Below are 61,931 nucleotides of genomic sequence, written 5' to 3'. Positions count from 1 at the left end.
CAACAGGAAGGGGTTTATGTAGGGTTCATTTATTTGTTTGTTTGTTTTTAAACTTGTTTTATGGCTGCAGAACTTTTGGTACAACCAAATCACATTTTCAAGTATTTCCCCGACATAGTGAGAGCCAGCAGTGCATACTACAAAAAGCTGGTATTTTCAAATCATCTCCTGAATCCAAGAGCTCAGGCTTTAGCTGCAATTAATACAATATGCCACCAATGCAACCCTGGCATCAGCAACTACAAGAAGTGGAGCCCATGTCCCAAGCACATTTTTGTCTCTCCCTCTGTCATGTCCCCAACAACAGCATCTGCAGTGGGGACGGGGGAGGGGGGAAAGCTGGTTATGTTGCTGGTGGTGTCTTCAAATGGATAGGAAGAAATATTTTGCCTGTGAGTTTCAAGAAATATTTATTTTCTTGGTCAGAAGTGGTTGTTACTTTCTCTGCAAAATCCTCAACATACAGAAATAACTCTTTCATCCTCGGGCTTCAAAACACCTGGGGATCACGAGGCAGCTGTTTGAAGACGATCACTAAGTTATTTCCGTCAGTAAGTAAAAATCTATAGTTACATCCTTTTTCTCTTTTTTTTTTTTAGCAGAATTTTCATCACCCTGGAGTGTTGAAACAGGGTAAGGAATGATCCACAATTATCAGGAGGAGAACACCATATCTATTCTAACTTACAGAAAGGAAAACCCAAAGGAATAACACTTGCAAGCATCAGCTGAATTGATTTATTCACTCCTACAGTCTGTAAGCAACAGTTTTTAAACTGTTAATTTTTCACTTCTTCAGCTACCACTAAAGCAATTAGCAGAACTCATTAGCCAAGTGACATTTTACAAATTAATGATTTACTCATGTAAACTGATAGAAATGCACAGTAAATAAATCTTGAGTTAAATAGGATCAGGAAATCACTCAGTCCTAGACTCTGTTTAATCAGTATTCATGGTTTTAAAAACAGAAGTGTTGAGAAAATTATTATCTTCTGTTCCAGTCTAGCTTTTGCTCTATAGAAATAATTTTTTCCATGACATTAATCAAGGGTAATTTTGAAAAGACAGCAAACATTAAGATTTCAAGGGACTGAAATAATGGCAATGTGCATATGAAGAAAGGCTGAATTTCCTTCAGTGTATTTCTATCACTGCAGATATCTTTATATTTTACTATACTCAGAAATAAACCCTTATCTCACTGGAATAAGAGTGTATTAAGTGAAAAAACATCCAGGAGTCTCTCCCGTATCCACTGCAGTTCAGAGACCTGACTTTTGATACATCTGGGTTAGGTAACACTTTGGTGTAGATAGCTCTATTTCACAGTAGATACTGAATTAGAAGATGACCTTTAAAATTAAAAATTCTGTCCCCATTATTCTGACTGTGGCTGTCATTGTACCACATGATTCCATTCTCCTTCAGGCAGTCTCACTGTAGGTGATTGCTTTTCACTAAGGCAGCTCTACTTACACTTCACAGCTGAAGAATAATAAAAATGTTGATTTTTGTGGTTTAGTCAGTGCAGGGAAAACTTAACTTTAGATCAGAAGGAAGCTTTGGTATATTACTGAGCTTCTTCACATTATATAGTTATTGTATCCTCAGGTTTAAATAATGAATTTTTTTTTATCTTTCATTAAACTTTTTATATACTATCCTCCTCCCCAACACATAGGCATTTTCCACTCTAGCACTTTGACAGACTTTTTCACACTACTTAAAGTAATTATACTATCTTTTTATCTTAGTAAACATACTGTACATATATGTGCCAGTGTTACACAAGGAAAGAAATTTGTTAACAGCTCAAAATTCAACCCATGCAGTGGGACCCACAGAGGCCATGGGTATGAAGTATTATTTCTGCCGAACAGGAACTATGTCAGTGAATCCAAACATGAGATTCTTCTGTTTTTATACTGGCACCTTGTGCATTTCTTCTGGGGCAGCACATGATGTGATTGGCTGTCAAAGGACAGCTACTTTGAACCTCTCTATTCTGCTCCTGAGCTTGGCAAAACCTTATCCCAAAAATGAAATCAAAGGGTGGTTGAGTTTATGTTTCAAGAAACAGTGTCACTTCCTAACAATAAGAACTTTTCCCAAACATCAAGAAATTGTACTTACAGACATAGTTTAGGGGCCTTCCCTGTCCAGAAGGAAGATATGCAACTCCAGGAGGAATCCAAAGGTATTTAGTAAAGAAAACCAGGACTAAAGTTTGTAAGTGTATTAACCAAGGAACAAATTATCATCACTGGGGAAAAGCCGATGTTTTGAGGCACAAGTCACTAGAGCATTTGCATCCGAACAGAAACTAGGTACAGTCAAAACTGAAAGTGAATTGGTGCTCATTTCCTTTGTTAGCTTCAAGCATTGAATCCTAAGCGTCAGTAATAATTATCAACGACCTATGACATGAAGGATAATAAAGAATACTATTTGGCTTTCTGTGTATGGACTCACTGGTAGAGAAATATATCTCCAACACTTCCATTGATAAGTTTCCAAATACAAAACTGAGTTCTCCCTACAGTAATTTTCCTGCTGCTATTTTTTACCTGAATCTTTGAATGATACTGAAATGATGTTATGAGTTGCAAAATCTACCCCCAGTCAAGTATCAGGTTCTTGATAGAGATAAAAATAAATTCATTTTCCCTCCCTGTAATGGTCTATATCAAAGCCATCGTAGTGGATACATTTTACAGTCATTGCCATTTATCCATAACCTTCTCAGTATATGTCTGTGGTGCTTTTCCCAGAAACTACCAATGTTTTGGGGCATCACTGACAGTCTTTATGATTTTACTTTTGATTTTTTTACAAGATACTCCCTATCTCATTTATGACTGTAAAAAAATGACATGAACAGGTTAAATTATTTTGAGTGGAATTTTTGAAAGTCTCTGGGAAAACTAGAGAAATTCCCTTTCATTTAGGACAAATTTCTTGCCATAAAAATGCAACAGAGAAACTAGTTCAATTTCCTTTTTTAAGTAGAAGGGTAATGTTTTATTATTTTGAAATCAAAACAATCATTTTACTTTTTTCCCCCTCATCTTTCATGCTAAGTTTTTCCTGACCCTACATGGCTAGTCCCACTTGTTGCACTGTAGAAACAGTCTTTCCAGTATAAGTGAATCCTTTCAGAAACTCACCAGCTTTTAAATTTTAGGAAACCATTTTTAAATTAAGGGGTCTTCAGAGGATTTTTTTTACTAATTAGTATCAAGCCAAGCTGAATGAAAAACAGCAATTACCTCCAAACTTCCAAACTTGAAGTTGTAACCAGCTCCTGCAGAGGGCAGAGCTTTTCATGCATGCCGAGTATCAGGAGAATAACACCTGTCTTAAACCATTGTATGGATGGACTTTTTATGTAATTTGCTAGACACTTTTCTAATAAGACAGCAATAATCAATTAAAATTACACCAACCACAAGAGTAAAGACACAGACATTTTGTTTACAATTTAGACAACAATTGATATCGCTTTTGCTACAAACTTTTAGGTATTTATTGCTAGTTAACTCATTATTCCATTACTTGATGTTTAGACAGGATTGAAATAATATATTTCCAGATAAAGACATTAAATGAGTTTCTGTCATAAGTAATTTTTTATTTTAAAGTTATGATTATTTTTCCTCTTTTGGAGTATAGAAAAGTTCAGTATACAACTTCAGACAAGGAAACAAGTTCAGAAAACTGCTCTATCAGAATAACCAGTCCTTCTAAATTTTTTTTAGAATAAAGTTTTGGTCAGGACAAGTACACAATTCAAAAATACCCCATTTAGTATGATTTCTACTATTTTTGAGGAGATAGATGCTTGACATGAGAAAAAGCACAAGATCTTGTTATATTATCAGTCATCTCCTGTAACACTCACAGCCTGTGACTGACTCTGTAAAACCTAATCACTCCAGATTTGCATTGCACAAAATAGTAATCTGTCAATTCAGCATTTCAGCAATTTTTGGCTAAGCAGCCTAGAACCACAAGAATTCCTCCAGCACAGGATGGAGTAACACGTGCCAAGAAGTATGAAAGGGATGGCAGAATTCACCTCATTTCTGGCACAAGTTTGCTGGGGATGCAGCTCAGATTAAAAGTGTAACTTTATGTCTATTACTATGTGGAATTATTTCTGTATTTTATGTAATACAAGATCAAATTGTTCCCACTGTGCCCAGATTGAGATAGGGCATGCTATTTCTCACCAAAACCTCCAGTTTGACCAGTTTCATGGTTTCATCTTACCAAATGAAAATTCATTAAATTCCTAATACAACAAAGACCCCCTGGATCTTAACATTTTTGAGTGCTTTTTCTATCTATCTCAAAGTAATATGTGGTATTTTGATCTACTCTGAGCCACAGCATTCCTGTGAGAGATACACTAGTACGGTCTTGCACCTTAGAGCGAGTTCATGAGATTCTTCTGGAGTATTGTTTTGCAAGTAGTGAAGTTTCAGCCTTTGCAGATTTACTTATTTGCTCAGTAGCAAGACAAGATTGTCATTTCAATAGAACTGTTTTTCATCATCACTGAGAGTCCACAGAGTGAACAAAGAGTTTCCCATGTGATAATCCATTCAGGAGCCAGGCTTAGTTCTATCTCGATGCTAGCTCCTCTCCTAAGCAATCACACAGTAAAATTCTGTTCTACTCTGAAATGAATGTGTAGTCCAAAGAAGCCACAGTATAACCCTACTTTCTGCCACCACTCACAAGTCAGAAGATGCCTCTTATCACTCTGTAATGCTTTTCAGAGCTCGAAGGAATGACCCAAATCCACACTTAGAATTTTTCAAGAGACACTAGAAGAGACAAAGAGCATGTCTCCAGCAAGGAACTGTTACAGCAATTCCCTGAGAAAGCTCTACTGTTAAACTTGAGATCCATGAAAGCAGGTTGACAAGGGCCTTCCTCTCCCCCCACAAACCCACATCACTCACTGGCTCTCAGCTTGACTGATGAATCACCAACTGCTCAGCCAGCCAGGTGAGCATCAGAGCTCATTTGGGCCTGGAACACCGAGAACCTGCAGCAGCTGCTCTGCTCTGCATCATCTCATCTTTCTGGCATTCAGAGAGATGTGAAAATCCTCACCTGCTTTACCTGCCAGCCACTGTTCAATGGCTGGATCTCACTGTGCATTGCCATTTGGGCCATCTTCAGCCTCCACCTGAGAAGCCTACTTCCCTCTACAAAGTACCTCTTTTCATCCTGGACAGACTGTCTTAAACATACACCAACCATGACTTAGAACATTGTGGCCTACAGATGAATGGCTTCATTAATGACATCTCTTCCCTAAATGGGTCTTGACACAGAAGGACTGATGACACAGCTTAAGGCTACAGTGCTGAGGATCTTTTAGATTAGTCTTCCAATCTGCCCAACAGCAGAAAAGAAGAACTGAACCCTTGAAGCAACATATTAATTGCTATTCTATTCTATCAGTATTCTACTGGTTCATCAACATGATACACAATCCTATTAAGTACAACTATGAAAGGTCACGTGTGCAAATGGGTTCCAAGACTTTCAGGAAGTCTTAAGTCCTTATGGGACAGTTATACAGAAGTACCAAAACTGAGTAAAATTGGAAGCCTTGGCTAAAAAGAATACAATGCATCAGAAGGTAGATGTACTGCTTCATACACCAGTGTCACCCTGTGAAATTTCCTTCAGTCAACAGAAAGAGCAGACTATCAGAAGTCATTAGGTGATCCATTTTCCCTGTACTCAGCTAACCCATCACTAACTCCTAACTCATAGCTGGGTTTGCTGCACTTGATTGTCTCACACAGCCTTCCCTACCCTCAGCAGCTGTTACCCAGATTAAAAATCTGCCTCCCCAGAGCGAGTAATTGAGATTTCCCAGAGAGCTGAATTCTGTGTTGTACCTGGGAACACTGGATAAGAATTCAAATGAGAAAAAGCAGTCACTACAATGACTTCAGTGTACACTTCAAAGACACTTCAAGGTACACACCAAGGCTACACATGGCAACAGGATGGGAATTTCACCTGAGCAGAGGGTGCCACAACAAAGACAGTACACAATATATACATACACACACGGTATCAGCTCCCGGGGATTGTTATAGCTGTATACAAGGGAAAACAAAAAGGCCACTAGTCCATACAGTGAATATGGTGTATGCTTTATTCTATTTACAGTACATTTGTTATAAATATAATACATTTCTTGAAAATCTTGAGTAGATTTTTTTAAAACAGATCAGTTGTTATAGTTACATAATAAAGTAAGTGACAATTTAAATGACAATCTCATGGTTGTGAAATAGTGCATTCTGTGTTGAGATGAATGAGAAAATACTCAAACTGGTTCAAGAAATTATTTTTTTTAAACACCTTAGTTGGGACTTTTATGTAAACCTTGAAAGGTCACCAGTTTCCATAAATATGAAAACAAAACTTTAAACTAAAGAACCGAGAATCAGAAATGGATTTGAGAGACCTTATTGAACTTCACAGTAAGGTTGGGATTTATCATGACTAATGGCTTCAGACAGGAAAAAGCCAGTGAGGCTTTCTTCCTGAACCATATCCTAATACAGCCACAAATATTAAACACACCATGCTGGAAGTTGTAACAGCAGTCAAGCTGCATTTTTGACAGGGCATTAGACATACAAGTATGTTCAGATCTGGAGTTAGAGTATTTCATGTTATGAATATCTTAATTACCAGAGAAGAAATACATTATAAAAGGATAAACGTATTTTCAGTCCAACGTGCATTGCATCGAGAAACAAATTGACAAGTCATCTGAATATTTTGCTATTTTCTTTTCTACACGATTTTTAGTAACAAGTTAGATGTTTGAGGTGCTATTTCAAAAAAACTGCAGCAAAATGTCAACCAGCAATATAAGAAAAGAATCCCATTTATTTCATCTTTTAGTGCGTTTTTTCTCAGGAAGTGGTCAGATATTATTGATAATAATCAGTGCAGGCATGGAGTTCTGCTGACTTGTTTCAAACAAAGTAACTTGGTCCACTAGCTTGGCAAATACTCTGGGGGTTCCAAGATTATAGACACCTGTATGAACGAAGCAAGCCTTCAGCTGCAAGCTATAGACCTCTTGGCCTTTAAGTTGAAGCTTGTACTGTGTTTGCCCAAGCCATGTAAAAGATCCATGTATTTCTAGTGCTTCAGAGCTGAAAAAAAGAGTAAAAATGTTACCCTCTGAATCTGAAGCATATATTACCAATTCACATGATTCCCTCCAACCTCAAGTTTTTCCCAAGATTTCAGGACGTATTGTGTCCATCACCAGCCCCTTACAAAGAAATGCTTATTTATACTTTCTGAAAACTTCTTTTCCTAATATGCTGTACACTATATACAACATTAATTATACATATACGTATAGTGATGGATTCCTGTGTATTCTCCGCTTTCTACACAACCGGCACGTAACACTAACAATAGATGGCAGTAACAAGACCCAAACTGTCGCAGTTTAAGGAATTCCTGCTTAAGGCGTTCTTAGACCTGTCCCATGACGTAGAGTTAAATCAGACTGTCACACAGGAATAGTCAACATGGATATACACTGCTTTAGAGACATTGCATTAATAAATAGGGAGGGGGGGCATTGGATTTTTTATTTTTAAGAAGTTTCAAGGTTCATGAGTACACAGTCCTTCCAGTGACACCTCTCACAATGTTACAAAACATGACCATCTTGCGAAAAAACAACAGATCAGTGAACAGGTTCCTAATCGTATCTGAAAAGTAAACCACATATAAGTCTTCTGTTCTGCATTTCTGAACCTGTGTATCAGGCTCTGGGCTTTTCATTTCTTACTTGCCTGCATGGATCGTTGGCAAGAAGCCAATGTTCCCCCATGACTAAGCCCACCTCAATGTCTTCACAATCTTTCTCACCCCCTTGGCAGGAAACAGACCAGGTAGTATTATGTCTAAGGGGGCAAAAGGGAGGAAGGGAGGCTGTCACCTGAATTACACAGGTTAAAGTTGCCTTGCTTTAACAGAAGTGGCAGAATTACAGTGGTGTATTGCATATTACAATGGTATATTATGGTAACGAATTCTCTCTCCCACAGAAACCTTTAACAAATTTTTTAGAAGCAATTCACAAACATTTCCTCAATGCTGAAGTTTTCATACATAATACTACACTTCTAGGCAAAAAGGAAGTCATAAGGAAGCAGGAAGTCTGCTGCTAAACTTGGAGGAAGTCTTAAAAATATCCAAGGCTCTATGAAATTTTACACTAAGAAGTACAATTTTATACTAATTTTATACTAAGAAGGAAGTACTTGTTTAAACTTCCAAAGTTGTTTTCTACAAATTACTTGGCATTTTAAAAATTAAAATCCAACAACATATGTTTCATAAAGTAAAATTGCTGAACTTCCTATTTCACTAGTCGAAAAGTATTTCCACTTTACTAGAAAAGAGTTTTAACAATTCAAGAGTCACAATTCAAGGTCCTGTCTTAGCAAAGTAAAACAGAGCACCGATTGAAGACCCTTTATCAACTTCCCTTCTTTCAAAGAAGCCACTGTTGAAAAACCCTATTCTAGATATTCAGTATAGTTGAAACACTACAAGGAAGTGTTCTTAAAAAATACTGTTTTATTAACATTTACACATTACCTTGTTGTTTTATGCCGCAAATCAATCAGCACATCTACAACAGCCTGCGAACAATTGGAAAGTAGGAGAGTGACAGGTACCAGACAGAGGCTGCAAAGAGAAACAGTTCCACAGTAAAGGACAGAAGTTTTACTTTGGACAGTCTTAATTATGCTCAAATAGTTAAAATTAATTTCCAGTAACACAGAATTAACATGTAGTTGTCAATTATGCAACAGTCAGACAGTGTACGTAACAATATAATCACTTACATTGACTAGAACTACTCAAAATAAACGCTGTCAATTAAGGCAAACAGCATTTGAGCCAAATGAAGTTACCATCTCCCCTCATCCAGCTGAGAAAGGATAGCAAAAGGATAAATACCACCTCAGTTTACAGGAAATCTACTTTTATGACAACAGACATCTCAGAATGGGATAACGTGGTCCAGCATGCTAGTCTCTGAACCAGTGGTTGGCACGTTTTGACTGGATCCTTTTCTTCTGCACTGCCTCCTGTAGAGGAATTGCTGGCATCGCGCCCAAAGTTGTAGCCTGAACAGTGCCCAAACAGAACAGACAGCACCTGCACATTCGGTCTTAATGTAAGCCTTTATCCTCAACAGAACATAGAGTTAATTGATATTCTACTTCTCCATAATTAGTATTATTGATTTTAAAAATAATGCCGCAGCAAGAAAGACCCCAAGATACCGACAGGCAGGAACACAAACTATTGCAACTGAAACAGTCTATTCAGTAAGTGATTTGTGTCACTGGAATTCCTTCCCATTGCTTAACAGTTTAAATATACTAAACTTGACTTACAAGAAAAGAAAAATTAGCAAGTATAACCAATAAGAGGTGAATGTCTTACGGGAATGAAGCATGCTTTGTAACTGTCATTAAAATATGATACCTTATAAAACATTTAAATGTTAGATTTAAAAAAGAAAGAAATCCCTTTCTTTTGGCAACTTATACTATCTGAAAAAACTATAACACAGAGTTTTCACATAAAACAACTCAAACCTAAATAGGTATCTTCATGCTTCAAGTACAATTCATTTAATGTTTGGAAATTAAACCGGGGGGCTTTGTTCATGTCATTCTAATTTTGAAAGATCCATGGGTTTCACAGGTTCCAACTAATTCACTCCAGCAGTATGCTTTTGGCAGATGTTAATTCTGATATTCTTCCAGGAGACAAGCCCTGGTGATCTGAACTGTTACCACCTTTCCTAGTGACATAAATCAGAACCATGTGCAGCTAATCTTGGCAAGTCAGATGCTGTAGACATAACAGTTCTTTTGACCTAAAAGTACCTCTTTACTTTCTGTCTGGCTTCTCAAAAAAAAAAAAAAAATCGCACTGTTATACTCTGACAACAAAAATAAACACAAAGGGAGCACACCATTTCTCTTTCAGTAAGTTTGTCAACATTACTTGTTAACATTGAAACTGTGACTTGTGGTATTACAGCCTTTTTGTTTGGTTGGTTTGTTTTGCTGCTGGGGTTTTCTTTGTTTTGTTTTTTCTTGGTGTTTTGGTTTTTTTTTTTTTTTTTTTCCACAAAACTTTCATTTTCCCTATAAAACTCTGAAGCTGTGAGTTTAAAAATTGAGCAAGATTTCACCCTTGCATACCAGACTTATCTTTTGTATCATAATCCACATAGCATCTCAAAAGGATTTATGCCCAGTTAACAATATTTCTAAAGTCTCTAAAGAAAATGTTTCACTAACCTTTTTTGATGAAAAGAATGATTGAAAGACTCTGGATAATGAAGACTTGTCTTAATAAGACTAGAAAGCTGCTCTGGTGTTGGTCTTGCAGGTACTGGTGTGTTTTCTGGTCGAAAAAACTTTAAGAGAACCGTTTCTGGTAGTTCCTGAAACACAAATTCAGATGAACATTCAAAATAGTGACATAAGGTACAAGAAATCCAGTCACAGATGCTACAATGTTCCATTATGAACTATAGCTCATACGGGAAACAAGTCTGCAGCATCACAAACACTATCTGTGCAAGGTTCACAAAAGCACACTATTGTTGCAGTGGTTTGTTAGTGTTTGGGTTTGGCTTGTTTCTAAGAAAAAAGAAAAAAAGTTTACACAGTTCCCTATTCAGCAGCTGTACCTAACAACAACAAAAAAATTCATCACCTGCCCCCCGAAGTTCACAACAGGAAGGCAATGCACAAGTTTCCCAGAACAGATCCAAAGTAAAGAAAACAGAAAGAATTTAGTAATACAGAGTACCTTAAAAATAGCACAACAAGCACTTGCAGATACAGAAGTTACCTTTGTCCCCAGATAAAAGCCCAAGACGAGCACTGACACGCTACTTAGGATTCACAGAAAGCTCCAACACCAAATGAGGCAACCAAGCTGCATTTGGTGCAGCGCTCCTGTCCAACATCATCTAAGCTGTTTTGTGAGCAGGATTTATTCAGAAAGGAGCTGCCTTTTAGTATTCCCTTATGAATCTATTCTACAAAAAGTCCACCTTTAAAAGAAAAACAGAATTTGCAGCAGTAAGTGTGACTGCCTCCTAAAAGTGAACGAAACAAAAAGATTTTTTAAAAGCCACCAGTAAGTTCACTACAGTGTCATAAAGTAACACTTTTCATTAAAGGGTGACGGATTGTATCTTCTAAGTAGAAAACGAATGCTACAGGCAATAAAACCTGACTTAAAATCAAACACATTGGGCATTCTGCAGTGTATCAACACTGTTTGTTTGTGCTGGTAACAGCAGGAAAATACCCAATGTTTTCTCAGGCTTGCAATTCCTTCCTTCAAAAGGAAAAGTAATTTTCTTAAAACAAAATTTCAGAAGAAAAAAGGTATTTCACAGTAACAATAAAATATATTTTAAGGATTGAATGAATTTGATGTTTCCACCCTATTCTATGGGTACCTAACAATGAAACCTGACAGCATGAAACCCAGAAGAGATTATAGGTTTCAATTTAAACTAATCTTTCCCTTCAAATTACAGTCCAACCAATTACTCAAGGCTGTCTTCAACCACATATCAATATCCTACATAGTATAGTTTGCCCTAGAGTCAATTACCTGTTCCAAGTCCTCCCAATCAGAATTCCCGAGTATTTTTTTAAAACCCTACAAAAGACAAATATGAATATTTATCTCTACAAATAGACAAGAACATTGTGAAATGCAGCAGGAACATTTACTGGAGAAAGTGCAGAGAGCTGTTAATGTTTCAAACCTTTAGTTCTAATCTTACACCTCTGGCAAAGGACTGGAAAGCAGAAAGATCAACCATTTACCATCAGAGGTAAAACTTAATTCCAGCCAGCTTCTGGGTGTCACAGTCACAAAAGATGTCTGGCTCTCCAAGTTCAGCTGCTCAAAGTCTAGTTTTTTTCTGATTGTGTACCTAGAACAAAGGCTAAGATATGACATTTAGTACATGATTCTCTTACCTAATGGTTCAGGAAAGAACTGAGCACTTCCAAATGGCAACCAAGAAGATGTGCATAGAGATCAGGGAACTACCTAGAGACAGCTAATAAATGCTAAGTTTAAGGATGAATTAAACTCCCACCCTACTCTTGTGAAATTAGATCAAGGCTACAAGAAAACCTACTTGGGCATCTGTACCCTCTCTTCAACAATATACACCAAGCAGTAACAGCCTCAAGACTTTTGTTTTTTTAAACTTAGGAACAAAGCAAAAAAACCCAAAGAATTAAACAGGTTGAACTCCTAGAATATCACGCAACAGGCATTAGCACCAGGACCACGCCGCTCCTCAGTTACCTTTCAAAAGTTACAAACTGTGAAACTGGTGCTAGAAAAATTGTTTCTATTTTTAGAAAGCTTCTTGTTGCCCAAAGCCATTTACAAAGGCCAGCTCCAAACAAATACACTTAAACCTAGACGGAAGCTTGCTGTTTCAAGTAGAATAATTTCAACATCCTCATTTATTTGGTAGTTACAAAAAAGCCAGGACACTTTTAGAGTCTGATGTTTTCCTACTTTGAAATACTTATGTATCATCCCTATGTATCCTTCTGAAATTGCATTTTAGTCATTCACAGTGGCTTCAGATCTCTCCTGCAGCTATACTAAGCTAAAAGTTGAAAAGGCAACATTTAAACCATTCAAACCATCTTCTGATAGATGTAATAAACGGATCTACCCGTAATACATTCCTTATATCTCTCAGAATGCACTTTCAAATTGAAAAGTTCTTCCTTTTCCTCAGATGGATGAAAGTGATGGTACATGCAGTAATTTTAAAAAATTTTTCTAGGTAATATTAGACAACTTTCAACTTTTCAGTTTCAAAAACAATATTCTCAAAGACTGGGCTGATGTGCTCTTAAAAACACCAGAACAAGTCAAATACCACAATTTGATTTCCAAGTTGTATAGAAAAATCAGCATATTTGCCCCATAAATCACAAGTCACACATAGCCAAAAGGATAATTAACATGTTTGGTCAAGTATGAGGGGTCAATATGCACAGTAGAGGAGAAAGACCTTAACAGGAAACTCCTGAATGATGCTAAGCATAAGTAAAATCAGAGTATAAAAAACCGACACAATAAGAGCGAGACTAAGTGAGATCCTGAGTGATGTGTCTCCTTTCCCCATTTTCGATCTGAGAACTTCCATTTAAAAACCTCAGTTTTAAGTTGCTTCCTTCAATATGTGACTCGTCCATTCCTTCTAGATAAGTACAGAAATGACAACTCCAGGAACAGTATTTTACTGACACCAGTAATAATACATTTGAAAACAAATACCATCAGCTCTGCAGTCCATCAATGTGTAAAACAGCAGATCAAATGTTTCAGCTATTTGGAAAATTTCACTCATGACAATAATATAAGCCAGTCCTCACCCAGTGGTACAGTATCTGCTTTGTTAATTGATATAACAGAGCAAAAACTTATATTTCAGCTCTTGATGTTTATTTACCCTTAAGAACTTAGCTTTCTCTCCACCAAGCTGGTTTAAAAAAAAAATCTTAAATGCATTCCAACAATCTGTATTTGATTCAAGCAAAGCACCCCTTCCCACGTATTCTGTAAAAAAAACCAAAACCCTGAACTAGCACAAGATGTCACTTCCAGTAATTCACTGTTAGGAAAAATAGTTATTTAAACCCTACCCTCTCCTACATTTCAAAAATTACTACTTCCAACCAAACTGTTGCTGACTCACTAAGCTGCATCTATTTTAAGAAGCAGTGTTACCAAAAATTATCCTCTCTGAAGTGGAATACTGCCAAAAAGCCTGCATCTGTATGCATTTTATGGATATTACTTTGAGCTAGCTAGCACTGGTCTAATCCACAGGACTGAATGAGTAGCCCAGATGCACCTGGATTAATTCTGCCTGGAAGATATCCACTTTCTGCATTACAAGATGGCTTCACAATAAAAACAGAGGACTGAAAAGAGAACAGTACCTTCAAAAAAACAAATGATCTAAAACACACTCACAGACACTTCATCTTATCTAGACCTCAGTTAAAACTAAATTTACACTCACATGATAATCTGTTTCAGAGGGATAGATGCTATTTCCAACATGCTGACACTCAAATGACAAGCCTCTAGACCGCTTCTCACCTTCCATCAGTGTGAAGTTGCTACAAATCAGAAGCGTAGCAAATGCCCCAGTACCACACTATTACTTTTATCCCACCATATCACACTGCACTTTTCCTTTGAAATATTTTTGGTTGAATTCACCAGATTAGAAAAACAGGAAAAGCAGCAATAAGAAATAATATTGATCAACAGCCCTGCTGTAACTGGATGTTTAATGCATTTGAAGTTTTTGTCCTTTCACTAAGTTAAAGTAGAGGTCAAGAATAAGAGTTAGAAGAGCTGTATTTTGGATGCAAATAGGAAGTTGACCTTCAGTTCAAACTACCTAATTTCTAAAAACAAATTTCAGAAGAGAAATAGAACCTATAGCAGTATCACTGTCAAAAAAACAAACAAAAAACCCTCACAAACCAGAACAAAAAACCCCAACCAAAGAAAACAACCAAAACCCAGCCACGAGTTACAAATACCCAGCTCATTTTTATTAGAGATGCTTTTATTACTTGGACTGAAATGTATCTATTCAGAACTATTCACATAACTTCCACCTTATGTGATTTATTCTTCACATATCGTTGCCTGTGACTATCACACGTATCACTTTACGGTGTTTCTGATTCAAAGCAACAGATGAGAGTTAGCATTTTTTCCCCTACCTTTAGAAAAACAAAATTTTTTTCAAAAATGCAAATAAGAGAAAGGATGGGAAGATAAATGTTTTCCATATTATTCAGAGAGCTTTCTATATGAAACAAATAAAGAATATTACTTCTGTTAAGCAGTTAAGTGGTCCTTCAGCATACTACCTTATTGCAAACTTTGCAAACAAAGATGTAAGTAGTCCATTGCATCACCTAGTAAGTCCACTGTGCCTACTATGCTCAAAAGCAGTTCTATTTAGCTAAACAAAAAAAGCTTTGAAGTTATAGTTATTGTCTTGGTTAGAATGAAAAAAAATATTAGAATTCATAATTCTGCTTTGAATAGACATGGGAAAAAAAGGAAGCCCATGCATTTAAGCATCCAAGAACTTGTATGGAATTTTACTGCTACTTACTTTCTTTTTATGTGCAGAAATTTTACACAGAAAGCACCACTCAAGCACCACTATAACCAGAGGTTTTATTTTGATTTTATCAAGTACTACAGCAAGTTATGCTACTGCAATACAGGAATAATTGCATTGTGTTGTCTATTCCACATCCCTGTTGTACACATTTCATGTCCCACAACGAACCAAGCAGAGGTAACCACACATCCTTGTGTCTCAGTCAGCAGTCTTAACTAACACCTTAGCCTAAACACATAATACAGATAACTTTATACCAGTGCACCCCACTGTCAATACACTAGAAACTGCTGGAACAACTTAAACATAACAGTGCCAAAGAACATCAATCTCCCAGTCTTCACTACAGTGCTTTACTGCAACTTTGTTTCCCTGAACAGCAGTAGAAGCTTTTATAAATCTAAACTACACCTTCAGAAGCTGGCAAAAAATTAATCTGAGATACACTAGAATTGACATCACAGCAGAAGCTAACCAGTACAGAGAATTTAATCAAAATATAAAGCAAGATCTCACTTTGTTCAATGTAGTTATTTGATTAATTCATCTAAGATTTGAGTAATTTCTCCGAGCATGAAAAGAAATAAGGGGAGTGCAGAGAGGAATCTTGTTTGTGTTCTTCCATGCCCATTGTGAGACGGTTCTTGGTTGGGGATAATTGTGTCTGTGTTAGAGACAGACAAAAATTCCTTTGGCTGGATACAACAGCATGAAACAGAAGATGTTTAAATCAAGAAGAAAGCTACTGTAGAGGAGCAACAAACAGAACTCGGCAAGAAATGCAGAGTGGAGCCTCGCATCCCAGGTGACACCCTGTTCAGAATCTACAAATAAACTTCTTGTTTTCAGATCTGAGCAGCCCTCTATCATCTACAAACTGGTAACCAACATATGCTGGCAAAAAGCATGCATCTCCATCTCCCTCTGCTGTCGAGTCCTCAGAAAACAACCAACTTCTATAGTGTCAGCAAAACGAATTCAGGAACAGTCTAGAATAGAGTTTCCAACCCTATTCGTGACTTAGGAGAATAAATACAGATTTACGAGACAAAACTATATATACTGAAAAAGTTAAATCAGAAGCAAAGTTTGCGTTTGGGATTTTCTACCACCCCTCCTCTCTAGCTTTTCAATGCCTGTGCTACTTCAATGCAATAGCAAGATAATTCAAAGTAAATATGCAATTCTTAAGAGATTAAGTATATTATTTTCTCTACCTATCCTAATTTAATCCTATTTTGAGCATTTTTTTAATTCTGAAATGTGAACTGAATGAAGCAAACTCCAGCAAAGTCTCAAATCAGTTCCTTTGTTATATCTCACCTCCTACCTCAGAGCAGTTTATCTACCCTCCTCACAATATAAAGTCTCAATTAGAAAAAAAAGTAGTACATGAGCATATGAAATTTCTCAATTCTTAGCAGTCCTCAGACTACAGGCTCTTAAAATTCAAGCTAAATCTGGGCTTTGGTTACTGTGAGGACACAGAATTTGCACGTTTATTAAAAACAACTACCACTACTCTTACACCAGATTTCAACTCCATCACAATGCAGATGCTTTTTGCTTCCAACCAAGGATCAGAATGCTTCCAAGGCAGTATGCTCCTTATGCTAAAGAAAGTGAATTCAATAATCAATGTAGAATCTATTTGAATGTAGTTGTAATAAAAATTGATGAGAAACAGATTATAGACAGAGAATGCTAATACAGTAACATGTATTCCTCAAAAACAAATTGAGGGTATATATGGATCCTCCTTGGTGGTGGTGGCAGGATTAAGTTCTTTTAAGTTGAAACTGAGTCTGATGCAGAAAAATAGGTTTCAGTGCAGACAACAAGAAATGTAAATTTTTACCCATAGCATGTTCAGTCATTTATTTTAGGCTGCAGATGTGATTTGTTTCTATTTTCTCTTCCCACCCATTTGTGAGAAGCAGACCTCAATGAGATAAGAAATAGAAGTTCACAGTATTTTCTCTCCTAACTTTAGATGTCTACAGTGTGATCTACTGTTCCCCATGCATCTTAAAACAGGAAAAGTAATACCAGAAGGGGCAGTTGCCATTAGACTTGTATTGGTCAGCACAGCTTGAGCCCATGTGCACAAATTCCCATTTATTTCATAAAACAACTAAATGGAAAAAATTATCTTAATGTACAAATACTTAAAGACTTATGAACCAAAGCCAAGTGCACAGCTTCAGAATAATTCACTACTTGCACTATAGCATGATATTTATAGACACATTTGTCCTGTACTGTTTTCTTGACAAAAATAACATATAGTACTTTTTGCTGCAACTTTAAGTAAGTGTTCACTAAAAGCTATACATTATATTTGCAATATTGGTAAAAACATACGGGGAATGGCACCAAAACAAGAAGGAATAGCAAGGTACTGCTCAGCCAAAGATTGAACAAGTATTATCATTTAAGACTTATTTTTTATTTTGCACATTAGTCTTCACCCACGTGAACTGAATTTAACATAGATGTTTTAACAGAAACTTATCTATAGCTTCCATAGTTGTTAGTGATTCATGTACCAAAAGACATCTACCAGCTTCTTATATATGCTGTTTTCTTTCATCTATCAAAATGGCTATGAAATTTAACCATTTTACTATTAACTTTGTTATGAAATAATTATTACCTTTAATATTAACAAGCTTCTAGTTCTACTCAGAAATACCACAGAACAATTTACTCCAACAACTGCACAGCAATACACTTACTTGTATATTGCTTTTCTCATCTTTAAACTAAGCTTAGCTAGTATTTCAGTACAGGTGACTAATCAAATTTGAAGTCAGTCTGAATTATTTAGTAATAACATGTATCTGATGTTAGATTCTACAAAGGCTTCAACTTATATACAAGAGAATTCATCAAGTCAATGTTGAGAAAGAATCAACCGTAAAGAAAAACTTCACCTGCTTCTGAGGAAATGAAAAAGCCTCCTTCCCAACTGTGTTAAGGGCAACATGATGCTGGCCCTCCAAAATAAGCTGCTTGTTGTCTTCCACAACATATGCCTACAGAACATAATACAAAGACAAATACAAAACAAATATTTTGCGGATCAGAAACTATCATAAGTTTCACAGTACAGAATTACTGACTTCCCCCAACTCAAGTAGAACCAGCTGTACTGTTCAAAACCTAGAGGTTAGCATGACATATTTATGCCAATTTCTACTACTTAATATTTGCATTCTGGTAAATGAGATCCTTTTCTTCAAAGCCGACCGGGTCATTCTTACAGTGAGAGCAAGCATTAAACAAACCTCTTAGTTTAAGATTTCATAATTTTCTCTTTTAAAAGAGAATTTATAATAACTGAGTGCATCCAGAGCAATGTAAAACCATTTAAGGATACTTATCACAATAACAGATATTAAGACTCTCTTTGCTTCTTGCACCATTTTAGTTAATTTTCTTATTTTCAGAAAAACCCTCACCCATAAATTTCATATACATATGCTTGAAAGTTCAGGATGCCATATTAAATTATTTTCTAACAGTAATGTTTCATGTCCAAATTACCACAAAGACCACAACCATACATACCTTCCACAGTACTACAATGTTCAAATCGACTTCACTGCATCTTTGTATCAATCTGACTGTCTCGTCAAATGATTGTTTTGCTGCCCTTTGAGATGCATGAGGATGAGATTGCACATGTGTTCTTTTCAATTCAGAGGATAAACTTTGGAAAAAAAAGTCTGCACAAGGACTGGCAGAACTTATTATCTACAAGAGAAAAAAAAGCAAGGAAGTGTTCAGAACAGGATGCAAGCTTACACAAGTTGCTCTAACAGAGCTCATCACTGTACTATTTCAGTTCCATTATCTCATCTCGCTTTGCTTCCCTTTGCAAACCTACTGGATGCCAGACATCTTGGTTACCATGCTTGACCTGTTAAGAGTTCAGCCCTATCTAAAGGGCTGTTTAAGGCAACATAGGGAAACAGCTATAACTTACTGATTTAAAACTACAAATACCAAACTTGGAAACAAGGGGTTTGATTATTACCACAAAGCAGACTACTGTGATATATATGAAGTATAGCAGTCAGAGCTGAAGCATCCAACTAACTCATGTGCAAGTCATTTTTGCTTATTAGTATTTTCCTCAGGTTAGACAGAATTATATATCTAAGTTAGAAACATGAATTTTGCTAGCAATAGCACAGATAATAGATTGCATACCATATCCCCCATGTGTAAGTGGCACAAACAGAAGTTTGTCAATTTTGTGCCAAGCTCTTCCAACACCAAAAGTCTGATAAGGAAACTGGTTTTTAAGAGTGACAGCAATGATACTGTCTCCTGCTGGAAACAACAGGATAAGCAAAAAACTTTAGCTTCCCAACCCCTCCCTTTCAAAACCATGACCTCTTCCAGAATATGGTGTTGCAGAGCTGCTTATTATTGCATTAGCAGAATACCAATACCCAGGGAGAAAACCTGTTTTTGGAGTAACTGCCCAGGAGGGAGGGCTCCCTCCCCATCCCCCTGTTGTAATAAAATATTCTCTAGGAAAGCTAAAGTTCATGCAGCTCAGATTCCAACTTTTTAAATGTAAGGAGAGATCATGTACCTCAGATTTTCAGTTCTAACTTCAATTTATATGCCTATGAAATGAAATGGCAGCAAACCGGTTTTCTTTGGCTTTTACAAGCTGAATACATATAGGAAAAATATCCGTTCTGCATAAAATAAGCAATCTGACATCCAGCTACATAAATCCACTACACAGATTTCTGATCTGATACAGGTGGCCTATGTTCCTCAGGTTTTGGAAAAGCATTTGCCGTACCAAGATCATTCGCTAAAAGGATTCTTCAAGACAAGAATAAGCTGTAATTACAATTTTTAACTTGTCTTAGTAAAAATAGAATTAGGAACAAGAATCTTGACATCCACAGATCTCTACTAGAAAACTAGAGGGATGAGATGCATTGGAAATAATTATTCCAAAGAGCTGAAAAGGAAGCAAAAGTATTAGCAAAAAAGCTAGCACTGCAATATGATCCCAAAGTAGTTCGACTGTGGAGCTGGGATCTTAAAATACCTGACTATACACTAGCTTGTTACCTTACCTTCTCTTTGAACAAAGAGAGCTGACCTAGGAGACAAAAAGTTTTTGATACGCAAAACTCAACTTTCCAAATATGAAAGCACTGCTCCCATTTTTAAATTTTAAAAAAGGCTTTCACTGGGATACTTTCGCATGAGAAGGATACCTTGCACAGGACAAAATACACAGTTGTACCCATTCACCTACCTGTTCATTTCCAAAGACAATGTCTGCAAATGTGTAATTTTCTAAGGGATAAAAAGAGAAGGCATTGTTTTAGCATCATGAGAAGTCATAACTTCAGAATTCAGTATCCAAAGAGTATTTTCTTCAAAAGGTTACTACATTCAGGAAAGAACCTACCTTCCGAGTTTTTGCATCTGACCGCTTTAAAACATAACTTTGCTCTCTCTCTGCTAGCAAGTTTAGTATCTGAAAGAAAAAGGTTGCAAGATTTTTTTCACCCTCAGCATAATCAGAGTCCCTCAGACAAAAGTAAGCCTTGAACATCCACAAATAGGAAATACACTGATGATACCCAACAAGCATAACTAATCAGGCAGAGCAATGGCATGGTAGAAAGAAGATGGTAGGAAGAAGATGCATCTTCTGCTGACCCCTTCCATCTCCTTCTAGAGGAGGAAGTGAGCCATAATACATAAAGGAGATGCAGAGAAAGAACGAAGGAATGGAAGACAAAAGATTCAGCTTATCATCTGACTGGTTCACCCTCAACATTCATACAAGAAGAATACATGTCTATACTAATTTTTAGGTACATAAAATGTCAGCATACAAGTAAAGGTAACATTTTTTAGATACAATAACAGAACTTTTGGTTTTTTTTGTCTGGGACAGTCAGCCTTGTCAACAACTAGCAGCTTGCATTAGCTAAGGCAGGATATAGCACTAGCAATTTTGGTATATTACTAATACCTGAATATTTAAAGCACTTGCCAAATATGTCAATCAGTTAAATTCAACACTGACATAATTCATTAAAAGTAAAGGGATGCTGAAACACACTTCTTATAAGCCAAGTTATCATCCACCCCAGACAAGGAGCACAACCTCACAGAAATAATTTACCTGTAATTAAGCTAATTTTTAAAATTAATGAAGTCTGAAAAAGTTATCTGACAATATGTTTTTCTTGAAACACTAGTAAAAGAAAGGCTTCAGTTTCTGGAAACTAATTATTCTGAAAGCCAAATTCAGCTCCTCATAAGATTCTTTTAACTCTTCTTATCAGGCAGGACCTAGACTTGCCATCATTTTGGTGATACACACCTTTGTCTCCAGAGATGTTAACAGATTTTTGAAGCTTCCAGTGCTTGCTATTACTTGAAACTTGCACTATATGAAATTCCTTAACGCCTGTCTCACTCTAAGGAAGAGACAAAAGCAATGTCAAATAAGACCAATCACAACTGTGATGTGCAAGGTGGCACTGTTAGAATCTTAACTCATTATTTACACCATCCATAACGCAGTACTAAGAGACAAGGAGAGAGTTAAAACCCACTGTAATGTAAAACAACAGTCCCAGCTCGCAGTAACTTCTGATTCCAGTAAATAAAGCCACAGAAAGAGGAAATAAAGATCCCCCAGAAAAATACCTACAAGCTTGTGCTTTAGTTCAAGACAACTTTAACAAAAACTAGGCTTGTTTAACTCCAATGCAGAACACTGTCTGCAAGGCCACTTAGTTCCTAAGATTACTTTAGGAACATTGCTCGGTCACAAATCCTAGAAATTCAAGATTTATTTTGCTTTTACATATATACACAATGAAAAGTAGCTTTCAGAGTTGGTTTCCTTTCTCATAAAGAGTGAGGTGGTAATGGAAAAGTAAGCCTCACATTGTTAATGGGGTAAGCACTTTGTAAAAACATTCCTTCCTCCTTAAATGAGGAATGGACAATACTGACTGCAGTAACTGAAAAAAATCCAAGAATGTGCACACCTTTAAAAGAAAATGACAAATCAGTTCAGTGAATCCACTATCAACTAAGTGTCTAGGAACTCTGTGAACAGAGGATTCAATTACCTTGCTTTGTGATTGAAAAAATAAGAGCAGCTTTACCAAAAAAACAAGTAGATTTAAATTAGTGTGGTATGAAAAATGAAATATTTTCATCTGCTTTACTAAGTCAATAGATCACAACAGACAGATCTGTATTTGGATTATATTAGCAAAAATGTCTTTAGAGTTTGATTATAAATGTAAACACAAACTTCCTTCAAGCTGGAGTTTAAATTTTGTCTTTGACATTACCATTGAATTTACCAGTGTTTCCACTGAAAGGTGGAAGAGGGCATTGTCTCATTCAAAACTATTTTGGAAGTTGCAATCATCAGGAATATTCATCAATTTGGAATAAATCTCCCTAAAAAAGACTTCAAACCATAGTTCTGAAATTTGATTAGGACAGCAGACTTCCAGAGAGTTGAGATGTAACAATGTTAATACTTTTCCAACAGTAATTGAAATGGTCAAATATGCAAGTTTATTTAGTGTTTGCAAAGTTGCTGTAGGAGAACCTTTTACTTGAGTCTTGGTTCCAGTGTGACACATTTGCTGAGCTTTAGAACAGTTATTATTATTACTAAAAATAACTTACAGTATTGATATTTTCTACATCGACAAACACCAGCATGTTGTCCCCTCTGCCTTCTTCATCTCCAAGTGCATTACTTCTGCAGACAGTAGCTCGAATGTGCAGAGACCGGCTGGTACAAATAACCGCAGTGTGCCTTAATACTCTATGACTAGGAAAAGAGGGGGAAGAGGAAGGGAAGCAAAGAAAAAAAAAAAAAAGACAACATTCTAAATAACCAGGACTGCTGCCTAGAACAACACATCAAGAAATTTAGCTTATATGTTTGTCAATATTAAGGTCATTAGACAATTCATTAATTTCAACCAAAGACACACTTTTTTTTTTAGCTCCACATCAAAACTATACTATTTTTTAAAACCATGCTTCATGAGTAGGTGCTGTTCAAACATAGTCTCTTAGTCAGTATGAAACACTGTAAAAAAAGGCTCACCTGTTACCATGAAAATACATCAGAAATATTCCAGGTGTAACACAACTGGCACAGTGAAAACAAACAGAAATATACTGGCACAGGGATATCATTAAGCTAATTAATGCCACCACATGCTTTGGAAAATAGTTTTTGAGTAAATAAGTCATAGAAGGCTCACTAGTTAGCCACATCTCTTGCATAAGCATTTCCTAAAAAGCACTTAGAATACCACTGCATTCAACAAGTTCTGCTGAACAGAGAATCTTCTAGAATGAAACCATTGCTACTCTGCCTGTTTCTGGGCATGCTCAACCTTCAGGACAGCAGGCCCTTTGTAAAAGTTATCTTCCTGTTTTTCATGAGATGAGTAAAGTTCCATCCTCAGATATCACCAAAACACACGAGTTTTTCCCCATGTAGAAGCTTCTAGGTTACTGTAACTTCCATGTGGAAACATTTTAGAGGCATGGAAAAATTTGATATGCATTACCTACTAAATATGTTGAATTCATCATGTGACACTTGTTTTGAGACAGGAAAAAAAAAGAAAGAAAAGAGTGACTTCCTAAATTCTACTTCACATGTCACAATCTACGAAATAAACAGTTTTGCAGTTAATACCCAGATATAAAGATGTCTATATAGCTTTCAGGTGGCACAAATTAAGTAATTTTTGAACATTTAAAAACTCTGCTCAGTCTACAAAGAGCACTCTTAAACCAGAGCACTTTGCTTAAGATCCCCTCAAAATTTCAGTGCAGTAGGGAACATGTACATTCCCCAAACAACCATCTTCCCTCTCTCAAACGCCTCCATTTCTGAATACTATGAGGAGAAATTAGTTCTACATTGTACAGGAATGAATTCCAGACTCCTACAGGCTACCTAAAAGCCAAATGAAAAGTTAACTTTGGTATTTCAGAACCTACAGGAAAACCTCCACAAAGGGTTCATTTGTATTATTTCAATTTCAAGAATATGCTACTGATCCAATCTCTTAACCATCTTCAATTTACTCTGCTTTGATTTACATTACAGACCAGTCTCACAGCCCATGAACATTGTTTCTCTCGGAACTAGCCCGGAAAATAAGCTTCAGCCACAGGAAGACATTCAGTCCATGTTACTAGAGCTCATCTGAAATAGCCCTGCTCCCCACCATCGTCCTGAATAGGGATAGTACAGGCACCAGGTGTGCTGGTTTAGGCTGGGACAGAGTTAATTTTCTTCACAGTAGCAGACAATGTTTTGGACTGTGCTGGAAACAGTGTTGATAACACAGGAATGTTGTTACTGCTGAGCAGGCTTACACAGAGTCAGGGTCTTTGCTGCTCGTCATCCCTCTACCAAGGAGGCCAGGGATGCACAAAAAGGTAGGAGGGGCCAAAGCTGGGAGAGGTGACCCTAACTAAGGGAAGGGATATTTCATAACATATGGCATCAACAATAAAACTAGGGAGAAAAAGGAAGCAAGGACAAGTTTGGCCTAACAGCACATGTCTTTCCAAGTAACCATTATGCATGATGGAGCCCTGCTTTCCTGGAAACCTGCCTGCCCATGGGAAGTAGTGAATTGTTTTATTTTGACTGCATGCACAGCTTTTGCTTTACTTACTGAACTGTCTTTATCTCAACTCACAAGTTTTCTCACTTTTACTCCTCCAATTCTCTCCCCCATCCCACTGGGGGGGTGAAGTGAAAGAGCAACTGGAGTTAAACCACACCACCAGGTTCACTCCTCATGGCCTGCACTACTTCTTCAAAGGCCTTTGAAGAACATGTTTCTCAAAAAAGCTACCTCCTTAGCCTCAGACACAGGTAGGACATAAAAACTCAACTTGCTACCTTTTCAAGTACAGTTCAAAAAAAGCAATAATTGTTAGCTTGTGGTGTCAAACTTGACTGCCCACTCTGTCAAGATGAAGACTATACATGTCAAACTTGGTATTTAACACCTCCAAAGAGAATAACTTTCATCACAATACGATTACTAACCACATTGTAACTAAGAACGAAATCTTTTATTCAAAGTAGATAAGATTTTGTTTCATAACATGCAGAAACAATTTAAGTCATGATTTTTCACCCTATGTCTCAGAAAGATGTGCTTTCAGAGAAACTAAATACAAACAAGGTTTGTATTAACAGAATTCCATTAACCCTTCCTTCTATTATATTTTAATAATTACTACTTCAATGGAAGCAGTGTAGGCCACATAATTTCATATGGATATTAGACCACAGAGTAGAAAAAACATTGTTTAGAATAGCAGACAACTGGCCATTTTTACATCATCGCAACAATGGTGAGAATTCATGAAGTTTTACTTCTATGGTTACAATGTTTATAATGTGTCTAATAAGTATGACAAAAAAGGTAGATTAAAAAAAAAAAAAAACTTACCACATTTTTGAGTGTCTTTTAATACTTTCATAGTAAAACAAGAAGTTAATTTCATGAACACCTTCTTCATCTGGTCCCCGTAACCACATTGGCAGCTGCACTGAAGCCCCAGGAAGAAGAACAGCATCAGGAAGTGGAACCTGTATTACTTCAAGTGAACCTCCTGTGCCAACCCCAAAGTCTGCAGAAGAAGCTGAAGACAGCAGTGCTGTTCGCACAGAGGTAGGATCTGTCACAACAGTCTTGTAAGCACTACAGTTCTCAGAAGCTGAAGGGCTTAGTGGCGTTAGAACAGCAGTATTTCCACCAAAAGTGAAAAATTCTGGATGCTTGGACACAACCTTCAGCGCAGTAAGAGGACACTTGCTTACGTTCACAAATTCCACATATGCTTTTCTGATTTCTCCACAGAGAAGCCCTGTAGGAAAATTTATAAAGAATACCTGTATGGGAGAGAAAAGGAGAAAATAAAAGCCTGAACACTGAGCCAAGTTATGAATACCCCAAGAAACAACCACCAACACATTCAAACTATACTACTGCCTAGAGCTTCCCAAAGAGAGGAGGTGGAGAGGAAGGCACGGATCTCTTCTCCTTGAACTCCAGTGACAGGACACATGGGAATGGCTCAAAGCTGCACCAGGGGACGTTCAAACTGGACTTTACGATGCATTTCTTTACCAAGAGGGTGGTCAAACACTGGAATAGGCTTCTGAGAGAGGCAGTCGATGCCCCAAGCCTGTCAGTTTGGACAATGCCCTTAACACAGTGTAACTTGGTCAGGCAGCTGGACTAGATGATCACTGTAGGTTCTGGCTAGCTGAACTATCCAACTCCATAAGGTGTTGTCGTTAACCACTTAGTCAGATCACTTTCATAACCCCAGTAAGGAAAAGCACTGTGTTTTAATTAACCAACTGGAATAAATATTCTAGATGAATGGCAAGCAAACAGAAAAAAAGCTTCCTTGCCCATTCCCCCTCACCTCGAAATCTGGCTACAAAAGCTGTTGCCAACTAAAATTCTAAACAGAATATAGCAGTTTCAGAAGGATGTTAACTTTGAGGCTTCAAGTTTCACTTGGGAAAAGCCCACACAAGTTCATCACTGACAGCTCAAAAATTACCTGGAAAGATTTAGGCATTAATAAAGTCCAAGACTTCACTGTTAGAATTACATTTATAAACTCTGCATTCAGCTATTTTCTCAAAACTGCCAACAGAAAGTAGCTACATACCTCCAACAAAGGCATTTCTTCTGTGATAATGGGATCTAAACGTCGATCGGGTCCATATTTAATTGATGTTTTTTCCTCTTTCGTGTTATTAAGTCGAGGCCCTTGGATTTCTAAATCTTGTCTTCCTCGTACAGATAACCCATTGGAAACAAACTTTCCTGAAAAAGAATTTAAAACATTTGATTTTTTTTTCTTTTTTTGTAACTCAGCTTTTCTTCTGAGAAGTGATCCAAAGCTCCCTACCCAATCTCAAAAGTAATTTTGATGTTTCTATTATTTGGCACATGCGGTGCTCACTGTTTAAGCAGCATCACTGACAAAGAACTATTCAAAGCTTACTGTCACACATCAGACATGGCTACTGCAAATTCAAACAGCCAGTCATCCACTGTTGTGGACTAATTCTGCCCTTCAATAGTTTGACTACAACTAGGACAGGGAGCAGCAGACATGGTGCATTTATTTCCTTTCCCAGTTTCCACCAAGCTGGAAGTCACCTAAAGGATTATTTCCTCAGACAGACACCTCTCCAAATGTTTTTTACTGAAAAGGTTTACAGTCTGTAGATAAACAAGCTTCATTATTTCTTTCAGACAATTTCCAGTGTGTTTTAATCCCCATTTCATCTAAAAACTAAGTTTTCCCTGCAAGAGACAGTTTCAGATGAATGACTCAAAAAACCAGATCAAGTAACATGCAATTAATAAGCCATTTATATGTTAGTATAAAGGAAAGAGAAGTCAAGTCAAGATGCTAAAATTATATCAGCCAAATTTAAATTTGGGAATGTATGAAAAGAACTTCAGTGTAAAATTTAGACAGAAGTTGAAAGTTAACAAAGTAAAAAGATGTAGAAGAAAACTGAATGCCAAGAGTGTCAATGAAAGTTGTTATAGATTCAACATGGCAGAGACAGAACATTTAAATTTCGATTTTTTACTGGTTTCAGAATTTCCACAGATTTAAAAAGAGCAATAGCATATGGGTCTGGCATCCCTCCTCATGGGATTCCTAGAGGTGCCAATTCACTCTTTTCACATTTCAGTTGTTTCCCTTATTTCTACACCCCTACCTGATGGAAGGCCTTGCATCATGATAGTCAAACACTAGAATTTAGTTCTACTGCAGAAGCCATGCCTCGCCCTTCCAGAGACGCACAACTTAAGGTAGTGACACACTTACCTGACTGTAATCCAATAGAAGGATCTATTCCATCTAATGTCACAGCACCTTGAACAGTGCCAAGATTATAAACGACTCCCAGAATATGTAGCTCCCCTGTTTGATGGGGAAAGAGCTTTAGTCTTGCCTGTGGAGATATGTTAAATTTTTGTTGTTGTTGCTACTAGAAAGAAGTATTATTACATTTAAATGTCCAATTGCTAAACACACTCACAGCTACATTTACCTTACAAGTGTGTCAGATGTAACTGCATCAATAACTACAGGTCACTTACTGGATTCAAAATTTCATACACAGCATTTATCAAATCAGGTCACAGCTGAGAAATGCTCATTACATTAGGAAAAAAAATCCTAAAAGTTAATTTTTATTGTGCTTAACAGAGGCAGAGTCATAAAATGGTTGAAGTAGAATAGACCTTTGGAGGTTATTTTGTCCAACTTCCCTGCTCAAGCAAGGCAACCTAGATTCAGCTGCCCAGGACCTCATCCAAATGGCTTTTAACATCTCCAAAGATGGAGACTTCACAATCTCTCTGGGCAGCCTGTGCCAAGTGCTCACGCACCATCACAGTTAAAAAAATAAAATAAGTGTTTTCTGATGTTCAGGTGGTGCCTCTTGTGCCCACTGCCTCTGGTCCTCTCACATCCTCCTTCAGATATTTATACACATTGATGAGATACATGAAGTAATGGAACTTCTGAATCAGTCATGCCTTCTGTAAGTTTAGCATTAAGTTCATATCATAACAAGTCTGAATTCCACTCTAGGGTTCAACACTGAAAAGACCATTTTTAAAACAAGGTACAGTACTTACCACTTTTGTCTCCTCACTATTAATTAAAAATTCTGCTATTGCTTCAGTCCCTACCATATCTTCATCACACGATCCCTGAAAAGAAGAAACAGCTTTTCAGATACTATTACTCCTAAGCAGAGAAAGTGCCATAAATAATACCTCTAACACCTTTCCTAAAGTGTTCAGGGGAAAAAAGCATAGAAATTTCAAACTGCAGACAGTTAGAACAAGCATGTGCTGCATGCCCAGCTTCTCAGGATTTCTGAATTAAAAAAGCAGCTTGAGAGCTCAGTAAACATTTATTAAGAAGAAATTTAAGATTTAGCACTATAAATTGGAACCAGTCCCAGTCAGTTTCACTGATATTCACAGAAGCATTTATCATATCATTAAAGTAGCAGTTCAGAACAGAACAGAAAGGAAAGTGTACTGTAAGCCTTGAGACTTAGTTATATGAAACCATGTCTATAACTCTAGGAAGTACTTACAGCACCTTTAGAGACCACTATGTTCCAAATGCTTTTGGCCAGGAAAACAAGATATTTAGGAATTTACTGTAATATTCAGTATCAGAACATATTAAAACCCTTAAAACATGGATGTGACAACAGTCCCTCAGAGGTCTTGGCAGCATTAGTTGAAACATTAAGTTAAACAGTAGTAAAATTATCCATCTAAAGTGTTCATAACATTCATTTTTAATACATTTTCATTTTTCTTCTAATTGAGATACCAAGATGTTCCTATGTCAGAATACACACTTCACTATGCACACTAGTTCAAATAAGAAAAAGGTATTTGATAATTTATCTATTGACACTGCAATTCATTTTTGCTGGTCAAGGCTAGCAAGACTCAAAACAGACGTAGTACACACGCAATGAAATCTTGTAAGTAATTTTTTTTTAATTTACACTTAAATCATAATGTTTAATGCTTACACTTAAATGTTTTCATATTACAGAATTTTGAATACTTAATATGTACTCCATAACTGTAGCTATTTGGTTTGGGTTGAAGAAGAATGAAGCTTTCCTTACCTGCTCTTTTGTTTCTCCATCGTGCTTTGCATTGAAGTCTTTAGGTTGAAACTTCCACAGCAATGAAAGGTCAGTCAAAAGAAGTGGAACTTTGAGAGGGTTTCGGAAGGACACTTCTACAGTTATCGGTTCTATTAAGAAAGTGCAAGAAAATAATGACAACAGGCTTTCCCCCTCACAATTTGAAGGTTCACTTATCTCACAGCATTCATGTGCAAACAACTTGCACAAGAACACTGGTTCAAGTCTACAGTAAGACAGGAAATACTGTACAAATTTACCTAACTCACTTTATTTCTTTATTAGTGAAGCGTAAAAATCTTGACTTTACCTTCTATCACAGCAAGTGGAAATTTGGAGTTATCCGAGTAGCGATTTAAACAGAACTGTGTTGGTTGAAAGTTTGAAGGTATTGTTCCTTTATTTATCACAGACACAACCTGCTCTTCAAGCTCCTTCCACTGCTGTGATGATTCTGAGTCATACTCCTGATCCAGACTTATGTGCGTAGCTGCCTGCTTTTCACCTGGTAGGAGTATAGCAGTTTTAGAAGACAAGAAAAGCTGCAACACAGGGCTCCTCTGGTGGTTTGGTAAGTATTCTTAAAATATTTTAAGTTTAGGTCACTACCATTTTTATGTTACAATTGATTTAAGACAGTGAATTGCAAGACAACTTGAAATACACAATGGAAGACAATACTGAGAATAATTTGAGTATAGCTGTATTTGGAAATTGTGGACTTCCCAGATTATAGCATGCTACATGGTATATTCAGGTTACAGATAATTTTTACTTCAGGATGGACTAGAGCCCCACAGTACAGCCATGGTTTATGTAATAATTTCTTTACATTCAGGAATCAAAGTGTTTCAAACGTTTAATCCAAGAGCAAATTAACTGTAAAGCTAATTTCTAGCACTGCCACTAGCATTAATAATCCCTTTCATGAAGTTCATTACAGACTTGCATAGAAGCTTTCCAGGTATGAAAAACAGTGGTAGTCAGCACAACCACATACATGGATTTCGTGTTTACACAGGAAGTCTGGAAACATCTAGCAAGTATAAGCTTTTCTTTCGAAATATTTTTTAAGAAGTTACCCCGTCACATTAGTTTTACATAATGACAGAATTTTTTTAAATAACACCAAGTGTTGCATATATTTTGGTTCCCCAAATAAGGGACTTCAATCTGTTCACATAAGATTTTCTAACCTTCTGCTGGTCTTCGATCATGCCCGAAGAAAACACGGGTTGCTGAGCTGTTAATATATGGTAAAGGAAGCTGTGGCAAGGGACCATCAGGTGATAGCTGGGTTGCATTCTGGAGCAAAGGAGGAAAAAAACAGCATCATGCCATTATGCAAATACATGGATCTCCGTGCTGCACATTAGCAATGGCTGAACAATAAGGAAGCCAAGTTAAAAGCACTCAATGTTTGAACAGGGAGCACTTTTAAAATGGTATAATTTCCATTAACTATTTTGACAGTCTGAAGGAGAATTTTTTTCCTTCAATAAGAATTAACAGTTTGTGAATTCTTTACAGAAAAAGAGAATAATTATTTTAATCCATCGCTCTAATCCCTGTTGTGGTTGCATTACAAGCTTTATGTGATGCAAAGCTTGACTCTAACTCAGGATTTGATAAACTGCACTAACTACCCCACCACCACTAAACAAGATTCTCACCACAGCTGAGCTATAGACTCAAACACCAGTCTTTTGTAAGGTCTACCATAACTTAGCAAACACCACAGAAATTCTGTTTATAAGCTTTAAAATACAGTAGGTATCTACATGGCTGCAATTTGCATGGTGATAACAGCAGTGAACACCCCATAATGTATAGGGTATATATTGCAATCCAGAATCACTCATGAACTTACAGCCAACTCAATGAGTCACTCAATCTATAAATACATGTATTAAAGAATAAAATTCACTGTAACATGGAGGGTGACAGAGCTACCTAGTCTTTATGACATATTTACTATCAAAAGCCTCAAAAATTATAAATTGAACAAAACAGATCCACTTCCTCTAAAAAAGCTACTGAACTATCATAACCTGGAATTCAGCTGTGACCTTAAAAAGAAGACTTCATTTTAATAAAAATACATACATTACAACATACACTGTTGTAATAAAAGACACCAACACCAATCAGTGAAAGTGCGCTTAGTACATATATGAGATGCAGTGTATATGGGTTTTTTGAAGCCTGACATAAAAAATTAACACACCAACTAGATAAAAAACAACCCTGGGACACAGCAGGTAAGATAGAAAATCATTTAATGACTTAGTAGAAAACTAGTGCTAATAAAATTACTGATTACTCAAGGAACGAAGACAATGTAGTCATTTACCTTATAAACATAAAGATATTCTCTTAAAAAAGCTCCTTGTTGAGCTGGAGGTTGTTTACTGTCATTGATCAAAATATGCCTGAAGGCAGAGACAGCATTGTCCAGCTGACGAAGCGTAAAGGACTGACGGCCAATAGTGAAGTTAATATGGTCTTCTGCAAGAGACCAGCCTTTCCCCTTGTAAACCTGCATGGCTTGACAGTAGCAACGTAAGGCGTGTTTTTTCTGCAAGAAAAAACTAGTTAATTTCTCAAATAATCCCATTATTCACTCATTGTAATTATAACATTATGAAGATTGAACAGTAAGTCAGAAAAGTTACTGTAGTTTTTCCCACCCCCCCTGCTAAGTGTAATGTTTGCAGAACTAGACTTTGTAGTACCTGGTCAATGCTAATTGAAGCACAGAAGTGTTCATTCTTACAGTATGGAGCCTAGCCTACAGATTAAGTTCATGTTTTTAAAGATTAGGGTAACAGGCAGCAAGATTAAAAAGCAAATAACAAGAAGAGACTGCTTTCAAAAACAGTGCTGTGTTGCTCTAGTACTGACTGCTAAAGCTGACAGAGCTCTACTGCCAAGCCTCAGGACATAAACTAGATTTAACACTTCTCATTCCACTCCGTAACTGAACTTTCGGTGTGACACTCTAAGTCAACTGTTGCTCAGCAGACATATCTGGGACAAAATCCATGCCAAGCAAACCAACAAAACACAGCCCTACAGAACATACAAGAAAAGTCACCCATCATATGAGCCACTGGGAGATGGATGTTCCATTCCCAATCAGCTCCACAGTTCCTTTCCTGCACATACATCAGGACCTGAGCACTCAGTCCCAAATCTAGGTATTGAACAGCTGCACAGACATTCACTGTACAGATAAGTCTCAGCTTCTGAAAAATGGGAACAGTAGTCCCTTATTTACAGCAGTAGTGGGAAAAAAAATCTAAGATATGTTCAAATTGGTGTGGTGATGACAGCAAAGTACAAACAGTAAATCCTTAACATCAGCACATACTAATGACACTTTAAAATAAGTTATTATAGTACGCAGTTAAGCAGCCTGGCTGACTTCTCTTCAGTAGTATTTTATATTTTGGTGCCTCTAAGGATATGAAAAAGAAAAAAAAAAAAACCACCTACATTTCCTGTAACACTGAAAAAGCATTTCTTGGAAACCAGAGTTTCTACAAACATCAGACACAAACAAGAGAGCTGTCACATGAAGTCAAAACTTACAAAAATGCATGCACTTTTCCAGGCAAAAAACTCTGATCAATAGCTGTCAGTACTGTACTGTACTGTCATAACAAGACAGGGAAACTACTCCATGAAGAAAACCAAGAAAGGGAAGAAGAATTCCTACTATTCTTCACATCACAGAAGCCAAGTATACAACAATACTTTTTTTGGTCCTTACCAGGACAATGAAACTGAGATTGAGTAGAGTGGGAGAAAAAAAATCCAAGGCCATAGGGCTTTGTTTCAAACAGAATTTTGATGCCTGTGTTCTTTTGCAATAACAACCTCAGCAGGAATCAAGCACAAGCTATCTTTAGAAAGTGCATCCCACAACTGAGGCAGAAACAAAGTACACATGTTCTGTCCAACAGACTATGAGTTTATTTACCGTAGCTAGAGAGAGTTGCCTGCAAAGGAAAGCGAATGGAAGTAAAAACAATCTGATATGTATTGGTTTAATTACTGCTAAAGCCTAGGCAGCCACAAAGAGACACTTAAGTTTGTCTTGTATATGCTCACATATCTGCCTCTCAAATAAGCTCACGTATATTTAAGGCACCAGGAAAAACGATATCTAATTTTTGCTATTATTCTAATAAAGTTTAACAAATACTTAACTCCTGCAATTCACTCTTATCTCAAGAGTAAAAATACTCTTTTGCTCAAATAAAAAGTCTTGTATTTTACTGTGTACAAAATGAGACCCAGAAATGACACATTACTTAAGTCTCAAGTCTGTGATCTTCAGCATTACTTCAAATACAGAAGTAAAAGGCTAAGCTGACCAATGCAGAAGTCATTTTCAGAGGATCAAAGAGCTAAATACTGCTGCCACAAAAGAAACCAAGCATCTTTTTCCAGACTAATGACATGTTCAACATGTTTTTCAAGTATCAAATACTGGCCATATTGTCCATGTGGAAAGATAATACTTACCTGGCCTGCTTTACTAAACCTGTGGCCAGCCAATATCATATGAAATGCAAACTTTCTAACCATGGGACTTTTCATGTTTATAAAACAATGGGCTGCCTGCTCCAACAGGAGTGCACTGCGAAGATCTGAATCCTATTGAAAAAGAAAAAGAAGAATTAGACCTCAGAGTTGAATACAAGCAAAAATAACAGTGGCCTTGTTTTAATGGTAAGGGGGACAGTAAGTGCAATAGTACTGTGAGGTTGAAGATTCTTTTATATAAAACCATTATATGCACACGTTGAGCATAAAAAAAATAAGACTAGAAGTATTTTTCACTCATATATGTCTAATGTTCAATACCATCATGTTTCTATTTTTTTCAAATGGAGAGATTTATATACAAGCCTGTTTCAGTATGAGTGACAAAAGAACTATTTTCTGCTTTTGCAGTTACTCAGGCTACAGTTTCTAACACCTACCATTACCTCTGAAGCACTCTGCTACTCTTTCCCTTCCCTCCCCCTGCAGATATTAAGGCTAGAAATAAAAAGTAAGACCTCTAAAAGGATGAAGGAAAAATAAAGGGAGCAATGGAATTTGGTGAATGTGTATCACAAGAACCTGGATCATTTCTTAATAAAGTACAATTTCTTATTATTTCCCCATTCTCTTCTCCTGTCAAGGTACAGCTATATTGTTTTAACTCCTCAGAACAGATCTACTTGATTTTAACACAGTTGAACTCCATGCTATCAGTGATGGCCAAGTATGTGTCTGGACTACAAATATACTCTGGGACACCTATATAGTATCCTATGAAGATTTTCCTTGCAACTACAAAAAGGCACCACAGGCATACTACATGTACTTTTAAGTTGTAAAATGATTGTGCAGAGTCAATAGTACTAAAATTCTTTGCTTAAATATTCTGCTCTCATAAATGTTGGTAGCAAACTTAGGTTGAAAGGACAAGAATGAAGCTACAGAACATTTATTCCATGCTCAATCTATTCCAGAAAAGTCTCAGAGGCATCACATATGGTGCAGCTAGCCACAAAGTCAGAACTAACTGCCACTTAGACTTTCCTCTAAGCTACAAAGGAAATGCCATACTATTACTGGCATTACATTTTGTTTTGCTCTTTTTCAAGCAAGACAATTTCTAGGTTAGAAGCTAATTCCATGCTTAATTTCCACCAATTAATATCACAGTTTCCACTTATGCAATAAGATCCGAATGGTTCAAAACAGCTGAGCTATGCCTTACTTAAACTATAAAGAACTTTTGATTATATATAGAAGAGTATCCATTATGGCTCTAGCAAGTCATGCTAATACTTTTAACACACGAGTTCTTAAACTGGAAGTACACTATCCAAGAGCTAAGCAGATGTCAAAGAAAATTAGTTACAAATCCAAAGATAACACATTTAGCATGGTTAAAGAAGTCAAACAAGTTATTTGACTAGAAAGAAAAAGAATAACTGTACTAGTTCCTTCACTTACAGTGTAAACAGTTTTCTTCACTTCATGCTCTATACCTGCTCATTTGCTACCTTTGTCTAGAAAATATTGTAGGACAAGAATCAGAACGTAACCTAGAAGTGCTTGGGTAAGAAAACAAATAGGGAGAGGGCAGGAGTGCAAAAATCTACCAAGTTTTACCTCACTGGTTAAACGAATCAGAAGAGCAGCTGCCTCTGAATATTTGCTTTGACTTTTTAAGATTTCAGCACTAAGCAGTACACAGCGTTCAGCCAGAACCATGTTCCTAAAGTAAAAACATACATGTATTAATATTTATCAAAATAAACCATAGAAAACTTTTCACTTCAAATGTTACTAATTTTCTCCATAGACAGATTGAGGTTCTGTTGCCCATCCTTCTTTCAGTAAAATATCTGAAAGTTCATTCCCTGCAAAACAACCACATATAGATTGACACAATAAGTGCCATATCCTACCATAAAAGGAACTTTCTGAAACTCAAAGCTAGAGAGCATTTTCGAGGACAGTAATCTGTTTATAAAAATACCAACTAAAGTGATCTGATAAACAAGAAGTCCAACAGCTAGAGCCACGTTGTACTGGGTTGACTTTGGCAGGTACCAGGTGCCCACCAAGCTTTTCTATCACACCCCCAGCTCAGCAAAAAAGGAGGAGATTAGGTTAAAAACCTCATGTGCTGAGATTGTAACTGGTGAGTGATCTCTCTGCCCCTGTCATAGGCAAACCAGACTTGGTTTGGAGGAAGATTAAGTTATTTACTGTCAATAACAGAATAGGATATTGATAAATAAAAAGAGAACTAAAACACTTTTCCCTGACAACTCCTTTTCCAGGCTCATCTTCGCTCCCAGCTCTTCTACATCCTCCTCCCCCAAGCAAGGCAGAGGGACAGAGAAAAGAAGTTATGGTCACTTCATAACATTTCTCCCCTGCTGCTTCTTCCTCCACATCTTCTTCCCCTGCTACTGAGTAGGGTCCCTCTCACAGATAAAGTTCAAGAATTGCTCCAGCATGAATCCTTTCTGCAGTGTACAGTCCTTCAGGACTGACTGTTCCACTGTTGTTTCCCCATAGGCCACAGTTCCTGCCAGAAATCTGCTGTGGCATAGGCTCTGTACAGACTACAGCCACCTTCAGGGTTCATACACCTGCTCTGGTACTGGGACCTCCATGGGCTGCAGGTGGAAAATCTGCTTCATCATGGTCTTCACCACAGACTGCAGGGAAGCACCATCTTCCTCTCAAGCCCCCTTGATTTCTGCAGGACTGTTTCTCTCATCTTCTCACTCCTTTCTCACAGCTGCTGCACAGCTATTTTTACCCTTTCCTAAATATATTATTTCAGAGGTAACACCAGCATTGCCAACAGGTTCAGCTTTGGGCAGCTCTTTTGGACCTGAGTGAAAAGTGACTGACACAAGGGCAGCTTCAGTTGTTTTTTCACAGAAACCTTCCCTGCAGCCACCCCACTACCAAAGTCTACCATGTGAATTCAATATATAAGTTTAATAAAGCCCTCTGTCAAGAACAGCACAGATCTCCTTTCATGTCATCCTATATTACCTAACATACCGTACACTTTGAAAAGTTACCATCATTCTGTGATGTCATCTGGCACTATGACTGTGCAGGGGAAGAAAGTTAAGCCACCAGGTCTTTCAACTTTCATTGGATCAGTACAAAAGTTACCCACATACTTGCAGATATCTCGATAGGTCTGAATTGCTGTTTCCATATAATGAGCAGGATACGGCCTAGGAGCCCCCGGCTGAAGAAAAGCTGATACTGCTGCCATTTCCTACAAGAGTAATTCAATACTGTCACTGCAGTTTTTTCAACAAATTGTAAACATCAAAAGAACACGTTTCAACAGCTACTAGTTCGAGATCATCTAATCAACTACTGGCACACAGAAGTGTATTCAACACACTGTACCTGATGAAAGGTTTAATACAATAGTCTCTTTATGGCTCTCCTTGTAATTAGCCAGACAGTAGCAGGAGTTACATACAGAAGTGTCTGCAGTTGACAGTACCCCCAAAATTATGCAGAAGCATTGAGTCAGTACTGCTTTACAAATCCAAAAGATAATTTCCTATTGCAGGAACAATCTTTCTGATAAAGTAGCACTGCTGTGCATTTAAGATGAGTACTGTTTTCCAACTTTTGCTTAAATGAAATCACATTATCAGCTTCCAAGGAAGCTCTAGTAAACATGCACTCTGAAATTTTACTTCTTTCTTCATGGGGTGAAGATATGATAGCAAAGTTCTTCTACAGAAAGCAAGGACTAAGACTAGTAGGTTGCAAAAAATTCATCAGGAAGTTAAAATAACTTTTTGGATTATTCAAATGCAAAGCAACTGTGTAGTATAAAAACATACAATTATGTAAAAGTATTACATCAAGATGGGACAGTGCACAAGAATGCTTCCATAGCTCTACGAAGTACAGTTTCAAATTTTATCAAGTTAACCAGACTAAAGGTCTACAAAACATAGCTTCTGAAAACTGTTAAAATGAGCTTCTTATTTTTTCCCAGTAGTCACATTTATCTTGTTGAAAATTATTTTATCAATTCAATTTCTTTAATCTCAGGAGGAAATAAAATGTGTTTACAGTGAAATTCAGTAGTGACACACTCAAACAACACCCCTCAAGTTTTAAGTCCCCCTAAAATAGGTACAATACCATATTCATAGTGACCTAGTCTTTGACTTTATGGCAAATAACTATTTGGCCAAAGTCTAAAAGAGATTCTATAAAACTATATTACATCTGGTTTTGAGTTAACAGTTTAAAGATTCATTTTTCTGGAGGTTGCGTTCCAGGTTTCCTCCTTTCCATATTTCACATTTTAAGAATTAACTTCAGTTTTTATTCACAACTTTATTCCCTTCACGTAACAGCAGAAAATAAGATTTTAAAACACTTTAGAATTTGCTAAATATACGCAGTAAATTTGGGAAGATCCTTATAAATTTGGAGGGAGAGGGGAGAGATTACATTTTGTTACCTTCAGACAAATATTAGAAATTATTAGAAAAGGTTCACAGAATGTTTATGTTATGTGAAATACCAACCAGTGCTCCAGCTGCATAAAGCATTGCCTGATCATTCAAGAAGTCTTTCTTTGCTGTATGGTAACAGCTATATGCAAGTTCATAGTGTTGCACCAAAAAGCACAAGTCTGCCATTTTCCGGATCTGAAGCTCTGGTGCTTCTGGTGGATATCTATAAATACAAATATTTAAATTCAAAGTCCTCATTTCAATCAAAGGAGCAAGACATGCTCTATAAAGCAACCCTCTCTCATCTTAATATCTATTCACAAAGTAGGAATAAAAACCGCATTGCTTCAGCCTTACCCAAAAAACAGCTAAGAAAAGCAAAGCTGCTTCCTTTCTGCTACATGTACTTTGGTTTTACACCCTACTTCCCGATTAACAAGATCCACTGTTCCACAAGATCCACAAGCAAAGCAAGCACTCCTCTTAGCCAAGAAGTAAAACATACTGAATGAAGTATGCAACTATCACTGAAATTGCTCACTAAGATTAACTAATTGAGCTTAGCAGAGTAGTATGAGAAGGAAAAAACTTGCTCACCTGGCTACAACCTGTTATTTCTCCCCATTTCTCTTAAAAGAAATAAATCCACTAAAAAACTATGCTTTAAGGCAAAAAACTGCACAAAAAACTTTTCATTTCTCCAATTAAAGTCTTTCCCATATTGCTGATTTAGTTCACTTTGCAAAACACCATCAAATAAACACAGGTTTTCCCTTCCCCCCAGAAGAAAGATCCATTTCCACTATAGATCTAAAAATAAGGACTCAGGATACTCACAGCAGACCAGAAGTGTTCTTCAGTTCGTTTATACTTTTCTCTGGAACCTTGCTGCCGCTAAACCATTTTTTAGTAGCAGAAAACAGTGATCTACTCAAGCCTTTCCTAGATATTAACTGCAAAAAGACACTGAATTAGAGCACTACGTTGCAAGATGTAATTAAGTAAGTTAAGCTAATACAAAAAAACCAAGCTTCCTAAATTGTTTCTAATAAAACAGAACTAAATAAAAATAGTAAAATCACTAGGAGCACGCTCCTATACAATTAATCACTGACACCGAGATGGAAGTTGCAATTCATATATTTATTTCAGACAGCTGAGGTTCATTATACTTGCTGTAAACTGCAGACATCATCTTAAGAACTGAAACATTCAATGTATCTATTTGAAATCTAACGGAATATCTAATTTTGAGTGTTAGTCCAACCTAAAATCTAGACTAAATGCATATTAAGAGAGAATCTTCTCCCCATCACCGTCCACAAGAAGCATTACCACATTGTGAACATCAATTTCAAGTGTCAAGGGTACAAGTCATACGTGCAAGAGCAAGGTTACACAACGTTTTTACTTTTAGGTAATTTCCACTAACAAGGAAATTTCCAAAGGAAATTACCATTCCCAAGATCTCAGGCAAACTATATATCTTTTGAAAAATAATTTTAAAAATTGTAACAACTCACTCTTCTTAGCATGATTAGGAATCTATCACTGCATTCCTAAGGGCAAGGCTGTTTGCTACACTTTACTTTTGCACTTTTTTAAATGCTTCTTCGTAAAACTTTTCAAGTGTAAACATGGTCTGCATACACAAACTCCCAAAAGTCAATTCAGAGAGTGAATGTTCCTTACTGGACACGATACTTAGTATCAAAATCCCTCATACTTTAAACTATAACTTGAATAGACAATTCAATCAAAATACACTGCTCAGATAACAGACTGATATTTGGGTCCAAGTGTTAATGCTAAATACAGTAATTTGATTATACTAAGGTAAGTCAATCCATCTCTGCAGCTATTTAAGAGTATATGAAAGTGAAACACTTGTAAAACAAAGGACTTCACTGTGATCAAAATAACTTTATTGCATGTGCTTGATTAAACAGGGGCATGATATTAAATACTGCACTTCCAAAAAGTCCAAGTTTGAGGGCAGTATATTCAGCTGCAAAAAATGCTGAGATCAACACAGTTGCATGATTCAGGGTGTCCATGCATTTCTCCTCTGTCAATAGCAACTGAAATTATGCAGCTTTCTTTGCAGATGATTATTGATAAAATACATTTCTTAAATTTAGTTGTGTATTCTGATGCTAAAACACAAAAAGTCCATTTTGTTCCCTGTGCCAGAATCCTTCAAAAGCATAGAATATAAAGATTTTAGGGGCAAGGACAGATTTCCCTGATAACAGTTCAGACAGGCTTTTACCAAGAAGCCACCTTGCACTGAAGCTGTTGATACAAACTAGTTTTGTTTTTTTTAAAAAGACAAATTAAGCAAAAATTATAACTTCAGCTATTTCTCTTAAATTTTCTTAGTTTTCAGACAGACCACTGAATCATTAGACACCAAAGGAAGTAATACTGTCCAAACAGATTTTTGGATACTTGGAGTTATGCCCAACCGTTTTTCCTTATTATGGCACCAAGTGTTTTTAAGGGCAAACTGACCTGATCATTTAGTTGCCGAATTGTCTTCTCTATGTGTGGCAGAAGTCCCCGGAACGTGAATTCCTGTATGAACTGCCTAATTCGGTCGTGATCTGTGAGTGTTAAACAAGCACCATGAGGCGTTCCAGAATTTGACTTCTTCGAGTCCTGCAACGATGCAGCAGCCTTCGTGTAATCCGCGCTATCCAAACTGCCACTGGGATGATCCAGTTGAAGGGGGTGACTCTTAAAGTTATTTGACAGGCCATCTATTGAAAGATTGAAACCAAAACCCCCATAAGTATGAAGTTACTTAAACATTTTGGGTTTTAAAGGTCATTTTTATTAACCGCCTTCAAAGCCCTCCTTACTCAGAACTCTGTTAAGGAAAGCTATTCACCAATTATTCTGCACTACAGATCAATGCTGAGCAATACCCAAGTATTGCATCACTCCTCAAATTCTTCAGAAAGTTCAGGGAATCTCAAGAACTAAAACGTGGCTAAGTATGTATGGTTTTGGCTCTCAACCACAGTGCAAAAAATCCTCAAGTACGCTGACTAATATCAACATTAAAGGAAAACTACAAAAAACATTAAAATCAAACTAAAACATTCAAGAAAAGTTGAAAATGCAGCAATTGCTACAATAGTGCCATTGGGTCCATTCACTTTCTTCTGCTTACGTTTTATGGTAAAAAAAAAAAATCTCATTTTCCAAGCAATCATGACATAAAAAAATCTCCTACAAAGTCCTCCCAGTTCAGTGAGAAGGGCTGCTCACCATTATTGCATTTAGCTACCCAAACCAGGCTGAGACACCGCTTCACTCTGAGACTTAAACAGTTGTCACATTCATTATTTCTCTTCTCTATAGGAAAATCAACTTGTCCTATCTGACACTGAGCAAAGCTGAGCTGTGAAAGCAAATCTTTAATGGATTTTACTCACGAAATATAAAGCTGGGTATGCAAAGTTCAGTCAGCAGCTCACAGACGACATCTGGGCTGCAGGCCCTAGAAAGATACTTTTATAGGCAACTGCAGGTTCTCCTACATACAGAGGTCTCAGCATGCCTCTCAAGTCAGGTATGAAGGATCTGGGAGGCAGGCCAGACAATGCAGAGTGCCTCACTTCTTCCCTATTTCATGATGCTCCTCATCTGAATCCTACACAGCTACCTTAAAAATTTCTTTGAAAAAGGTCATGCGTTAAATTTGCACTCAATTTCATCTACTGTCCTCTCCCATCCACAAGCTGAGTTGCAAGGCAAGTGCTTCCAAACAACTCACAAACTAAGTCACTACTCTGACATTTACAGACTTAATGCCAAAAACAAAGACAAAAAACCCTCCAGAAGCTCAGGTTTCAAGTTATATCAGAGCACACAAACCAAAACTTATAATTATAAAAATTGACCATTTAATCCTATCTTACTTTTTACTAGCTGCCAGAGTTTGCAGAGAATATACTTTATCTTACAAAATATGAGCCCAATACATCATTAGCCACCTCATTAAGGATATATCTACCAATTGCCATCTATCCAGTAGCTCAGTACCACAGCATTTTATTTGGTGGACACTTACAGCATTTAGAAAACTATTCCTTTGAATTCCCTAACAAATCACGTAAGTGATTACCATCTAACACGTGAGACAGTTGTGTAAATTCTGTAACATCAATGTTTTGATAAAGTTACAAAAATACCTTTAATTTCACTGTCTAAGCCATCTGATATCAAGTGATCAGTATTCTTGCTTGAAACAGCAGTATAATCTTCATAGCAATCCTGCCAGAAAAGAGAAAAAAGGTAGAATTTTAAAACTACTAGATTACATACAAAAGTCAGTAAACAGTACTTGTCAGCTTCAATAACAGCTAACTGAATTATTACAAAACCATGTGTGTTCATATATATTAATTTCTCTAAGTAGTTTCTGAGGCTTTAAGAAACTGTCCTAAAGATGAAAGTTATATTCACCAAATTAAGCAAGTACCTTCTCACTTGCTCAATTAGCATCCCTGTCAGCCAAAGCAAGCAACTCCAGCTCTTACATAGCAATGCCTACAGCAGCAAAAATATACTCCCTAAAGCAGTTCCTGAACAAGTTCTCACATGTTAATTAAAAAAAAAAAAAATCCATGTTAAAAATCTATGTTGCACAGTTGATAGGGGACAGAAAAAAGATCTAATCAGCTTATGATGGAACATGACTTACTGGTTCTTTTAGCTTATAGAATATGAAATGTTTTGACTTTCCAGTGCCACCTAGATTTGGGGAAGAGCTATGCTTTCACAAACCAACCCTTTAATCAGATGTAGTTATAACTGCAGCTCAATCAAAAGCAAACTTGAGAAGGAATATTTTTGGTCCTAAAGCCAAAAATACAGGCATTTATGGCAAACTGAACTCAAGAACACACTAGCACTTGCAATCTTAGCAGATGACAGACCAGATTGGACTGAAAGAAAAACCACACATAGTCCCACAAAGCAACACACCCACACTATTTAACAAAGTACAGAAGACCCAGAAAATAAAAAGCAAACAGTGAAGAAGATGTAAGTAAGTAGAAAGTAGAGTTACTATGAATAGGACATTTCTGAGGTTACTTCCTCTTGTCAGTGTATAAAGCACAAAGTCTTATTTCAGGGCTCTTGTCAGTCTATTTCAGACAGTCTAGTATTTCAGTGTTCCTTACTGTCAACTGTCCTACTGACAGCAGCACAGAGTATAGTTCTTAGAGAGGACTCATCTTATGCCCTCACAAAAAGTCACAGCTATGTCAGAAGTCCATTCTGTAGAAACACATACATAAGACTAAGGTAAAACTTTAACACAACTAAAATGGGCTTTCATATGCACTTAATAAACTGGTTTTAGAATACTATAGTACCTGATTCTGGATAGTATTTTTCTGAAGGTACTGACTCCAAGGATCTGGTATCTGTTCATCTGTTCCTCTATTAGACACTCGAGAATTTATTTTCAGCAAATAGCAACCCTGAGTTCCATACCTCTGCTTCATCTCTTCATAAATGGAGTCAGCTCTGAAAAAGTAAAACATTTACTCTGTGTTGATAATCAAATTAACTTCATTTACTGCAACAAGCTATTTTAGACTATTATCCATAGTAATTAAAAGAAAAATTTTCCCATTTTTAAAGCAGTCCTTTATGCAAAAGTAAAATTGAGAATATTTTGAGAATTAGTTCAGCAAGCTAGCAAAGAAAGCATCTACCTCAAAAGCTGATTCTTTTCATGTAATGTAAACACAAGAAGTAGACCTAAAAATAATACTTAAGGAAATCTGTCTTGATAACAGATTACTGGTAAAGGCATCCTACTGTATGTCTGATCTCAGCAGAATTTATCAACACAAAAATTTCAGTCAAAGAGCTCATCTGTAAATTCACTGAAGGCAGAAGACCCACCTTTGTTCTTCTCCTGTGCTTACATCATGCAGTAACACGTAGTATTTGAGTGTGTTTGGTATAAACCACTTGGGATATGAGTATTCACTACTATGCTGAATCCGATGTTGCTCTTGAGACAGCTTCAGAAACTGCTCCACAGGCTCTGGTTCACTAGAGGAAACTACGAGCATACCTAAATTCATCATTAAGGACATACCAAGGGAACACAGGGACAACCACTGATCATAACAAAACAGGAAGGGATATAAAAGAAAATACATGAGTACAATACTTAAACCTGTAAAACACACTATCACAGAAGTACATGCAACTAGAATTTGGCCTCAGACTCAGTAAAAACCAGCATTTAAACAATCAGTTAACTAACAGCTGTAACACAATGCAAGAGGAATGTGCTCCAATTCTGACACTGAATCCAAGTTGAAGGCGATACATAACAGCTTATCTAAGATTTGAGATAGAGACCAAATGTTCATATAGGAAACATGTAACTGAAATTCATCCCCACTGGACTTTAGCTTTCAACTTCCACAGAGAGCTGGGACTTTAAGTTACTACCTGAGCAACAGCAACGACTGCTATTCATAAACACAGCAACATATTCTGAGTAAAAAGCAGAAGTGTTCAGATTTTTACCTCACTGCAACTACACAATCATTAATAAGGAACATCCTGCTCTGCTACATCTATTCACCAAATCAAAAGACATTAATTCAGAGAAGCCAGAAAGCAAAGTTGTATTTTAAATGCTACTGGAATTCAGAAGTCAAAGGCCAGAATCAATATTTTGTGAAGTTAATTCTACTCAAATAGCTAATGGCCATACCCTTCTACCATACTAAAATGATAATGTACAGTAAACAGAGTAGGTATTATGAAGCCTGCAGCATTATAATTATTGTAAAGCTGATCAATGGCTACACCATGAAACAGTGAGTATTTTTATTTTCCCTGTAGAAAAGCAAATCAGGCCTAAGTTTTGGTCAAAAAAAAAAAAATTAAAGCATTCAGGCATCTTTCTATACTTCTTTTCCAAAATAGCTCAAAGTTCACCAATTTTCCAAAACATCCTCTCCATCTGCTTTAAAAAAAAGCTATAAAAAGCAGCAGGTGCATCCCAAATACACAAACCTCTGTTGTAGATAAGAGACAGTCAACAGATTCCTAAACGGTGACAGCAGAAAATGTTTTAGAGTGACAAAGTTCAGTTTACAGGTTACTGGCTTTAAGTTCACTTTGACACAAAAAAGTGTGTGGAGAAGGGGGAAAACAAACAAACAAACAATACAAACAGCATAAAAAACCCTCTGGCCAAATAATAACCACAAAGAAAAACCTGACACCCTTACGAAACTAGCTTGTGTAGTTGGACATATTGAAAAAAGATATAGGGTTCAAAACATAATTGCAAAAGAGTTACGGCAAAACTTCAGTGTCTCCTACATTACACCTTGTAACAGCCTCCACTGGAGCAGCTGGTAACACTCAAAGGATACATGCAACATAGTGGTTTAAGAATTCGTGATCTGATGCAGGCATGGACTGAAGAAAGCACTCTCTGTAAGACTCAAACCAAGGAGTAGTAGCTGCAATACACAACAAAACAGGACAAATTAGACTATTCAGTGAAACTTCTGCATACTCACTTATGAAAAGGAAATATGAAAGACTACACCTAAAAGTGAAGCTTGCAAACTCTTGACAAGGTTTGCATGGCAGGGGAAAGAAGGGGGAACAGTCCAAGGAGAAAGCATCTAAAATACACACAAGTAGGAGAAACAGTAACACTTTAAATCAAATCCTGTGAAACTGAATAGCATGGTAAGTACCGAATTCCTCAACACTGTAGGCTCACCTCTATTCAGTTGTTAAACTACCTACTCTTTACCACCCCTTTAAACACACACACACACACACACACACACACACACACACAGGAAAGAAAGAAAACAAAAAATTGCTCTAACAGTCACTGAATTTGCTGATCTAGGGATGCAAGAATTGACCACATTTTTGAGGAGCTAAAGATTACCAAAATTCTATCCTGCCTGTTTGTCTCAAGCCTTTGTTAAGTGTTGCGACTTGGCTTGACAGCAGGCCCCTCCCTATGCTTTGCTAAAATAAACAGCTCAGCTGTCAGCTGGCAAAGCAAAGACCCAAGAAGATAAAACTTTGGACCTGAGTTGTGCCATTAATGCCTCATAATTTTAACCTGCCATGTTCAAATGCCCTTTTACAATAGGGATTTCATTTTCCTAAGAGTAGCAAACCAAGGGAAACCAAGGATGTGTGGGATATCCAAAAACACATGAACCTTGTCCATTTCTTCCCACTCCAACTATCAGTCAAGCAATGAATTATTATTTCTTCTTTCAAGCCTCTTTTAGGCCATTTCAATTCTCCAACTCCTTCCCTTAGGTGGACCCGAGAGGAAAATCAATTCACTTCCAGTAACCTAATTTCACACTGAAGTAACTGGAATCCAGTGTCAACTAACCTAGAGTGATAGCAACTAGCAAACTAGAAAACAGTAACTAGTACAGGAGGAAAAAAGCATTAACAAGAAATCCTGAAGGTATTTATTTTCTGTATATGGCCCCAAAAAACCACATTGCCTTATTTAACTCCCACAAGAATTTCTAATGTTTTGTAAACGTCTCATGCACCCTCCGCAGGGAAAAAAGAAAATAAACAAACTACCACCTTGATTTCTTAAACTGACTTTAGGAAGCAGGTTCATTTTTATGTTGGAATTATCTTCTAGTGCACTAAGTTAATAAATTTTGTTTAATCCTACATTGTCAAGCCATCTTAGATCAGCTGCATCCACACAGAAGTCAGACAGTCATGCTTCATAACTGAACTTCAGTCTAGCAGTCAGCACATCTCACATAAAAAAGACCAATAGGAGACAAACTTCTAGCTTTTGATTATAGCCTTTCTAGAAGCTGCTCTCTGAGCACTCGCCTAGGGTATAAAAAGCTCTTGGCTTTACTTAATCCTACATGTAAATATGCCAGCTATTTAAATTAAGGAAAACACAGCTTGTTATTAAAAACAAACCATGAGAAGGTGATTCATATACATATATTTCACAAGTATAACAAGGCTTGAACTAACTCAGGTTCATGGCAAACAACGTTAAACAACTTAAGGCAGAATCTTCAACTGCACTGCAGTTTCAAGTGCTGTTTTCAAATTTTCACTTCTGTTATGCTGCTGAATCACAGCTCTTTAAAAAAATCTGACAACAGTTACAAATAGGGAAGTACAACTTTGCTTTGTGAGGTTCCCCCCTCACCCCCTTTCTCCTTAAGCCTATTAAGAACTTTGGAAGTGACCTCAAAGGCAAGTGGATTTCCTCTACACAACCACAACATACATTAACAGGATTCACTCAAACATTTACAGGGCTATAATAATTTATAGTAGATACTTAAAATAATAAACACACACCATATTCAAAACAAAGGCAGTATTTGAAAAAAATTTCATAAGACACTACAGCAGTGCATACCAACACTGTGTCATTTAGGTATCCAGATCTATGTTTTGCATTTTTCCAGTAATATATTTTCCAGTATGCTACACAAGTAGAACTGAAGTTTATGCAAACTTGCTAACGTGTTCAGAAGTTGTAAAGAAAAAAAAGTGGTAAGTATAATGTTTGTACATAACAGCTAAAGAATGAGAAGTCTACTTCATGAAGTTTTGTACTCTTTAGGCACTTAGCAGCATCTGAACAAACACTATTGAAAGGATAGCTATTACTAACCAAAAGCATAAACTTTGTTAAAATCTAATACTGAAAAACATAAAAATCTGGCTCTTATAGACCACAACAGCCTCACTGTGAGCTGAGAGGCCAGTAATCAAATGGTTTGGTAGAGATAAGTCTTATAAATTAGGTGAAAATGTATTAGAAAGCTTTTTTTAAGAGTCATACTCCAGAAAGGATGTCAGTATAGCAGAGGCATATGTGCTCTAAGTACAGTCAGCACTTGAGTTCCAATTCAAAAAGTGTTACTTTCCTCTGAGAAGGAAGTTCTGTAGAGAAGCAGAAAGTACATTTGAAATACAGCACAATAACAGTATACAGTTCCATGGGATCAAACAATCCAGTACTTTTACAGCATGAGGTAAATTTCCCACCACCACTGTCACCGACTGCAAGGAAAGACCAAATGATTTTGATTAACAAGAGTAGAAATGTGACTAAAAGAAAATTAAAACAACCATCACCAGAAATTTTTCATTTAGGGGGAAAAATGGAGGAACACACGTCTACGCCAAGAAAAGTGCTAAACAGTTATAGCAGATGGTAAGGAAAGGTGGATGGGGCACATGGAAAAGGAGTAAAGGGCAATCTGGCAAATCGGCACCAACCACAAAAAATACCTGAATAAAACGTGGATGTGTTCAGTTCCATCAGTGTCTCTTTCCAATTACTGTACCAAGGAACACTAGCTTTAACTGAGCGATCTGACAGAAAAAACATGATATTATTATACTAAAAAGGGTCAGGTGCAAACACACTATTGGCTTTTACACTCTGGTAGCGTGAAGTAGAAAAATCGATAGCATGCAGGCCCATCAGGGGCACTGAAGACATTTGATTCCAGCTAACCTTAATCTTGAGTATTTCAGGCTCCTCAATATTTGACAGTGTACTTTCATGGAAATTAATCATAATTCCTAGTTCAGCCCCAATTCGAGGCTTGAAGAAAAATGGAAATTCTATAATGTAGCAAAGATTTAAGTTTTATCTTGATATTATTTCTATTTTTCTAGTTGGAAGATACTCTAAACCTAAGGCATTAACTTCTGAGATTTCTCAGCCTGTAGTACTCGTAGAAGTAACTGAATACATTAGCTGCTGAAAGTGGTTGCCCCAGCATTTTCCCTCCTCTCCATCATATTCCTGCATTGCTTCATGCCAGCATTAACATCATGCAGTCCTGAAAAAACATAGCCAGGGAACTGATACAGCTGAAAAAAATGTTTTCTTCTCTGACATATTTTAAGTCTTTAGTGGAATCGTTTTTCCTCACTTTCTACATGCACAAGTACGTGGGAGAAGCAGGGGTGGCTGAACATAAGTAACCTTTCAGCATTCAACCAAGTCTATCAGTACAAGATTATGGAACTATGAGACTATTAAACAACAATTCTAACAAAGAAGGATTACAAACAATTAAATCAATACACCACAGCAGTTCCAGAACTTTTCTGAAGAGAGCAGGATCACGATCCCAGTGCCAGAAACACTCATACACCTCAGCTTCTTAAACATTTGTGTCTTTCTTCAAAGCAAACTGCACTTGATCATAATTTTAAAGATTAAGGAAATACTTAATATTGCTATCCTAGAAAACTAATGCACACACATCACCCCACCACTGCCAAGGAAAAAAAAAAAAGAACAAATTAAAGAACTGATTAGACTATTTCACATTTCATGCCAAATAACTATGTTTTGGTTTCAGGAATGACTGCTTCCATTGGTTTCAACAAAATGCTCTAAGAAAGTTGGGAAAAAAAAAAAGGTCCTTAGTAAATACTTTTAGTTTTCTAAACAGAAACGGAACCCTACTTGGCAAGCAAGGGTTGCCAAGTTCCTCACATTCTCCTGCAATGTAATGGGACACAAGTTTCTTCACCAAGAACGCTGCCAGTGCTTTGTGCTAAACTCCTAAAATGGGATACTACAAAGCTGTTACGTGATTTTGTCCTTCTGTATGATCTTAAACATCTTATACACCTCTCCTGCTGTCAAATAAGCATATAGTCAGTCTGAATGGAAATGAGAACCTAATCACTGAGACAGAAGATAGTCAAATATAACCATTTGTACACCTGACTCTCCAGGAGCAAACATGAAAAATAAACTACAAAGCATAGCTTAATATAGCCACTATTTTTTTCTCCTTTTTCCAGTATCTCACTTCTAAACTGAGATCATTAGAAATCTTATGGAAAAGTCTGTTCACTGAAATCATTCTGCTTTCTTTGGGTCTTCAAATCTCTAGAACTGAAGCAAACTTTTCATCAAAAAAACTTCACAAAAGAGGTCAATTCACCATTTCACAGATAAACAAGGGCACAGAAACTGAAACAAGTGTGCCATTTTTCCATCCTCAGTAGAAAGAAAAAAAAACCTCATACATCAATGTACTACAACAACATCACTTACTAATCCTCATGAGGTTGTTATCAGTCTCTTGCTATAGCAGAGACAAATTCTTCACTGCAGACTGAACTTTCAATACAATAAATTATGGATGTTTAAATAGGGCAATGCATACATGCTTTGAACTAAGTCTGTACTCAAAGGCTTTAACGGATTAGGGTCTTAATTGGGAGGAGTTTAATCTTCTCAGCTCCCAAGATCAGGTCTCATTTAGTATTATTCACAATACCTCATCACTTGGAGATCTGAAAAAAACATTTTTAGAATATTCTAGTCATTTTGACAGTGAAATATGAAGCACTGAGTTTCATGGGGAGAAAAAAAGCAAGACAAGGAATCATACACCTTTCCTCGAAATTTTTTTATGATAACTTTTTGAACTCCATGTAATAAGTAAAAACAAAAATAGAAGAAGTCATAAAGATGTAAATTAGTACCAACATTATAAATAAGTGCTGATATTTATTCAGCCAAGTGTAACAAGTCTTGTTACAATCCATTTTGTAACAAGAAAATAAGACAACCAAAGCATGACTAATTTCTACTTGAAAATAATGATTTAACACAAGTTCAGGAGAATTAGAACACTAGGAAATACTAAAGTTATTAACTAAGTTCAACCACTCTTTTAGCATCATATAATCCCAAAACTATTTGATAAATCTGAAGTTACCGTAAGAACAATGACTCAAACCTGAGCATCTCTGAGTAATTTCAATACATGTCGTGAAGCTGAAATCAAGGTTAGAAACCTTACAGCAAATTCCAGTTCAAGTTACGAAAAATACAATATCATTACATACCACTAATGTTGAGATCATAATCTCCAGCTGTGATCACATTAGCTACCAGTCCTTCAGCAGGCTGACTGACAGACACAACATCATTCAGAAGTTTCCGAATGGCACCAGGCTGAGGTGGGTGAGTAACGATGTTGTTGACAGCAATCTTCAAATTTTTAATTATGTGAAGCTGATTATTAGGATCTCTCATGTGAACTAAAAAAGAAAAAGAAAACGCTTTGTTGAGAAGTATAACATAACAGACAGGTAAAATAGTTGTCATTCATCAGTCTTTTTACAACACAGTTTTCCCTTAAAGATTACTTCCCTAAACTTCTCCATCACCAATTTTAGATCAATCCATAATACATGACTATCAAAAATGAAGTGGGGGAAGGTAGTAACAGCAAATTAGTTCATGTTCAACATTAGGCTTCTCTAGGCAAACTGATTAAAACATAGCATAGGATTTTAGCTTGTAAGAATATCCACTACAACTAACAAAGCACTCAAAGTGCACACCCTACACTGCTGCACGCCCTTCTATGTGGAACATACTGAACTTTCACAGAAAGCTTATAGGAACCACATATGGATTTCACACATCTCACGTTTTGAGGAATCACCAGTTTCCAAGAAAACCCCAGTACACAATAAATAGCATTTAAGAAACCTGACAGGGATACCATACAGTCTTTCATCCAAAATGAACATATCCTATGAAGACAGGCTAAGAGAGTTGGGATTGTTCCTCCTGGAGAAGAAGAGGCTCCAGGGAGACCTCATAGAAGCTTTACAGTTCCTAAATGCGACTGGCAAGACAGCTGGAAAGGTAAGCAGGCATTTAGTGACAAGACAAGGGGGAATAGCTTAAAACTGCAAGAGGGTTGGTTTAGATCAGATATTGGGAAGAAATTCTTTACTCTGAGGGTGGTGAGGCACTGGAACAGGTTGCCCAGAGAAGCTGTCAAAGCCACATCCCTGAAGTGTTCAAGGCCAGGCTGGGCAGGGCTTTGAGTAATCTGGTCTAGAGTCTCTGTCTGTGGCAGAGGGGTTGGCCCATTGCAGGGGGTTTGGAACTAGATGTTCTTTAAGGTTCCTTTAAACCACTCTATGATTTTTAATACTACAACTTCCTTTTTAGATTCTTTGTGAAACTTGCTCCTTCAAGCCATCTGTTTTTAAAAAAGTATTCATGACATTTTCAACACTCATTACAATTCTGGGCCTGCTCTGATTTTTCATGTAATTTTCCCCTATTTCAAACCACAACCACCACCAATCAAGCCAGTTTTGTAAGTTCAGGCAGGACACACTGACTATGGCTGCCTAAGCCACATGCCCCACAGTACAGCCCTCAACTAACTCTTCTGTATTTTATTTTCACAAATCCCTGTACAGTATATAAAAGGCAGTGCACATAAAGGGAAAATTCTCATTCTTCTCATCTTTCAACTGATCATACAATTCATACCATGAAAGTCTGAAACTGAGTCTTCAATCCCCTCCAGCCTGGAGAGCATATCACACCATTTCCACAGGCATTTTCAAAAGTAAAAACTAAGCAGCCCAAGCCAAATCACACAACATGTGTTTACAATCCATCGTAAGTATTAAAGCAGATTTCTAGCGCAGTTGAAATCTTAACTAGCATAGTTCTACCCTCCTCAATCACATATGCACTCCCAACCTTTACTCAGCACTGAAACTCATAGGAAAACACAGTAAAGCAGTTTAGAAAATTGGTACTACCCAAGAAACCTAATAATTTGTGGGTTTTTTCAGCTCTAAGTTTCAGGCTACATATCAACACAGGGGAGGGCAACTGTGCTGTCTAAACTTAATTTGTCCAGTTCAGCATTTCTAACAGAAAGCTGAAAGAGTTGTTTTGGGTTGGGTTTTTCATCTTATCACATAGGTAAATTATTGACCCTTCTGCCACATGATTACTGAAAATATCAAAAGTAAAGGAAGTGGGAGAGACAACCATGAAACTAGTTTGCCTTCACCAGTGAAGCTGTAACACTGCAACTCATCCTTGGTGCCTATCCTAAGATATAACAGCCATAATAATGAAGAGCAAACACATTTCCATACACAGATGACATTTCTGGCATTGTGCAATGCTAAGGACTGAAATAACAGACATAGCTGGAACCCCATAAAGCACTTTTCTTAATGCACAATAAAAAAAAATTTCTAGTGTTATACATTTCTTTCAAGTGTTTAGGAGAACTTTTCAGAAAGTACTTTACCAGAAGTGCAAGTAGTCACATATAATATTAGAACAGTATCTTTCTCAACAGAAGTTGAAAATCGCCAGATGCTGACTAAAATACTCACAAACAAGGAATTCCTAACATCAAACTAAGCTCAAAAAAACACAGCATACCCATTAAATCTCCTTCATCACTTGCTAGTTGAAGTGTACACTGTAATTCTCCCTCCCACCAAGACAGCATTAGTTCATATAGTATTTTTTAAGACTCTTAAAAACAGGATGCTATTCTAAAGAAAACCTACCTATACAATATATATATTCATTAAATTAGGCATCAATTGTTATAACAAATGCAATAGTTAAGAAAGACTGCCACTTTGAGAAAAAATATGTAGGTATAAAATCCTCAATATACTTTTATTTCCTTTATCAAAAGAAATTGAAAGTTTGGGGAGGGTTTTGGTTTCACTTTCCTTTAAAGTCAAAACTCACCAGAACTGTAAAGCTGTTCCTCTCACTTTCTTAACCATTTCAATAACAAAAAGCAACTTACCTATAGAAGTCAAGAAGGTAAAAATTATAGGACAGACCATTCTGAATCTGTGCTCAGCATTTCCTACCATCACAATTTGCTATATTGCAAGGGTATTTTCAGTTACATCAACATTAGCAAGTCACTGACAGGCCAAAGTTGATGAGTAGATTAAACAATGATCAGTGCAGAGGGCAGCCCCCTAGATCTACACTATGTATCTTTGTGGGGTTCTACTTGAAATTAGATATAATCTGGCCTCCTTGGATTGAGCAACCCCAAGCAGTGTGTGGTTTTACACTACTTGAAGAATAAAGAAGCATTTTTGGCCTTCCCATCTCTGTTAACACATGTAGGATGACTGATATATGCAGAGTAGACAGCTCAGCTTAGTTCCTGTGTATCAAAACTGTTCTGTACATAAATCAGGAGATTAATTTCATAACTGCATAAGCAAGAACCCTGATGAGCATGCAGCCTTCAACAGGTTCATAAACCATGTAAATCCTAAATTTCAGACAAAAATATCTATTATGACAGGACTCTAAAAATGCAGTAGCAAACCCGTGGCTGAGCTTATCAAATTATAGAAGAGTTCAGGAAGCAATGCATGTACTTTAAAGTTTTGCACAAAATACAAGGGACAGCTTAATGCCAAAAGAGAAGAAATGCTAATAAACCCAATTTTATGTTACAAATTCAATGAAATAGCTACTAAGTAAAGATGAGAGTATTACTTTAAAAAGGACAGCATTTCACACTCCCTTAGGAAAACACAAAAATGCTTACAAATTAAGATGCCAAAACAGAATCACAGAATAGTTAGGGTTGGAAGGGAACCCTGGAGATCATCCTGTCCCACCCCCCTGCCAAGGCAGGGTCACCTGGAGCAGGTGATACAGGAACACATCCAGATAGGTTTTGAATGCCTCCAGAGAGGGAGACTCCATGACCTCCCTGGGCAGCCGCTTCCAGTGCTCTGCCACCCTCAATGTAAAGAAGTTCTTCCTCATGCTGAGGTGGAACTTCTTGTGTTTTAGTTTATGGCTACCACTCCTCACAGAATAGTTATCAAAATAATATCACAATCATACATGATGATGATAATAACAATCATATGCAGTGAAACACACAGTTGTGGAGGCATGGCATGTACACACATTCTGCTGAACCATGAGTAGATCATTAATCATGCCTCTCTTCCTCTGAATTTGACATGAAAAGCACCGTGGAAAAATTTTACCACTAATTTTGGTCAAACCTATTAAAGTAGAGAAATTTAAAAACTTATCCTATGTTTTCAGTGTTGTGCACTTGGTACAGTTAACAGTGTCACTATGCAACAATGTTTGTGCAGATTCCAACATGCATGTTCCCCTGTCATAGACTTCCACCAATTCTGGAGCTTGAGAAATCACTTACCATTGCACAAACTCATTAGAAATTTTATTCCACCAAACTACTCTTCTGCCTGAAGAAAATACCTACTACGGCTTTCCTTACCCTCATGCATGCTGGCTTCCACCACAAGAAGTTACAGACAGCATGCAGTAATATATTTATCATGAAGCCAGAAGAGGAAGTCACAAAGAAGAAGAACTGGAGTCAGGCCTGTGGCCTGTTCAATTCGAATACACGAAGTAGTGCAGCAACAAAACCCTCTGTCCCAAGCTTTACCCAGGTAAACTGAGGATGACTGAGGTTTTCCAGCTCCTTAACTGTCAAAACAATTGGAACAAAAACAGCTGCAACTAAGCAACACAAGAATTAAGTGTTTTTCAAAGTGAATGCTTCATTTTCAATAGTCTGCCTGGTTTGGTTTGCTAGATGCATTTTGAGAGCCTTTCACCAAAGAATCTAAAGAGATAATTAACTTGAGAACTCTAAGGATGCAAGCGTCTGCATTTATTATTTTTATCTCTGCTGCATTCTCACATAGCTCATGAGTGTTGCTAAAAAAATGAAAAACATTTATAAACAAATCTTAATAGGTTACTAAGACTTACCACAGAATTAACAGATTTTTAACACAGAGTAGCTTTTAAGTTGATGTCATTTTTTTTAAAGAGAAATGCAAAAATCTAACTCAAGAGACGACACAAGTTCCATTTTCTTGCATTGTTTCTTCAGCACATGACATGCAGAGGCTGAAGTCTGAGATACCAAATCTGACAAATGTCACTGCATTACTATCCTGACAAAGAGCTCTATTCAAATTGCTGTCCTGCATACTACTTTGATGAGCAACAGCTTGAAACACATAGGTAAGTTAAATTAAAAAAAATAAAACAAACAATTCCAGATAGGAAGTTAAAGCATTAAAGCACACTACGGTTTCCCTCCAGTGGTCAATTTCCAGTTCTGCCAGACTTCACGTGGTCATTTCAAGGTTGCCACATGACCAGCTCAACTCCCACCTTCTCTTTGCACAGGTCTTACTCAGAGAAACGTCACCCGAAAAAAAGTATATAGGATAAACCTACAGGTGAGAGAAAGACTGAAATGACAACGTTTCTGAACGACTGACCACACTTTCAACAACTAGGTATCAGAAGTGTGAAACCCAGTAAGATCCATAGTAAGAGTCGTGTACAAGCACCAGCCAGGTAACAGCAAAGTGGTTTCAATAAAAGACAAAAATTCGTCTGGAAGAGCTGGATTTACAGACACCTTCCTCTTCCGCCGTCTGATATCTTTAGGAGAAGCTCAACTTCCCGGGTTCCGCAGACCGAATGAAACTAAGCGGTCTTAAGAGCTGTCACCTGCGGCAACCCCGGCAAACGCAAAGCCTGTCCCAGCTCCAGGTGACACCCGGCCGGCCGGCCGCCGCCAGGGGCCCCGGGAAGGGGTGTCTCCCCCCGGGGAAGGGGTGTCTCACTCCCCGGGGAAGGGGGATCTCGCCCCGGCGGGGACAGCCCCGGCGGGACCCCCCGGAGGCCGCGGGCGGAAGGGAGGAAGGGAGAGGCGCCGCCTCCCCCGCCCCGTGTAAACAACCCGCTCCGCTCCCGGCACCGACCTTCCGAGGTGAGGCGACAGAAGGGCCTCACCAGCTCGGCGAAGCTGAGGTTGTTCCTGCGGGTGAGCCGCTCTGCCTCCTCGCTGCACAGCGCGGCCACCAAGGGCACGAACGAGTCCTGGATGAACTCCTGCACCGACTGCACGCACTGGGCCATCGCCGCCGCCCGGGACCGCCCGAGACGGCCCCGCCACCTTTCTGCTCGTTTCTCCGGCTGCCCTCCCCGCTTCCCGCGGCGCTGCCTGTGCGCGGGTCCCGCCCCGGCCCCGCTCAGCGCCCGCCGAGCGCCGCCATGTTGCGCCTCGGCCGAGCCCCTCGGGGAGCGCCCGCTCCCGGCGGCCCCCGCGCCCGCTCATGTGATTGGCTGAAGGGGCGGGGCCGGGCCGAGCCGGGGGAGGCGACGGTGGCCGAGCTGGAGGGGGTGTGATCTCCCTCTCCCCCCCCCACGCAGGGACTTGGTGCGGTCCGAGGTGGGGGGGCGGGCGAGGGGCCCTGGGATGTTCCGGGGGTATCCCTGGAGCCGGGAAGCTGGTTTGGCACTCCCGAACTTCCCGTCATAAAAAAAGTTCTGTCGGTTTTATTAAAAAAAAAAAAAAAAAACACAAAAGCCCAAACCAAAAAACCTCCAAAACGAACAACAAAGAAATCACCCCAAAACAAAAACAAAACAAAACCGAAACGAAAAAAAGCGCCAAAAAAAGAGATCAAAATTAAAAAAAAAAAAAAAAAGCAGTTATGAAAAAGCACCAAAATAACCCTAAAACGAAAGAAAAAAAAAACAACCCCACACAAATAAAACCACACCCATAAACCCCCTGGATGGTTAGCTATAAACTAAAACACAAGGAATTTCACCTCAACATGAGGAAGAACTTCTTTCCATTGAGGGTAGCAGAGCACTGGAAGCAGCTGCCCAGGGAGGTCATGGAGTCTCCCTCTCTGGAGACATTCAAAATCCACTCGGACATGGCCCTGTGTCACCTGCTCCAGGTGACCCTGCCTTGGCAGAGGGGTTGGACTGGATGATCTCCAGAGGTGCCTTCCAACTCACAATTCTGTGACCCACTGATTCTGTTAAAAAGTAGAGTTGTTTGGGTGTTCTCTGGCTGATCTCTCAGTGCTCAGTTGTATGCATGACATCCAAATGGGGCAAAATAGCTTCATTTTTTTGAGATTAGCCCACTAAGGCATGATATCATACAAAGTCCTTTCGCATTCATCTCTTAGGGAAGTGACATGGAAGGAAGGCGACAACGATGATCAGTATGAAGTAAGTAATTTTGAACGTGTTCTTTACGAATACGGAGTATCATAGTAGGGCTGGTTTTAACACCCTACCAGGAACAATCCTTGGGACAGGGCTTGTAGACATCACAAAAAAGCCCTTGTGTCTTTGGAAAACAAGACTTTAATAGAGCATGATTTCAACAGTAAGGTTTGGAAATCATAAGCCAATTTCTGAGTATTTGACAGGCCTGTCAACAAGCAGGAAGTTTTTATGAATTGCTGAAGTGAGCCAGATAAGTACAGGGGAGAGCTAATGCTGAGGGAAAACTTAAAACATGAGATCACTCCTCCCAAAGTGCAAATGTCAGGGGCAGGGATATTATTACAGCTTAGATTCAGTGGAAGATCACAGAATCACAAAATCAATTAGGTTGGAAAAGACACTCTGAGATCATCGAGTCCAACCTATGACCGAACACACCATGTCAGCTAGACCATGGCAGCAAGTGCCACATTCAGTCTTTCCTTAAACACCTGCAGGAGCGGTGACTCCACTACCATAACACATTATTTTTCAGATGCACAATTTACAAAGGCATAAGAAGCCAAGGCTCATTATTTCTCCAAATGCCAGAGGTACTCTTTATGTACAACCAATTTCTATGGTAAATCTTCATGTATAAGAACCTTTTTAAAAAAAAAACAAAAGAAAGATGAGGAGTTTTTTCCAAGTTGATATCACAGAATTAATAGATCCTGATTGAAAGCCAAATAAAACTTGGGGAAAAATAATATCTAATTGTCTTCCCTTACAAAGTCAGTAATTTGGTAATGAGTGTTAACTTATTCATCTACATCAATTGGGTCAGCAACTTCCTTTCTGAATGAAAAATTAGTTGTTATGTACACAGTAAGAAAAAAAATAATAAGCCATGCAAGTTGATGTTTTTCGTTATTGCGTCCTGGAAATGTTATCTAAAAGCTACTAAATATTGCAGGAAAAAATATTTTGGCTTTGATAGATTATTAGAACAAGGTGAAGGCCATCATTCCACAAATATTTATGGCTTATCCACATTTGGAAATTCCCCAGAGCTATTCCAAAATAATGTTTTCAAGGATACTTTAAAGTAGGACCTCCACACGGACATTTTGGAAAAATTGTGCTTCTCCCCCATTTCTCTTAATCCATTACTTCAGAGTTACATCTGGTAGACTGAAGTAAATCAGAAGTCCGATCCTGTTCACACACGACTGAGATTAAAAATTATTTTAAAATTCTGACCATCATCATGTCTCAAATTTAATGTGGCTATTATCAATCTTCAATAGCCATTACAGAATGACAAGTCATTCTTTTTTTTTTTGTGATTGTGTTGGGGTTATTTTGTTAGAGCAGCTCTGCATTCAAAACCTACATTTGCGTTTAAAATTTATTCTCTGTATACAAAAATATGTACACATTTTCTCTTTATCCAGTATTAGGAATTTTGTGCTTAGAATTCTTTCTCTCATGGCAATCTCTCCCAGTTTGACACTGTCCAAAGGACTGGCTCTGTCACACTCGTTTCATGCAGCTCTGCCGTCTCATGGGCTGCTCTCCTAAGACAAGGGCATAGAATCACAGAATCACAGAATCATTTAGGTTGGAAAAGACCTCTGAGTTCATCGAGTCCAACCCTTGACAGAACACCACCATGTCAGCCCCACGACAGCACTAAGTGCCATGTCCAGTCGTTTCTTGAACACCTCCTGGGATTGTGACTGAGAACTTTGGATGCAGCCTCGGACTTGCCTGGTGTACTAAGGAGGGATGAACAACCCCATCTTCAATGCACACAGGAGCTCTGTTGTGTCCTAGATCTGTTTGTAAAAAATGGTGCAGTCAATTAGGATTCAAATAATATTATCTTTATTTACAAGGCAGAAGGCACATTAGAAGGAATATAATATATCATTGCTAATGACTTGTAGCATCCTAAGTGGCAATTTGGACACAAAATTTTGCTTCCACATTCTGACAGTGTACAAATAGATAGGATAGATAGTGGACAGAAGTACAAAGGAATAATACAATATCATGAATCCATGCTTTAACCATCCGAATTACTTAACTGAAAATGCTTCTTATTACAGAGAAAGCTACAGATCAAAGGAAACAGCAGGTGAACAGAAGTGAGTGTGTGTAGAATGAGACAGGGTAGGGGAGGCCTAGTCTGACTGAACACAAAAAGAGAACAAATAGTAAGAAAGTGTCATGAATAAATCAGAACATAAATATCACTGAGACAGAAAAATACATCCACTGTTTCAGTTGTAAAAAACCCCAGAACATTACTGTAAAATTATGAGTTGTAACTTCTCAGCCTCTACCCTTTGCTGATTCCTTGCTGCTGCCAGTAGTGCTTTTTTACTCCCTTGGGCTAGAAGCTTCCTGAACTTTTAAGTTTTTGTGATTGATTCCTTTACGTAGATATTTCTGCTGAATGCAGCTACTGTTGAGGAAGTTTAGTTGCAACTAGTTTTTTCATCTGTTAATAAAATAATACTTGTATTACTGTGTAGGTTTAAACCAAGAAAAATAATATAGAATTGCAAGTGCTGCAAGCTGAATTGAATTCAGTGCCTTGCTTTGCAGTTATTTGAATATGGAATGTGTTTGTTTCCCTGTGGTAGTTACAGGTTAAACTACATCCTTGAAAGTTTACATCATGAACTCCCAGCTCCTTGCAAACTCAAGTGTACATTTGAGTTTATGCTCAGTTCAGATTTTTGTAGTGTTACAGAAGTGATGTTTTTCACAGCAATTCACTGCAGTATAACTTGAAATGAGAGTTTAAGATTAGGCTAAATTAACACA

General features: G+C 37.5%; 1 protein-coding gene across 5 annotated transcripts; it reads right to left on the bottom strand.

The window, feature by feature from the left end:
* Window positions 1-6,167: 6,167 nt before the first annotated feature.
* Window positions 6,168-58,176, bottom strand: TRAPPC8 (trafficking protein particle complex subunit 8). 5 transcript variants are annotated; one of them, XM_064654327.1, is made up of 31 exons: window positions 57,845-58,176; window positions 52,097-52,291; window positions 49,502-49,585; window positions 46,600-46,689; window positions 45,101-45,275; window positions 44,563-44,716; window positions 43,372-43,453; window positions 41,684-41,931; window positions 40,007-40,122; window positions 39,242-39,392; window positions 37,856-37,956; window positions 36,315-36,420; window positions 34,668-34,799; window positions 32,488-32,712; window positions 31,331-31,439; window positions 30,445-30,639; window positions 30,114-30,244; window positions 29,092-29,166; window positions 28,274-28,400; window positions 27,092-27,249; window positions 25,855-26,297; window positions 23,039-23,186; window positions 21,705-21,801; window positions 20,778-20,846; window positions 20,622-20,662; window positions 18,899-19,084; window positions 18,262-18,363; window positions 11,740-11,787; window positions 10,404-10,549; window positions 8,677-8,766; window positions 6,168-7,208 (listed from the first exon to the last, which is right to left on the bottom strand). In XM_064654327.1, exons 1-31 carry the CDS (start codon window positions 57,999-58,001, stop codon window positions 6,974-6,976), a joined length of 4,416 nt encoding a protein of 1,471 aa, XP_064510397.1. In that variant the 5' UTR covers window positions 58,002-58,176; the 3' UTR covers window positions 6,168-6,973. The 5 variants fall into 5 exon arrangements, with proteins under 5 accessions (XP_064510397.1, XP_064510371.1, XP_064510376.1 ...); XM_064654310.1 differs by lacking the exon at window positions 6,168-7,208 and adding an exon at window positions 7,717-7,976 and having other exon boundaries at window positions 57,845-58,098; XM_064654301.1 differs by lacking the exon at window positions 11,740-11,787 and having other exon boundaries at window positions 57,845-58,172.
* Window positions 58,177-61,931: the final 3,755 nt, after the last annotated feature.

This window comes from Pseudopipra pipra, chromosome 1 (genome assembly GCF_036250125.1).
Source record: "Pseudopipra pipra isolate bDixPip1 chromosome 1, bDixPip1.hap1, whole genome shotgun sequence".
NCBI classification, from domain to species: domain Eukaryota; kingdom Metazoa; phylum Chordata; class Aves; order Passeriformes; family Pipridae; genus Pseudopipra; species Pseudopipra pipra.
The sequence above is the reverse complement of the archived record's forward strand: the minus strand, read 5'-3'. Positions and strand labels throughout refer to the sequence as shown.

Coding starts and splice junctions, on each gene's coding strand:
- TRAPPC8 (XM_064654327.1), bottom strand. CDS start 58,001: ATGGCCCAGTGCGTGCAGTCGGTGCAGGAGTTCATCCAGGACTCGTTC. Junction 19,085..20,621: donor TTGTCTTTGGAAATGAACAG/GTAGGTGAATGG, acceptor TTTCTCTTGTAG/ATAATAAGTTCTGCCAGTCC. Junction 7,209..8,676: donor TTGCGGCATAAAACAACAAG/GTAATGTGTAAA, acceptor TCTTTTTTTCAG/CTCTGAAGCACTAGAAATAC.